The sequence below is a fragment of the Nannospalax galili genome, unplaced genomic scaffold (assembly GCF_000622305.1).
Source record: "Nannospalax galili isolate Female #2095 unplaced genomic scaffold, S.galili_v1.0 scaffold371, whole genome shotgun sequence".
NCBI classification, from domain to species: domain Eukaryota; kingdom Metazoa; phylum Chordata; class Mammalia; order Rodentia; family Spalacidae; genus Nannospalax; species Nannospalax galili.
This window is the reverse complement of record NW_008331606.1, coordinates 2,758,466-2,830,554: the sequence shown is the minus strand read 5'-3', so window position 1 is coordinate 2,830,554 and position 72,089 is coordinate 2,758,466. Positions and strand designations below refer to the sequence as shown.

The 72,089-nt window shown below is 39.7% G+C and overlaps 2 protein-coding genes across 2 annotated transcripts; both read left to right on the top strand.

The window, feature by feature from the left end:
- Window positions 1-46,121: 46,121 nt before the first annotated feature.
- Window positions 46,122-50,322, top strand: LOC108490486 (immunoglobulin superfamily member 1-like). The gene is made up of 5 exons (XM_017796507.1): window positions 46,122-46,194; window positions 48,713-48,847; window positions 48,995-49,021; window positions 49,384-49,665; window positions 49,973-50,322. The coding sequence occupies exons 1-5, from the start codon at window positions 46,122-46,124 to the stop codon at window positions 50,320-50,322; spliced, it is 867 nt and encodes a 288-aa protein (XP_017651996.1).
- Window positions 50,323-54,137: 3,815 nt separating this feature from the next.
- Window positions 54,138-61,707, top strand: LOC103728765 (immunoglobulin superfamily member 1). Its single transcript, XM_017796526.1, has 12 exons — window positions 54,138-54,167; window positions 55,993-56,063; window positions 56,159-56,191; window positions 56,583-56,873; window positions 57,091-57,369; window positions 57,931-58,218; window positions 58,981-59,268; window positions 59,454-59,741; window positions 59,942-60,229; window positions 60,359-60,637; window positions 61,021-61,144; window positions 61,300-61,707. Exons 2-12 carry the CDS (start codon window positions 56,030-56,032, stop codon window positions 61,433-61,435), a joined length of 2,328 nt encoding a protein of 775 aa, XP_017652015.1. The 5' UTR covers window positions 54,138-54,167; window positions 55,993-56,029; the 3' UTR covers window positions 61,436-61,707.
- The last annotated feature ends 10,382 nt before the right edge of the window (window positions 61,708-72,089 follow it).

Below are 72,089 nucleotides of genomic sequence, written 5' to 3'. Positions count from 1 at the left end.
TTCAAGCCTTGCTTCTCTGAAGCAAAGTTTCCTTGCACCTCACACCGGGGAGTACATCTCTCGTTCTGGCTGCTGCCACTGCATGAAGGATGCTCTTTATTATCACCTTTCTGCACACATTAAGTCATGTTCTATCTCCCTTTCTAAAATATCTTGCCTATACCTCTTGGACCCCCAGGGCCTTGTGTTGAGGGTTCAGTGAGTACATTTTCAGTGATTAAGTAAACATTCATTCTTTCAAGTACTAAGTACTAGCCATGCCTGACCCTGGTTAGCTTTTGAGCTCAGACAAGATCAGGCACATTCAGGGTGGCATGCTGTAGACAAAATAGATGTTTCTAATGATCATTTTCATCTGGTCTGGCTTTGGTCTCCTGTAAATGCCAACTTCAGTGTGCTCCAGGTCGGCACCAGCCTCCCTCTAACAAATATGGAATATAGATGAAGGTCTGAGCCATCTGTGCTATTCTGTTTGATTTAAGGTCATATGTGGTTTCACTATCCAGATTTTACCACTAGCATTTCATACATTTATTTCCTGCAGTTTTGCTTCCTACAGAAGTAAACACACGGAGAGACAGGCTCAGTAATGAGGAAGCCAAGACTACAGCTAAAAGCAACAATAGTCACAGTAATTACAAATGCATCTAACAGTAAATGAAATTTTACTGTGTTCCAGGCAACATGGTAATGTTTCATATACACATGATCCCACAAACTCTTCACAACAGTTCTGAAGAATTAACACTATTTTTATCACCATCTTATAGATGAGGAAATCGAGGTGTCGAGAGTATAAATACCAAATTTTCATTGACAGCAATTTGTGAGGTATAGGCCCATCTCTCTGAGTCTACAGCTCATCTACAGGTATTCCCATAGGTATGCTGGCTTCTTCGGAATTTTTTAGACCATTTATTTTTAATGGCAAAATCAAAGCAATGCATGCTTGAAATTCAAAGGCATCTCAGTCAATATCTTCACTAAATGGAGGGAGAGATATTTGAAGGGATTACACTGGAGCAAGATTTTCTTTTTAGTGAGAGTCTATCCCCTTGGGGATGTCTGTGAACATGACTTGGTCATTTTATGGGATCAGAGGTAGGGGAAGGAAGTGTGCATAGAAAACTCAGCCTTTCCCCCCTTACTTCCTGGCCCATTGTTCATGGAGTTCCAGACACAGAAATTCAGAGTCGTAAACTGTCACCACCACTATCAGTGACCTTCCCTCTGATCTCCCCTAAAATCCTTCTGAAAGGGATGGAAGTACTTCCCAGAGCCTGACAGAGGACAGCATGAGAAAACATTTCTGAAGAGGGGGCCTTTTGAGTGGCAGTCAGAAGTAGCTGTCAGACAAACCCCAGATTTTGTCCTCTAACAAGCAAGTATTATATGAAGGTGGTGATTAACGCCAACTCATCCGCTGTGCTGCTGACGTGGATGCAGATGAGGAATACACTGGGGCTGACAAACTCAGGAAAGAAACTAAGAATTTGGTTTAACCATTTGGAAGTAGTTCTAATTACAGGCATTTATGTGAAATGTTTACAATTTATGTCTAATTGCCACCCAGCACAATAACAATTATGCATATCATTAAATATGTGTCAGATTAATTTTGTTGTAAATTTTTATTATAACAGCAAACCCTATGTGTGTATTCTCTGTATTTATAATTTGTTGCTCAGACTGCTCACAACTTAAGAATAAATGAGACAGAACACTGGCTGGGGGGCCAAGAGTGGGGAAAGTGCAGAGGCAGAGGCAGCTGGCTTGGGTTGAATATTTACTATGGGTAGTGCACAAAGTGGATAATCAACAAATGCATAAATCCCAGCAGCTTAGCTTCACCAGAGCCCTGCAGGCAGCTCCACGATATTTTATTCATTTCTTGTTGATTCTTTGGATGTATTCATGCCCACAGCATGTCCCAAACCTTTTCTGCTCTCCTTGTTCTCTTGGCTTACCTCGTCTCTTTCCACTCCTGTTCACTTGGTTAAGTATGACTTTATTCCATACTGGGCAGTACATCAGGCTAATACCATCCCACTCTGGCTTCCACTTTTCTTTCAAGTTGCGTCCTGCTTTCCCTGAAGGTCTCAGGACTCTAACTAGTAGCGGTGCCTGTTTATTTGTGTTTTGTCCCTTCTTCTCCCACCTCTTCAGATACTGACTCATTCTCCCTGTATTTCACCATGTCTTCAACTTTTTCCTAATATTTCTGCCATGCATACAGTAAGCAATATACACAAGACAGAATGGGATTACACACACATGCTTGCACACATCCAAACACACACACACACACATATGTACCCTAAGTACACACGTGTATACACACATGCTTGCACACATCCAAACACACACACACACACACACACACACACACACACACACACACACACACACACACACACACACACACACACACACACACACACACACACACACACACACACACACACACACACACACACACACACACACACACACACACACACACACACACACACACACACACACACACACACACACACACACACACACACACACACACACACACACACACATATGTACCCTAAGTACACACGTGTATACACACATGCTTGCACACATCCAAACACACACACACACACATACACACACACTGTTTTTGTTATTCTTTCAGCTATGTGCATTTTTCTTCTTCCTCTCAGTTAACCTTGTACTTATTTTACTTCTTCTATATTCAAAATTCATTTCATGCATAGGAATTTTGTGAGTTTTAAAAATTATTTCTTAACCCAACTTGAAGTACTCAACAAATGCTTAAAGATCCTCAATCATGGATCCTCTCAGGCTGGATACCCTGTAGAAAAAGAATTAGGATATCTGTCATGTTTTTCTCCAGTATTATCGTGCAGATAGATCTCAGGAAAATAGAAAGCAGGGTAGTAGAAGGCACAGAACTTTTCTGTTAAACAAATTTAGCTTCTGTTTCAGGGACTGCCACTTAGTAACCAAGAGAACTACAATAACTGGCTTCTTCTTTGTGAGGTCCAATGACCTCATATGAAAAATGAGCATGTTATAGAGCCTATCTTAGAAGGTTGTTGCAAAGACAAATTGATGCACTGATGAGAACGGTCTGGCATGTACTAACAATGGCTCTTCTCAGGAAGAAACTTTCAGGGGCTGTGGCTCACTCATACTGAAGATTTGTTCCACCTACTACAGTAATAATGCACCACAATTTCAACCACCTCAAGCCTTATTATCTAGATTCATCCTTCATTCTTAGCTCTCTATTAGTAGTTTTAGTCCTATGAGACCTAATACATGCTCTTAATAACAAATATTTTGTGACTCACCCTTCACTATAGTGAAATGGAGTTCATAGTTAATATAACCTATCTACATTCATAATTTAAATAAAATCACCACAGTGACCTAACAGAAATATAAATGAAGAATGAAAGGAAAGTAATTTACAATAAAATGATGCATATTTCAATATATAAATGCAAGGACACGGCCACATCAGACAACATAATGAAATACATGATTGCACCAACTTATAATAAATAGGTTTATATTTAAAAGGATTGGGAGTCATTGTAAGAAAGAAAAACGCAGAAGGCAAAGATACAGGAAAACAGTAAAATAAAAACTATTGTTATGGTAAAGCAAGTCTCAGATGAATATAAACACTTTTTTTCTCACCTGTATTATTAAAGCTCACTGCAAGATTTTTAAAGCTATTTGGTATATAGGACAGCTATTCGTTATGCAGAAGGATTCTGTACACTTTAGGGAAATTGGGATCCTCATCCTCTAAATGTCAGTAGCACCTACCAAGCATTGTGATAACCAAAATATGTCCATATCTTTCCAAACATCTCCTACTAGGCAAAACTCCTGTTTTTGAAAATCAGTACTCCAGTTCATACTCACAGAAGAAAAGGCTAACTGGACCGTATCATGAACTTGATGTTTTAGGATGTGGACTCTGAATTATTTGGAGCTCCTTGTATGCAGTGTTTCTGGTGGTAATACACTTGGGACTATGTGACATAATGTTGAGTTCTGACATAGATAGTAACCAACTACAGTTGTTGCTTCTTCATGTGCTCCTCTAATTTTTCTTCCACCTCTTGAATATCTGTTAACAATTCAGAATTATGTCATTGACTCTGCTCATGTTATGTCATGAACAGACTACCTATCTATTTAGCAGAATAATCTTAATCAGTTTTCCACTATGGCATGCCACCTGCATAGCTACAGGTTTCTGGCCTAATGACTGTAGCAGGTATGGCCTCCATCTTGTGAAATGGGCCTTAAATCCAAGCATAAGTTTGTTGGTTGCTTCCATGCCATTCATGCCACTATTGCACCAGTGGGCATATCTTGAAAGATAGTTGCTAGTGTAGCATACAGGGTTTACAGCTGGATAAAGTTGGTGGTTATTTTTCTGTCTTGTTAGCATGCACTACATCCTCTAGCACTGTGAAAGCTACCCAGTAGAGATGAAGCTCTGAGGTCAGTACCAGCTTGATTTCTCCTTGCCTGTTCTACAACTCACATATCTAATATCTTCAGCAATGGGATCTTACCATCAAGGAACTTTGTAAGTACTTTGATGTCAAGTTTCTTTCACACAAAATAATGATTTTAGATTTATCCATATTGTTCTACATTTCATAGTAGTTGATCCACATTATTGTAAGCAATACTCTATAAGTGTACCAAGTTTATTCATTCTTATACTGATAAACATCTATGTTGCTTCCAGTTTTTACTGTTATGCTTAAATTTTCTATGAATATTCTTGAACATATTTTATGTGGACATATGCTTTTTTATTTATTTTGATGAAATATGTAGGTGTTTAATTGCTTGATCATAGAATAATTTAGTTTTAGAAGAAATTGCTGGGATGTTTTCCAAAGTTGTAGTAGCATTTTATACTCCCACTTAAACGTAGGAAAATTTTGATTGCTCAATTTCGTTGCCCACATTTGATGTTGACAATTTTCTTAATTTTCGTGCTCAGGTGGGTGTGTGTTGATATCTCCTTGTAGTTTTAAATTGCTTTTCTATGATGCTTAATTATACTGAGTACTTTTTTCATGTATATTAGCCATTCCAATATTTACCCTTGTAATGAATGTTCAAACCTTTTGCCCCCCCTTAAATATTTGGAAATAATTTTAGATTTAAGAAGATGCTTTACAAATGCTGAAAAAGTTAATATATGATTTAGCCCAGTTTTCCATATGTTAGCAAAATATTATCGTTATAATTGGCACATTGCCATTGACTGTAAACTATTAAAACTCTGCAAGCCTTTTCATTGATGTCCTTTTTCTGTACCAATAACATATCTAGGGAGCCACTGCTTATTTGCCATTTTGCCTTAGTGTCCTACAATCTTTGATACTTCTTTCTTTTGATTCATCATGACACTCCTGAGCAGTATCATAAAATATTTCTCAATACAACTTTGTCAGGGTTAAGCTGGTGCCATGTATTAAAGAGAACAATGTCTGAAGCAAAGTGGACTTCTAAGTAGAGACACAACACAGGATTTATCAGTGGTGATATTAACTTTGGCTACTTAATCAAGATTATGTCTTTTAGGTTTTTAAGTATGAAGTTTCTCTTTCCAGATATATAAATACTATATGAATACTGTATACTTGGTTAAAGCTCATGCTCTATCCATTAGAAGCAAATCACCAGGTCTATCTCATATTTAAGGGAAAGAGAACCACACTTCATGTACTAGATGGAGGAATAACAAAGGGTGTGGTAACATATCATAAAATAACCACAAATTCATAATATTTGAGGTAAATAGAAATATCTCATTTTTCATTAAATTTTAATCCACTAATTTTAGCATTCGCTGGTGGATCTTGCTTACAGAAATTATTGATTTGCTATTCTTTCATTTCTTCTATTTTTATTATTTGGAATTCTTCATGAAAAGAGTCTTCACTATCCTTTTATTTACTAAACTATTTATGTCATCACTGTGAACTTATTCTTTGGCTAAAGGTGCAACACTATCATTATTTAGTATGTTGCTCCACTTCATCCAGCCATTAAGGACACTTTCAAGCTGAGTCTTGTATTATTTTGACCTGGCTCTCTTGTTTTAGCTATTTTTTGGTGTTTTTTTTTTTTTTGAGACAGGGTTGGCCTGGAACTCACTATGTAGACCAGGCTATCCTAGATTTCACAGAGATCCACCTGCCTCTGCCTCCCAAGTGCTGGGATTAAAGGTGTGTGCCATCACACCTGCCTTTGTAGCTATTTTTAAAAGCAGTTTTGTCACTATAATATAGTCCAGTTTTGTCTTGTGTAGTCTCTGACTCTTCTTTAGCATCATCCATTTGTTCAAAGTCTCAAAACTGTTTTAACTGGAGAGCACTATTTAGAAACCAAAGTGTGGATCTAGGTGTGCTTGTTGCTACCACGGTATTGCAGCTTCTATGCCCTCTTTGTGGACAGAAGTAGGATTCTATGTACGAACAGGCACATCCGTACTTTATGTCAAAGTGATCCTCATATTTATTAAAACCAATGAATGTGTGAGCATTGATGCCCCTGATTCCAAACCAGCACTATAGGTTTTATTGTATTATTCTTCTTGCAACAGGCAGAACAATGACTCCCAAAGAAGCTCACTCCTCGTCCCAGAAAGCCTTGAATGTGTTCCCTTATATGGCAAACGAGAGCTAGAGTTTCTAATCAGATTATTATAAAATACAGAGATTTTCTTGGATTATCTGAGTGGATCCATTTTCTCACAATGTCCATAAAGGTGTAGGTGTGGAAAAAGATAGTAAGAGGTAGATGTGACGCTTCAAGGATGACAAAGAGAGCTAAAGAATTAGTGGTTTTAATGGAGGAAGAATATTATGAGCCAAAGTACATGAATAGCCTTTAGAAACAGTAAAAGAAAAGGAGAAAAGTTATCCTGTGTAACAGTTAGAAATGAAAACAGCATGCTGATACCTACATTTCAGCCTGATGAGATTCATACTGAAATTTTATCTGCAGATGTATATGATAATTAATCGGCGCTATTGTAAGACACTGTTTACAGTAATTTACTGTGGCAGCAATAGAAAACTAATACAGTCTCATGTCTTATTTGTTAATTATTTCTTTGGTAAAGAAAACTTGCTTTTACTATTCATAATACACTTAAAAATTTCAACTTCAGTATACAGGTAATGAAGTTTCAGAGCTGCTAAACTGTACCCTTGTAAGAAACATATTTATCTATAGTATAGTGCTTCTGTGTGAATCTTTTTGTCTTTATCTTTAAAACATTATCAGGACAAATGAATTTACCAAATAAGTCAGCTGTTTTCTTCTCCACCTTATACAGTAAAGCTATTCCATATTTTTTAAAGAGTTAGGTATATTTGCCATACTCTTTATTCCATTCTAGATGCCTCAGACATCCAAGATTATTTTTTTTTAATCTTTGCACAGTGAGACAGTCTCTGTAATGTATAGTGCTATGGGTTTTGGTAAGTGTGTATTCATGGATCCACAATCACGGTGCCATATGGAACATTTCTATCACCTTGAAAATGCCTTTTTGTAGTTCCTTTGTAATAATCTTCTATCCCTCCTCAAACTCCAAGAAATCACAGCTTTTTTCCCTATCTCCATGCCTTTGTTTTTTTCAGAGTTTCATAGAAATGAATTAATACTATATATTGTCTTTGCAGCTTTGCTGCTTTCACTTAGCAAAATGCATTTAAGACTCATCTGTGTTTTGAAAAAACAATTATCAGTCCCTTTTAATTGCTAATATTCCAGAGTACTAAAATTTTCTTACCTGTTTACCTGCTGAAATATGTCGAGGTTGCTTCTAGTTTGGAGAAATAGTAAATAAGACTATTTTAATTGTTAACATATGGTTTTTCTGCATGTAATGTTTTGAGTTACTCAAGTACGTGCCCAGGAAGGAGATGGTTGAGTCATACGGAAATTCTATATTTGCCTTTATAAGAAACTGATAAAGTGCTCTGTGAATTGGCTGTCTGACTTCTGTATATTTAAATTTTTTATGCCTTTATTATTAAGTTGTAGGAGTTTCTTTGATGTTCTGAGTAGCAGTCTTTTTCAGATGTGGATTTTACAAATATTTTCTTCTAGTATAAGATTTTTCTATTTCTAGTGATATCTTTTGTGAGTAGGAGATTCAAAGTTTGATGGAATGTGCCTTATCAATTTTATATCGGTACTGTTTCCAGTACCTTGTAGAAGAAACCTTCATCTACAAACAGTGAAGGCTATTCACCCATGTTTTCCTTTAAGCTGCATGAGTTAACCTTTATATTTATGACTATGAGCCATCTTGAATCAATTTTGTATATCTTATGATAAGAGGTTTGAGAATTATTATTTTCACACATGGAATTTTCATGTATACTGTCACAAAAAGGTTAATATTTGTATTTTTCCTCATGGATATGCAATTATTCTAAAATCATCTGTAAAAGGAAATCAAAGCAAGACAAAATCAAAATATTCTACTTTCAGAAAAATAATAGCTGTATAAAATCAGTTATAAATCTGGAGTTTTCTATTTCTGATTATGTATCTGTCATTTCTTGGTTGAATATTATAATCTTGACCTTAATATTAATTTCTTATATCAAATGATGTGCTTCTTTCTGCTGCATTCTTTTTTAATATCACCTTGATTTTTTTCAGATCATTTTCTGTGTTACATTTATTTTAGAATCAATTTGTCAATTTCCACAGCACAGTCTGCTGATATTTTATTGTGATTGTAAAATAAATTTGGAACCATAAATAAATTTGGAAAAAGTATTTCTTAAAAGAGAAATGTGTGTGTAAGTTCATGTGTGTGTACATGTGCATAAGAAGAACAGAAGTCAACACTGGATACTGGATGTCTTCCTCAATTGCTCTCCCTTGCTTTTTGAGACTTTTTGGAGGGTTTTTAACAGAACCTCTAGCTCTGAGATTCGACTAGATTGACTGGCCAGACAGCTCAAAGGATCTCTTGTTCCTGCTTTCCAAGTGTTAGGATTGCCGCTGAGAACCACCACACCCAGATTTTATGTGTTTTCTGAAAATATAAACTCAGATCTTCATGCTTGCATGACAAACCCTTCACTGACCATCTCCCCAGCCCCCACTTTCATGCCTTTTTGAAGCCTAGATTCTGCATTTGAGAGAAAGCATAAGACACAAAGGTAAATCGATAGAGAACCAATAATTCCTGGACTTTCTCATCTATGGAGGCTATTACAGAACCACATCTGGAAATTAAGTGTCTGTGGAGTACCAATACCCACATGGGACATCTGTAATAAAACCCCCTACATCCAAGGCTCAGAATATATCAAGAAAGGGAGGGCAGCAAGATTGTAAGCCAGAGGACTTGGAGGACTGCTGAAAAATAGTGTCTTTTGGACATAACAGGGATATTGCATGCATGTACTCTCAACAACATGGTTTCCAGCAAAAGACATGCTAAGTCCACACCAGTCAACATCCCAGAACTGAGGGGAGAATGCCTCATAAGGCACCACCCTGAAGAGCTACAGGCAGTTAACGGCTACTGAGGGAGGGAGAGTCAGTTTTCTTCATGCAAACACACCCTGATTGCCCATGCACCAAGTGGTCAGTCCAACATCCATGTGCATAGTGTAACATTAATTGGGCTTCGTAGGTTACACACACACACACACACACACACACACACACACACACACAAACCAAACTGAAGAAGACAGCATATATTTGAGAGGGAGATGTGAGGGGCAAACAAGAAGAGTTGGAGGAAAGCAAGGTGGACATGATTAAAACACATTGCACTCATGCAGGAAGTTCTAAAAATAACAAAAATTACAGCTAATATATAATCTAATATAACACATATAAATGTATTATGAATAAATTTAGGCACTATTTTTATTATTTTTTAAACTTTTATGATTGTGTATTCAAAGACAATGTTAAAGTCAAAAGAATGAAAAGTTAACCCACAAATGGGAGGAAATATTTGCAATCCAAATACCTAATAAAGCATTAATATCTACGATTATAAAGCATGACAACTCAACAACAAATCACAAACAACTTGGTTAATAAGCATTTCTCAAAGAACATATACAGGGAGCCAACTGTCACATGAAAAATTGTTCAACCTCACTAAATCAACAGAGAAACACAGATATAAACTACACTGAGGGGTGGAAGTGGATCCGTAGCAGAGTGCTTGTCTAGCGTTTCAGAGGACCTAGATTCCATCTCTAACACTGAGAGTGGAGAAAAAACATACAGTGAAGGGATGAGGAGATAGTTCTGGCCATAAAATGCTTGCCAAGTGTCTTGGTCAATCCTAATTATGAACTTGATGAAATCTAGAATCATCTGGCAGACCAGCCTCTGGGCATACTTGTGCCTGGCACCTTCATTAGGTGCATTGAGATTAAACAAGCAACCAACCAAACAAACAAAGAAATCCACTGAGTGTCACAATTTCTCAGGCTGGGATCTTGGACTGTATGAACAGGAGAAAGTGACCAGAGACACAAGCATTCATCATCCTGTGCTTTATGCGTGTGAATACAGTGTGACCAACCAGCTTCTTGTTTTTGTCACCAGGCTTTCTCTGCCTGTTGCCATGTCTCTCCTACCATGATGGACTATACCCCTCTGGAATTGTAGGACAAAATAAACCCTTTCTCCCCCACAAAAGTTAATCAGTGGAGAAAAGATAGCCTTTGTACCAAGTGATGTTGATGTAGATAGGCATCTATAGCCATGAAAATGAGCCTTTACTAAAGTATCACATTGAACCAAACATTGAACCAAAGCTAACTGAAAAGAGATAATGAATATATTTATATTATATTGTATTATATTATTGAGATATAAAAAGGTTTTTAAAAATGGGAAAACTTTTCATGACCTAGGGCTAAGCAAATTGTTCTTAGTTTGACACAAACAAGTAACATAAATGAAATATTGATAAATTGGACATCATCAAAATTGAATAAATTACTCTCTAAAAATCATTGTTAAGAGGATGGAAAACAAGCTATAGACAAAGAGAAGCAATTTTAAAGTTATATATCTATTCAACAAAGAATTGTTACCTAGAATTTTTTCAATTACTAAAATGAATCAATTTAATTATAAAATGTGCAAAGGATACAAGCTGATATTTCTCCAAAGAGGATAGAGCTATATCAAATAAGCACTTGAAAATATTTCAAATGTCATTAGCTAGTGGAGAAATGCAAATTACAATCACAATAAGATACCACTACACACCTACCAGAATAGGAAATAGTGAAAACTCCACCTGCTTTTGAGAACTCAGAGAAATCTGAAGCCTCATAAAATGCTTCAGAGTATGCAAAAGGGTATAATGATTCTAGAAAACAAACTATTTCTTATAAAACTAAACACGCAAGTACCGTACAACTATCAATTGTATTTGGAGCAGTTATCCCAGAGAAAGAAGTTAACTTCACACAGAAACCTAAACCTAAATATAAATATGAGCACAGCATATGCCTGCTTTATTATAGCAGACAAACAATGTGAACAACCCAGATGTTGTTTATGGGGTAATTTCATTCCATGGAACACTACCCAGTAATAAGAAGTTATAGATGTGCATAATGATGTAGACAAATACCCAGAAATTTGTGTGTAGAGAAATCAGCCAATCTCAAAACTACCATACCTACATGTTTTATTTATGCACCACCATTGAAATATTAGAATTATAATAATAATGAGAAGGGGGGCCAGTGAGGTGGCTCAGTAGGTAAAGGCACTTGCTGCCAGGCCTGACGACCTGAGTTCAATCCCCAGCACCCACAAGTTAGAAGGAAAGAACTGACTCCCACAATTAATCCTTTGACCTCTACATGCATATCTACAGCACTTATGCACCTTCCCCCCCATAAATAAATGTAAGCTTGGAAATATTTTAAAAATATTGATGGAAGGAGAATGAGAGTAAGTATAACTATCCAAAGAGAGACAGGAAAGAACCCATGGAAATGGAACTTTTGTGTGTCAGTGTCAGTGTCTTGATTTTGGTACTGTTCATAATTTTAAAAGTATTAATTGGGAAAGTTTCCAAATGGTATATTACATCTTTCTATTATATTTCCTTATACTTTTCAAACTTGTCTCACCTCAAAATTTTAAAATACATTGTTTTATGTATTTATTTGGTGTTCTATGATAATTGTTTTCCTATTAGTTCTTGTGAGATATTTTATGCATTCCTTAGGATAATCTACGCCAATAATTATATCATCTGCAAATGGAGACAATTCCGCAATTTGTTTTCAAGTTTTTTTTTGCCTTAAATATATTGTCATGCATTACCATAAAAGCTAGGATCTTCGAGAAAATGCTGAATAGTAGTTTTGAATGAGAGAAAGTATCTTTGCTTTATTCCCATTATTAGTGGCAATGTATCTGATATTTTACCAATAAATAAGATGTCAGCAGATATTGAGGAAGTTCCTTTCTGTTCCTGTTTATAATTAGTTTTGGCAGTAGAGACGTATTGGCCTCATAGAACTAGTTAAATATATCCCATCTTCTATTATATGAAAGTGAATAAAGACAGTTATTTAATTTTAATAGCATTCACAAGGAAACCATTTGGGCATGGAATTTTTTAAAGGAAGGTTTTTGCAAATTCAATTTTTTAAAGATGAAAGACATATAAGTAGAAGGAAGACGAATTGGGAAGAGGAAACAAGTCCAAGGAAGTGACAAAGGCACGAAAGTGGTAATAGAGAATAAACATGATCAAAATGCACTATATACATGCATGAAACCATCTAAACAAAGTCCATTATGTGTAATTAATACATGATAGTAAAATCTTTATAAATAGTTTGAGGACATTTAAATTTTCTCCTGGAACTTTTATCTTCAGTCCATCTTGGTAAGTTTTGTTTTCAAAGGGCCTGCCAAATATGTTGGCAGGGATATTAATAATTTTTTCTTGTTATCTTTCTTTCAATAGTTTTATTAAGATTTACTTTATATACCATAAAGTTCACCCAGTGTAAATATAAAAATGCAATTGCCTGTTAGATTAGAATTAGTTTTGCATCATCATGCTCCAGTTTTTTTTAAATTCTATTAAACTTTTGTGATTTTCATTCAATATTGTTTGCTGGTATTTAGATCCCCTCTCAAATCCATACCTCCTCCCACTGTTCCCTGTTCAGTTTATGCACTCTGTTTTTTTTAATATTTTATTTGTTATTTTTACTTTATGTGTGTAAGTGTATTTCCTGCATGTGTGTAGCTGCATCCATGTCATGCAATACTCATGGAGGTCACAGAAGGTGTTGGATTCCCCTGGAACTGGAGCTACTGATGGTTGTCAGCCACCATGTCGGTGCTGGGAATTGAACCCGAGTTCTCTGAAAAAACTGTCAGAGCTCTTAACCACTGAGCCATCTCTCCATTCTTGTATATATGTATATACATACTGCATGTGTGTATGTATGTATACATACATACATACACACACATACATATATACATATGTACATATATACATACATACAAAGAGAGAGACAGAGAGAAAGAGAAAGAGAGTCTGATTTGTGTCCCCAAATGTCCTTCAGTGTAGACCTACCCACTGGGCCTACCAAGAGTTCCATTCTTGTTAAGATACTGTCTCTTCCCCTCTGAGCATCCATCAATTGTTAGACGTTCCTTAGGTTCAACTGGAATTTCTTACTCACTTCCCCATGTCTAGGCTTGGATTCATCTGGTTTAAGTTTGCATAGGACTTGTGCATGCTGTCACTATTGCTGTGAGTTCACATGAGTAACTGACCAACTGTTTGGAAGACTATTTCCTTGTGGTCATCCACATCCGCTGACCCTTACAATCTTTCTGCCTCCTTTTCTGCAATGATCCCTGAGCCATGGGAGGAAGATGTTTGAAATAGGTGTCCCATTTAGAACTAGGCACTATGAGGCCTCTTGTTCTCTACACATTGACCAATTGTGGGTTTCAAGTGCATGTGCATAGCTGAAGGCTATATAGCAAAAAACGCTGTGCCACGCAGGAGAAACCTCCTTTTGAGTTGTTGATCGGGGTAGTCCAAGAAACTCCCAAAATAACACAGGCTATTTTCATAGTCCTTGATTTTCTCCCAGAAGTTGAAGTTACGATCCTATTGCTGAAGACAGGACACACTTTGGACCCAGGTGTGGCCCAAATTCTCTCTCGGTCTCCTGCGCAATCAGACAAACCATATAATATATTTTATGTGAGTTTATTAACTTACAAAGGAATGAGTACCCAGTACCTAGTCCAGCGCCTCAGCTACTCAGAGCCTGCCTTATCAGACCATGGCACACCCACAGCCCCACTAGCATCTGCTCACGCCTCGGGGCCAGTGATCTCGCCCCAGGTCCACAGGGAGTCAGTCCATTCTGTCTTTGAGTTGCTGTGCTGGATGTGAGTTTCCTACACCATCATGTCCTACTACGGGCTCCTGGCTTCCATCCCAATATGGCTCCTACTTCCTGCTCAGTGTCAGGCCCCGCCCATTGGAGGAACCAGTCAATCGGGAGACACCAGGACTTGGAACAATTGAGTTGGAACTGAGCTAGAAGCCTCCTCCCTGAAGACTAGCTCTTAAGGTATCAGAGGTTAGTACACAAGCTTCCAAAGGAGAAAACCAATCAATAGTCCTACCCAAAGGTAAAGCCTAATAAACAATGAGTGACCCAGCAAACTATTACTATTGGTGCTATAGTGGCGCTTTTATCTTATAGGTGGTAATCAACAGCTTTCTAAGGGAAATTAAAGCTCTCTTAATGTGAGGGAACTCGTGTGGTATTATAAACATAGACAATCCCGTTTTAGAACATTTTCAATTCCATAAAAAGCGTCCAAGCTTCATCTTGTGCAGGTAGGACTTCTGCAAATGAGTAAACACAGCTTCTATGAGTTCATGAGTATGTATATATATGTGTGTGTGTGTGTGTGTGTGTGTATTTTTAAATTCTTTGAGAGTCTCATACAGTGTATTTTGATCATAAAACCCCCTTATCCCAACTCCTCCCAGAAATACCTCCACACTGCTATACATGCACCATTGTGTTCTTTGTTTCCCCATTGAGTCCAATTTTTGTTGCCTAAATACTCTTGAGGGTGGAAACAGTCCTGGAGCATGGTAAACCTACCAGGGGCCACAGCAGCAAAAAAAAATGGACTCTTCCTCTCACAGCAGCTACCCTATGACTTTAACTCCTTAGCTACAGGTGGGACTTGAAGCCAACCTTCCCCGTCAGTAATGGGATTTTGTTTGGCTTAAGTTTGCTGTGAGATCATATGTACAATTGCCCTGATATCTGGAAAGGACTGCTTCATTGTATTCATCTACCACCTCTGGCTCTTAAAATATTTCTACCACTTCTTCTCCAATGATCTGTGAGTCTTGAGAGGAGAGGATGTGATATAGGTGTCCCACTTAGGGCTGAGCATTACACAGTCTCTTATTCTCTGTATGTTGACCAGTTGTAAATCTCTATGATAATTTTCTTCCACTGTAAGAAGCTTCTCTGAAGAAGCTTGATAGTTGCACTAATTTATGGGTATAGCAATAAGTCATTAGCAGTCATTGTGCTAGGTGTTTCATGTGAATGAAATCATACATATGCATCCTTTTACCATGTTATTAAGGATACCCACGTTATAGCATATATCAGTAGGTCATTATTTAAATTGGAAAAGATATTCTGGTGAAAAGATCAAAGTACATTCATTTAGTTCATTCGCCTGTTGACTGGTATTTTGTTGCCAGTTTTGGGTGAATAATATTGTCATAAATGTTGTATATATCTTTGGACAAATGTTATTATTCCTCTTCAGCCTCTTCCTGTGAATGGGAGTGCTCAGTCACATAAGCATAGCTTAGCAGAAACTTCAAGATAGTTTCCAAAAATAAATGGATTATTTTGTATCTTCATCTGCAGTGCATTAAGGTCTTGATTTCTCCACATCCATAGCAATGATTGGTGTAGTCTATCTTTTGATACATCTCAAAGTGTGTATTGGTATTATATCACAATTTTAATTTGTATTTCCATAATGATTAACTATATTGATCATCTTTTATGTGTATATTAGCCATTTGTTTATCTTCTTTAGTGAAAAATCTATTTCAATCTTTTCCCAGTTTTTGTGTTATCTGTATTCTTATTATTGAGTTATCATAGCTCTTCATATAGCCTCAATAAAAATGTTTTAGTAGATATATGATTTGAATATACTGTCCCCCAGGTCAGATTTGTCTTTGCATTTTATTAATGATGTTCAAATGTTATTCATTTTTTTGAGATACAACTTACAATTTCTTTCAATTATGGACCATGTCTTCGATGTTATAGCTAAAGAAATATTTTCCTTTACTTAATAACATAAATATTTTCTTTTACATTTTACCACAAACAATTTTGCAGTTTTAGCTGTTAAATTAGTGTGCACTTTGAGTTAATATTTGTGTATGAAGCTGGTTGCTGTGAATCAAGTCTGTAGTCCCAGGGCTTGAGTGGCTAAGGCAGAAGAATTGCCATGAGTTAAACTCCATCCTTGGTCATATAGTGAGCTCCATGCTAGCCTGGGCTACAGAAGACCCTATCTCAAAAATTATGTGTGATATAAAGTTAAGTATAAAGTGTATTTTCTTGAATATTTTGGTCTGCATTTCAGCACATAATTTCACCAGAATTGAAATTTGAAAAGATTATCATTTTCCTTACTAAATTATCTTGGAATCTTTGTTGAAACAGTAAATTTAAGTTTTTTATGGATATTTAATTTATTTCCACTGAACTACATGCCAATAACACTCCTTTTTCAGATTAAATCCCCACATTTAGTATGATAAACACACCATTGCAATTCTAAACACAACTTTAATACAAACATCAATAGATTTCAGCTTCTCTAGATGTGAAATGTCTCTGAAGTTCCCTGTGCTCCATGGTGGGGCTTTCCGAATCATTATCTCATTTATTTCTCCCCTCTCTCCATAAAGCCTAGAAGTAAACAGCCTCCATAGTCACGGAGAAGGAAAAGGTTGGGAAGTCCTGCTTAATACATTCACTATTTTGCTTAATTCGTCTACCATAATAACATACTCTCTTTATTACTGTGGCTTAATAGTACATTTTGATATGGCATTATTTAATTCTTCAAACGTCATTGTTTTGCAAAATCCTTTGTGTATTCTAGGTCCTTTCATTTTCATGTAGAATTTTATTATCAATTAGACAATTTATATTTAAAAACCTCTTGGAATTTTAATAGAAGTTGTTTTCCTGAATGACTTATTTCCAGCTATGTTTATATATGTCTGGGGATGTTTATGTGTGAATGTAGCTACCAATGGAGGCCCAAAAAAGGTGTGGGATCCCTTTGCGCTGGAATTTGAGGAAAATGTGGGCTGATGTGGGTGCTGGGAATGGAACTTGGGTCCTCTACAAGAGCACTATGTGCTCTTAACCGCAAAGCCACCTCTCCAACCCCTTTTAATAGAAATTGTACTACATTTAAATATCAGTTGGGGTAAAATTTCAATCTTCACAATATCAAAACTGCCAGTTTATAAAAATAAAATGTCTCTTCACTTACTTCAACTAGTGCTGTCATTTTTGCTGTAAAGGACCATTTATGAAATACTTTAAAAGGTCACATAACTGTCAAAACTTTTTACTTCCTATCTTTTTGTGGTAAAAAGAAATACTGTCATAGATAATATGTAAACAAGTCGTCATGGAATTTAGTCCTAATTACTTATTTCTTTGCACGCCATCTTTTGCCAATATCTGATTTTGGTAACCTTTACACGTAAAGTTCTCTCATTTTTAATTTGGTAGTCTGACACTCCTGTTCCCTTATCTCCCACACTCACAGAGTAGATGCACTCTCACATGAATCCATACATCTTCACCTCTAGCAATTTTTTTTATAATTAAGTGCTCCTGTTGCTTATGGCTTTTAGCAGCTTCTATCCATGTAAATAGATAGATGGGTAGATGTCTTGGACTACTCTACCATCTCAATTTTCTGAGTGCAAGAACAATCATTGATTTTCTAATTGTTGAATATAATTTTCCTGATGTAAGGATCAGAATATGAACTTAGCAAACTTTCAGTTTTTTTATTTCAGGACTGAATCTGAAGTTCCCTGTTTTTTAAATTGGCATACATTCATTGTACATGGTACTGAGTTTCACAGGGAAAATTAATACAAGTATGTAATGTAGCTTGACAATATTCCTGCCCTTGTCCTCGCTTCTCCTTTCTTACTCCTATGTTCTCTTGCTGTGTTCCTCTGAAAACTTTTTCTTCCTGCTTTCTTGTCATACATACGTACATGATGTTAGGTATCCATATAAAACCTAAGATCCTTAAATGAGTGAAAACATGTGACATTTATATTTTTAAGTTTGACTTAATTTGCTTAACATAGTAATCCCCAGTTGCATCAATTATTTTTGAGACAGGATCTCACTATGTAGCCATGGCTACCTGGACTGAAACTCACAGAGATCCACTTTCCTCTGCCTCACAGCACTAGGATTAAAGGAGTTTACCACCATGCCTGAGCAGTTGCAATAATTTTAACTTCATTCTTTATGATCAAAACATATTTCATTGAGTATACATACCACATATGCTTTATCCATTCTTCTGTTGACAGCCTTTTAGTTTGGATCTGTAATGTGGCTGTTGTGAACAGTTCTGCAGCAAATATTGGCTTGTAGTTTCTCTGTGATACATTGCTTGTAGCCTTATGGGTAGCTACATGAAGTGGTGTAGCTTGATCATGCCGAAGATCTATTTTTAGGGTTTTTTTTCCTTCATTTGAAGAACTTCTATACTAATTTGCATAGTGACCACAGCAGCTTATTCCCACTTGCAGTATATAAGGTTTTTTTTTTTCTCCACAACTTTGACAGCATTTTTTATTTGTTTTATATTTACTAAGATTTCTCCACTTTGGGGGAATTTTCATTTCTTTCAGAGTTTCTGAGTTGCCATATACTCAAAATGAGGAGCTGTAATTATTAAGTGATTCTTAGAGGAAAGAGCAAAAAGGAAAAAAGAGCAAAATTATCAGAAAAATATCAAAAAAGTTATGTATGCAAGATTTGAATTCAAAAAAAAAAATGAAACAACAGGAAGAAATTGTTGAAGTCTTAATGGTCAAGAGAATTTCAAAATTAGTGGCGTAGATCAGACTACAGATCCAGGAAACTCAGAGAAGACCAAGCAAGTTAAATGCCAACTGAACACCCACACGACCCTTAGCATATTGAGGCTGCTAAAAGCAAACACAAAGAAGGATTCTTAAATGATGACAGGGAGGGGAAGGAAAAAAACCTTTACCTATTGAGAAAAGGGTGTGATTTAAAGTGAACTTGTTACACATTATGAAAACAAGAGCGCAAAGTGAATTTTTAATCCTTTAAAAATATTTTATTGAGTTTTTGTGCATTTCATACAACAGTTCTTAGTCAAATTTAGACACCTCTCCACCATCCATGCCCCCATAGCTCACCCCCAGACACTGTACCTCATGTGTTCTCTCATATAACTCAAGGCCTGTCTGGTGAAGCATTTGTAACCAGATGTCCTTTGGTACAAGTTCATTCACTGGAGTCTTGTCGGCCTATCTAGAGATCTTAATGATCTACTCTCCCTCACCCAGCAATAATCAGTTTCCAACAGTTCTAGACTAGGACCAGGGCCTGCAGCACATTCCCCTTGCTCCATGATGGGCCTTTGACTGAGTCTGCACTGGGCTTGTGCATACCACCACTTTTGCCCCAAGTTCACATGAGCAAAGTTCCACTGGCCTGAAAGCTTTCATTTCCCTATGTTCATGGACCAACCTTGGCTCTTACAATCTTTCCACCCCTTATTCCACAATGGTCTCTGAGCTGTAGATAGGTGAGGTTTAATATAGGAGTCCTATCCAGGGACACACACTGCAGTCTCCCATTCTCTAAAACTTGGCAGTTGTGGCCTTCTGTGTGCAACTGCACTCGGCTGTATTAAGGAAGCTTCGTTGGTGAGAGCTGAGGGATGCACTAATATTCTCTTCACCCCCTGCTCCACTATGTTCCATGAGTCTTAGGTATAGAAGTTCCACTGTAGATGTGTTACCTAGGTCTGGGCAGCTCTCAGACATATATTCTATGTGTGTGACCAGTTGTGGAACTCTGTAGTAGCCTCCATTTGTTGCAAAAAGAAGCTTCTTTGATGAGTAGTGTACGGTATACTTCTCTGTAAATATAAGGATCCATATTTAATATACAGTAAGAAATTACATTTGTCTAAGAATATGACAGAGGTAGGGTTTTATCTAGGATCTATGACATCTCCAGCCATGTGTATTTGGCTATGTTGACAGTGCCACACATAAGTTCCCTCCCACTGAGAGGGCTTTAAGTCCAATTAGATAGCTGTTGATTACTCCCCAGATAACAGTGCCACTACTGCACCAATAGAGGTAGATGTGCCAGTCATTGTGGTTATTAGGCTTTAGAATTGGGTTGGGCTGTTGATTTATTTTCTCCCTTAGTCACTTGCAGAGTATCCTCTAGAACTATGAGAGTCAGTCTTCAGGACAAAAAGGCTTCCAGGACAGTTCCAGCTCCATTGCTCCAAGTCCTGTGCATGAACTATGTCCTGTCTTTAGTGTTAGGGTCTTTCCTTCAAGTTCTAGGAGATAACCAAGGGCTCTGGCATTAATCTGTGTTATTTTGAGAGTCTCTTGGACTACTCTGACCAACAATTCGAAGGAAGATCTCCCCTGTCTGTCACTGTGCTCCCTGCCATACAGCCCCCAGGTATACACATGCACTATTGTTCTGACACTGTGTGTCTATTTCTCAAGAGATTCTTGAGCCAACACATTTCCCTCTGACTTCCCATACTGTACAAGCTCCACTCATCTCCTCTCTCTCCCTATTAAGTCCAACCTCCCTCCTCTTTCCCAGTCCAAGCACTCCCGTTTTCCCCACACTTCCCCCCAAAACACTGGCCTCCCACCATCCTCCCACTCCCAAGTTCCCTACATCCCCACCCCCATGGTCCCCTGCATGTCTTTCCCACCTCTCCTCCAAGCCAAACACCCCCACTTCCCCCACCTCCCACTGTAACATCTCCCATATTATTCCCCCCTTCAGGCTCTTTCATTCACTTTACCTCCATGTTTCCTTTCCATTTTCCTAGATCCCACTGCCACATCAGGATATATACTCACATATAAGGGTTTAGTACTAATGAGCCTCAAATGACAGAGAACATATGTTGTTTTTTTCCATGACATGAATTGACTGAAAGAATTCATGACCACCAATCCAGCCCTACAGAGAATACTCAAATCGATACAACGGATCAAAGATAAGAATGTGTATACCCAAGAGGTTACAGAAAGAAATCAAAGGAAGATATAATAATGGAAACACAAAACAGGACCAAGAACACAAACCAATTAAAATGATAGTAACCAATACACATCTTTCAATAGTAACTCCAAATATCAATGGCCTCACCTCCCCAGACAAAAGGCACAGGCTAGTGGAATGGATTAAGAAAGAAAAACCATATTTTTGTTGTCTGCAAGAAACTCATCTCATCTTCAAGGATAAGGCACTACCTTAGGGTGAAAGGATGGAAGAAAATATTCCAAGCAAATGGCACTAAGAAGCAAGCAGGTGCCACAGTTCTAATATTGAGCAAAATAGACTTCAAATTAAAGCTAATCAGAAGACATAAAGAGGGTCACTTCATTTTAATCAAAAGGAATGATTAATCAAGAAGATATTACAACCATGACACATATATGCACCAAACTCTGGTACATCCAATTTCATAAAAACAGTGCTACAGGACTATAAAACACAGGTTAAATCCAACTCAGTAATAGTAGGTGACTTCAATGTCCCACTATCTTCAATAGACAAGTCAACTGGACAAAGAATAAATAGAAAGACATCTGAATTAAATGACATATTACATCAAATAGACCTAATAGACATCTACAGACTATTCCACCCAAGCACCAAAGAATATACTTTCTACTCAGTAGTTCATGAGAGGTTCCCTAAAATTCACCATATACTGGGACACAAAACAAGCATCAACAAATATAAAAAATTCCAATAATTCCATGCATTCCATCAAACCACAATATAATAAAGATTATAGTCAACAGCAAAAGAAGCTCTAGTAACAACACAAACTCATGGAGATTAAATAACACACTCCTGAATGATGAATGAGTCAAAGAAGAAATTAAGAAAGAAAAGTATTCCTGGAACTAAATGAAAATGGTAATTCAAAACAAAATCTCTGGGACATTTTAAAAGCAGTTCCAGGAGGAAAGTTTATAGCTCTAAGTGCCTACAGTATAAAACATAAAAAGCACATATAAATGACTTGACAGTACAACACAAAACTCTGGATAGGCAAGAAAAAAACCAAATCCAAACCTGGTAGATGTGAAGAAATAGCAAAAATCAGAACATAAATTAATGAAACAGAGATGAAGAAAACAATACAAAAAATCAATGAATCTAAGAGCTGGTTCTTTGAAAAGTTAAACAGTATAGACAGACCCAGTTAACCAAAAGAAAGAACAAATCCAAATGAACAAAATCAGAGATGAAAGGGGAAACATCATAACAGACACCAAAAACAATCCAGAATATTGTAAGGGAATACTTTAAAAACATATGCTCTATTAAATTTGAAAATCTAAAAGAAATAGATGAATTTCTAAAATCATGGAAACCACCAATTTTTTAAAAATCTTGACCAAAATGATACCAATATAGAATTTGATATCTAGTGAAAAAATACTCTTTTAATAGAAAGAATGTTAGTCACATCTTTCCAGAGTAAAGATTTCCAACAGGCCCCCATATAAACAATGACAAAAATACCAAAAGTCAAAGTGTTACACTGAAAGTTTTCAGTGTTCTGGATCAGTGCTTGCCTAGCATGTCTGAGGCCATTAGTTTGGTCCTCAACACCATAAAACAATTAATTTTTTATTATCTTATACAATATTCAATTTTTATTCTAACAGGCAGCATTCTTTTAAATTCTGATAATTGGTCAAGCACTGTTAGGCTAAGATTCTGTATTAGCATATTCTGTGCAGCATATCATAACAGCAACAACACAGACTGGATGGTTTCAATCATGGAAATTTATTCTCCCACAGCTCTAGAGGCAGGAAGTTCAAGATTAAGATACTAGAATATTTGATGAAGGCTCTTTTCCTAGCTTATAGACAGCTGTCTTCTTGTGTCCTTACATGGTAATCCAAGAATGAGTTCTCTTGTATCTCTTCTTATAAGGTCACTAATCCTATTGGATCAGGGTCCACCCATATGACCTCATTCAACCCTAAGTGCTGCCAAGAAGTCCCTGTCTCCAAATACCGTTGCAGGAAGGGTAGCAACTTCACCATATGAATTTTAGTGGGACACAAGCTCTTAATTTACATCAAACTCCAAGATAAATATGACAAAAGGATCATTGTTATATGTACAAATCTTATGCATGAGACAGAAAAGGGAAAATTGGCTTTTATGGAGAGATGTACTCTATTAATTTTAACTTTAAACTTTGATCAAATAAAGTGGGAACAGAGATCTTTTTGTGTATTTTTAATTAGTTTTTTGTGTATTTCATATACAACATCTTAATCATCTTTATAACCCCTTCCTCACTGGAACCCTCCCATCACTCCTCCAGTGGATTTCATGTATTCTGCCATTTATATTAAGGCTTATCTTGACTCAATAAGGAAGAGAGATCTTGAACTTCACTTTGAAGTTTTCATTTGATCCCTAAGAACATAGCTTATAAATATGCTATAGAGCTTGAAGCTAGTGCTCATTCAGTATGCATCTGTCATTATTTACAGATTTAAAAACTGTTTGCTCTAGATTATATTTATGGAAATATAATATCCAACATGAAGGAGGTGATAATCTTCCTGTTTTTATTCCTTTCAAGATGACACCTGAATACTTTGTGAATATCAGAATACATGAAGATTATAAATATTCCAGGACCATAGTTAATGAGTTATTAGAATGTGTAAGGAATGCAAAACTGTACCACATACAGAATAGTTGAAGAATAATTAAGAATAGACCTAGGCAATGAGAAAACTGAAAGTCCTGTAGTCTCTGCTCTTAGTCACGGAAGAATTATATATAAATGAAGTATTTCACTTTTAGAAGTGTACTCAGGTAAATTACACAGAACTCTGTCGGAGCTATCTGAAGACAAAACGAGTTAACTCAAGTTGTAGTGAAATTCCTGTCACTAAAAGTCTGTGATCATGAGGTAGACAGCCTAGCAGAGATGTTGTAGAAAGAATTATAGTATCAGCTAGAAGTTAGACTAGAAAACGTTTCAAGGATCTTCCAACCTGAAGATGATTCAAAGGCTTGATTCTTTTTTGGAAGAATATTTAATTTATTATTTTTATTTTATGTGTATGAATGTATTGCCTGCATGTATGTAGCTGTACCTGTGCATGCAATGTCAGAGAGGTCAGAATCGGGCACCAGATCTCCTGGAACTGGAGTTATAGACGGTTGTTAGTCACCATGTGGGTGCTGGGAACTAAACCTGGGAACTCTGCAAGAGTAGCCAGTGCTCTTAAGCGTTGAGCCATCTCCAGTTCCAGATTTGATTCTTCAGCTTGCCTAAAGTATTATCTCATCTACAAGATAATGTATCAACAGATGTCATGTAAATATTAAGCAATTCTAATGGATTTATGTGAAATTCAGTTTTCTAATTGGGTGAACTGAGGCATGATTTAATCCTTTCCTGGGTTATCTATTTTGGAGTTATTCTTTACCACTGACTATCTTCAAAAGTGAGTATGACCTATGGCAACAGTTACTGGTCAGTGTTTTTCAGAACTCATCCTATATTTTACCCTAGATAAAGTTTGTGAAGTGGTAGAAGTCTCAGAAAGGAATCTTGCCCTCAGTGATTTCCATTCTCGTTAGGGTATCTGTAAGAACACTAAAGCTCAAAGAAATAGATCAGGCTCTGGGATTTCACATAAGGGAAGTTCATTGGACGAGTGAGACCAAGTGTCCAAAATCTGAGCTTCTTGAACCTGTATTCATTACCTTCCCTTCTTTCTCATGTGTCCCTATTTCAATGACCAGTAAGTTTCTCAAGTAGAAATTAGAAAATCATCCTTGATAGCACCCTATTCCTTCTACTGAGGCTATCAAATCTATTGACAGATAATGACAATTTTGTGTTTAATCTCTTTAACACTTATTCTCTATCAAACTCACCACTACTGTAGTTAAGGATGCTTGATGAGCTGCTAAATGGTCTCCCTGACTTTCATTATCTTATGCATTCTCCACTCTATAAATGAAACAATCTTTATTTTCTTTAAAATGGGTGTGACATTCTTCTACTTGAATCTTTTCATTATGCTTTATTGTCCCTCAAATAAATTTCACCTTCCTGGATATGGTGCCAAAAGCTTTCATAATCTGGCTTAGACTTTTGTGGCCAACACCATTGCATGCCTCTTTTATCCTTTATGTGTCTGACATTTTAAAATCATTTTAAATATTAAAGATCCTTCCTATATTCTTGTTCACCTGCAGAGCTTTGTCCTTCTTGGCTCATTCTATACAAAATAGGTTTTTCCTTTGCCTGAAGAATCCTTTCCACTTTCCACCTCTATCTCAATCCTTTGGAGCAACAATTGTTGATCATTCACCTTCCAAGATGAGGCTTGATTCCTTACCTCTGTGAAACTGGTAATAGCTTGTCCCTTCTCCTGTCATATGGTCCTTCCCAAAGACTTTACCATGACCCTTTTCTCCATATTAATGATCCTCTTAATTGTCTGTTTGATGTGTGAAGACAGAGATTTTGACAAACTTGTTTATGTATGTTCAGTTACACAATAAGCAGTTCTTGAATGAATGAGAGTTAAAGCATGCCAGAAAATTGAAGGAAATCAGTATCAGCAAAGGCAAAGAAACACAAATAAAATGGTTATATGTATGCTAGGGGGTGGGCAGGAAGGACAGACATGTTGATTGAAATGGGAAGAGCTGATCAACTGTAATGGAAAGGTTTTTTACAAAGTATGTTGGTAGATAAGGTTGAGATGCAGAGCACAGCTCATTATAAAGGACTTCGAATGCCAGCAGGATTAATTTTAACTTGATGAACAAAGCAATGAGGTATTAGATGAACAAGCATCTTTGGATCTCTACTTTGGGCCCCCAGATACCCTATTTTCACATAGTGCTCCTCCTGAAGTATGAGTGAATGGAGCAAGGGCAGCATCACCATTAATAGGTTGACCTTGGGAAAATTTTTCTGTTTGGTTGTTTCTGTCAACATTATTGAAGTAGAATTTATAATTGGCCAATTTTAAACATACTGATCTGTATGTCTCTGAGGCATATAACCACCTCCTCAGTCAAGATAAAGAACATTTTGTTTACCTCCAAATTTCTCTCATTATTATATATACTCTATTCCTAACCTTGATCCCCAGCAGTCACCAATCTGTTCTCCACTCTAGTTTGCTTAAGAGAATGGTGTCTGGGTTCTTTCACTTAGCATAATAATGTTTCTTTTTAACATGACATGATTCACTTTTTATTTTCTTCATATGTCACATTCCCTTGGGACTGCAATGAAGAGGTAAGCAAAATACAGTTTACAAAATTAATCTAGTGATACACTTAACAATGTTGTAAATGTTTTATGGGTATTATGCCTCACAATAAATTTTGACATTAATTTTTAGCGTACAAAATAATGAGTTTTCACTATGACATTTTCAGATGTACGTTATTGTGCATTGCTCATGTTCACCCTTCATTATCAGCTCTCTTTTCCCCTGCCACCCTCTTCTACTTTCATACAATATATATGCAGATGCAATTCGATACAGAGTCCATATGTCAAAAGAATGTGATATTTGTTTCTTCCCCCCACATTTACTTTCTTATTCTCCCTCTATATAGTCTCCTTCCTCTCCCCCAAATAGTGCCCCCTCTACTTTCCCACTTCACATAATATTTTTGAGACCTTTTGATATTAAATGTGTCAATAGTTTGCTCTCTTCTCTCTTTTACTTTTTTGTGCTGAGTAGTGCTCTGTAGTTTGAATGCAACACAAGCTGTCCATTCACAAGTTGACAGGCATTTGGAGGATTTCCACTTTGGATCTATTATGAATAAAGTTACTGTGAACATTTAAGTAGTGGTGTGTTTGCCTGGCCCCTCAACCCAGACCAAAGGTACCTGGCAAGAGATCAATGGGTCCTGGGAGAAATTATTGGACCAAGAACGCATCAGAACTGCCTCTCTTCCCACTTCAAGTCTAGTTCATCAGCACTGGTACAAGGGTGTTATTAGCGGTCACAAGGTAAAATAAAAATGTGATTTCTCACTGCTCTGAAGATTTTTGTAAGTACGGCTGGATTGTAGTCATTCAAATATTGGCATATTTTATCTCTCCCTCCTGTTTTCTCTATTTTCTATTTGAATTTATTTTAATCTATTTCCGTGTCTCCTTTCAACCATTTTCTATCCTTTCTTCACTCCCTATCTTTCTGTCTTTTTATTTCTTTGCCTCATTCTTTTTTTTTTCACTTTCCTTTCATCTGTTCTGCTCTAGCACTGAAGTTAATATTTACAAAATGTTTAAATCAAAGACATGGCCAATTTGTATGAATTGTTACCACTAAGCATTTTACACACTGGCAACTTATTTTATTTACTTGTTTTAACTGTGAGGATACTAAGTGTTCCGCTCCATTTCTATTACATGAGATCACATCGGTCAATTATACCTAATTTCCTATAGTGATTCTGAGAATTTCAGCCGGATAGAGCTTTTATGTTTTGCTTTAAAGTACGCAATTGTTGATTCCTAGCCTGCATACCACTGCCAGCCTTTCCTGCCCCCATTAAATCTCTTATGTTTTGACAAATTGGAGTTATTAGTGTTTCAGACCTCTGAAATAGGTTTAATCATTCAGACGCTAGTGCTCTATATTCAGACTTTTGTATTAACAAACTCCCCTTTTCTTTTCCTTGTTACATAGGAACCTGATATTTAAGCATCCTAGATTAGTGTTACAGGTGCAGTTTCAGCCCACCCATGAGGATCCGTGCTCAAATTCCCATGTCTAAAGCCAGTGAACATTAGGGGGACTAAGGAAGTTTGTTTAGTTCATTTTACAGCTTTATTAGAATTGCTTCTTTTGTACCTAGACGATTTTTCACGGGGCCTCGGCTTAAGGGTCTGTGCTGGTTAATTCATATTCTGTTTCCCCTCCCAGGGACATGAAGCCCTTCCTGAAAAAGAAATGTGGAGTGTGGTGGCGGGAAGGGGTTGCTTTCTGTGCTTCAATCTTCCTGGCCATGAGTGAAAAGGCACAAGAACAGTAGTGAAATGAAATGGGCTTTGGGGGAAATGTGGTGTTCAGGGTATGCAAGGAAATAGAGCAGTATCAAGGAACCAAACTAGGATGTCACAATCTCCATAAATTGCTTTAGAGAGGAAGAAGAGCACAAAGAGCCAGATACATCCACAAAGGGGAGAGAAGATGGGGAGGGAAAGACACAGTGGCAAGGGAGGATTCCCCGACTGTATTTGTTTCCCCTTCCTCCTTGAGAATTCTCATTTCCAGGTTCAGTCATTCCTGAACGGTTTCCAGATGCATCAGCAACCTGCTGTCTCCCTTCCAGATGCATTGTAACTTGTGGCTGCCGCTTTCGTGGAACACTTCACGTATAGTTTTGCCAGACACAAAGTGGAGCTGTACCATTACCCCCTTGTTTCCAGCTCTATCTTTCTATTAATGTGGATGAAGATGGATTTTGTTTTCTGTGCAGCCACAACACACAACTGAATAATACTGAGCTCACAGTCCGTGAAAACCTCTAAATCTTTTTTACTCATACTGCCTCTTAGCTACATCTCATCCTCTACTTGGACATCTGGTTACTTTGAACCTAAACACAAGGTTTTCACATTTGTGTGCCATACTTGTGAGCATTTAGAAATTATTTTTGATGTATTATTAAGCTTATTTCTGAGGCTATTGAAAACTGTCATTAATTTTGTAGTCAAGTAAATGGCCTAGTTTGTTTTGTTTTCCTACTGGAAATTAACTTTTTTTCAGAATGAAGGTACAGGCAATTAACCATTCAAGTGCATTTACATTTTCAAGACCTATCTTAAAAAGTAAATGTCCTGAAATCCAACCTGTTGACACAAAACGGATTTAAATTATTTGTTATCCTTTCTGTTTTTGTTTAAGATGGGAAAATAGTGGCATATGCTTAAACTGTTCCCAGCTTCCTAAAAATGGTGCAATGCTGCAAACCGACCAATGTCCCTCAATACTGGGCAGTGGACACAGCAAAAATCAAACACCCTTCATTTTTATATCTCCTTATCTAGCTTAATGTTGAGACAGTTCCAAACAAACAAGGTGCTTGTTATAGAAAAGACACTGCTGTACTTGAGGAAATTTTCACATCTTAGTGTTTATGTGTACTTTCTGTGATTTTTTAACCTTGGAAAAGATGCAAATTATTTAGAACCAAAATTAAAATTGTATTAAAAGAACTCAATCTAACTTTATTACCTATGATAAACACAAATCTAAGAAAAATAGCTCTGCTGATGTTTTCCATTTGAATGATTGTAGCCGATGACATTAAATTACAAGGTGATGTATTTATGAAATTACACAATGGTCTCTTTATTTTAAGAAAAAGTGCACATTGTTGTTAGCTTTTATTTTTCTCACAAAAGACTGAGGGAATAAAATTCAAAGCAATCTTGCTCAATGTAGGATACATAATTAGTGCAATTCCGGTCCTTTTCCATTTCTGCCCAGAGCAGAAATTACCAAGAATACTATTCAATTATACCTTATAGAAGTATCATAAGATGTTAAGTCCATCATCACTTATGAAGGCTGTATTATATATGGGATATCAACATTTCAGGCACAAAACGCTACCTCTGAACAGATTGTTTTTCTGCACTCAGCTGCTATAATACTAAGCTAGGTAAGAAAATAAGCTTCGGCCCCATGTACCCAGAATCTATTTAGCAGCGTTGTGAAATGGTAAGTGTGGAAGAAAAGGACCTATGAGTACTTTGATGAAAAAATCCAATGGTACTCTACATAGATAAAGAATTATAATAAAAATAATAACATTCATCAGATCTGACCTAATGGAAATAGAACAGTAGAACTAAAAGCAGTTTTTAAAAAGCTTCATAACTATCTTCTACTTCTTTTGGTTCCCATGGCAATTTTTATTTTCATAAAAGGTTCACCATTTAAATCAATTGACCCCCATTAGTCCAACCACTCTCATCACCTCATTCTCCAAAAACCTTGTAACAATATTTTTAACCAAACAATTCAAGTAACCAGCTAGTTAGTTCAGTAAAAATAGTCAAACCATATTACAACTTCACCATTTCAAGATGACCAAGAAGTTGGACAGAAATTAGTCCTTGATGCGGTGTTGTATATACCACGATCACTTGAGCAAACTAGAGTGGGTTTCCTTTGCTGCAGTTGGCAGCCATAGGAAAGGTGGAAATATCAACAGAAACAAGTGCTGCAGGAAAAGTACAAATTGTATCAATGCAATAACTCTTTTTCTTTATTACTTCTAAAATTGTAATATGTATATAAGAACTGTATATACAAGCTATAATATATAACGCATATAATCATTACATTCTGATTTTGTTTTATTGAGTTGATTTATCAGTTAAAATTTTTTCTAATTTTAAATAAATTTAGATAGGAAATGGTTGTGAGGTTGTAAAATATCCAAGATCGCTTTCTCTCAAATGTTCAAATGTTTTCTCATATATATGCATATATGAGAGTATGTTCTTTCTATTGTTTCTGAATTTCATACATAAATATAATGTGTTTTGACCAAATCTACCATCCATTCCCTTCCTTCCAACTCGTTTTAATCACCTTCTGCCATTTTTCCTCCTAAGTCCATGTACTCTTTTTAAAATTTTTTATTGAATTTTTGTGTATTTCATACATAAAGTCATCTTTATATCCCCTTCCCCTTTCCCCTTTGTCATGACCCCATAGCCCCCCCCCGAGTTTATACATTCTGAATAGGCCTTTGTATTAAGGCCTATTACATAAAGTTAGTATTCCAAGATGTCCTAAGCCAATTATTGAGCTCACTTAGTGCATGAGTGGGTGCAGGATTGTATTAGTTACTCTTCTGTTGCTGTGATAGAAACACCATGACCAAGGGAACTTATAAAAGGAAAAGTTTATTTAGCTTACAGGTCCAAAGGGGCAAGAGTCCATCATGGAGGGGAGGCTTGGTGGCAGAGGTGGCTGGAATAGGAGCAGAAGCCAAGCTTTCAATCTTCAAGCAGGCACAGGAAACAGATCGCGAGTCGAGATCTGGCAAAGCTTAAGAATGCTCTAAGCCTGCCTCCAGTGACATGCTTCCTCCAACATGGCCATACCTTCTAAGACCTCCCAAAACAGTGCCGCTACCTGGGGACAAAATGTCCAAATACTTGGAGCCTATGGGGGACATTCTTATTCAAATCACCACAAGGGTCGTCCACTGGAGCATGGGCAGCCTGTCAGGGGCCGCATCCTAAGATGACTGACTCTCTTTCCCTTAGCAGCCACCAATTTTCTCTTCAACTAACAGTGAGAAATAAATATTCCTTATATTTTACTAGACATTTGAGCCATTTACAACTCAATTGAAAATACAACGTCCATATCACCCCTAAATATTTAAATGCAATGTCTATTCCCAACAACAAAGAATTTGTTCATTTTTAAATCTGCCCTAAAATATGACCCACCTCTTTGTTTTTAAAAATAATTTTTCTTTATTCTTGAGAATTTCCATCCATTTAAAATATGACACATCTCTTTAAAAGTATTTTGCTTAATTGGAAACTTTTTTATCACAGCACAAGAATGGGGAAAAAAGAACATCACCAGTAATTATCCATTACATAAAAAATAAAAAACATGACCATTTTGTAGGTTTTCTTTGAAGATTTTTCTAAGACACCTTTATTCAGTGTTACCTTACTTTAAAGACATTGTAACAGTCCTCAACTGGGTCATAAATTTTTTTACATTTTTTTCAATGTCTATTTTTTTGAATTTTTGTGCAGTTCATACAAAAAATCTTAGTCATATTCATACCCCCTCCCCCATCCACAACTCCCATAGCTTCCCATCAGGATTTCGTGCATTCTATCATATAATTAAGATCTATAAAATCAAATTTGTGTACCTAGATGTCCCTCAATGTGAGCCCACCCACTGGAATCTAGTCTCTTTCTTAAAGAACAACTCTCTCACCCAGCTATCTAATTGGACATAAAATACTTTTTTATTGAGCTTTTAAAATTTCACACAACATTTCCCACTCAAATCCAGGCTCCCCTACCCTATCCATGCCTCCCCCTACCCCAGCCCTCACGAAATCCTGTGCACTCTGGCATACATGTGTCCTATGCATTCAGGTGTTTATACCCAAATGTCCTTCAGTGTGAATGCTTCCACGGGAGTCCAGTCAGTCCATCCACTGGTCATATGTAAGTCATACTCTCCCTTGGCCAGCAGCAATCAGTCTCAAATAGCTCTTAATCTAGTTCTGGACCACCACCTATTTCTCACCTCCCCTTTGGAGGGCCCTTTGGGCCCTTGTTGAATTGAGCTGACATGGGTCATATGTTCGATGCCATCGCAACCACAGATTCACATGAGCAAGTGTCCAGTGGCTTGGAAGCCTCCACCTCCCTGTGTTCATGAACCCATCTTGGCTCTTACAATCTTTTCGCCTCATCTTCCACTATGGTCCTTGAGCCATGGGTGGGTGATAGTTCATTATTTACAGGAGAAAAAAATATTTACGCTTCTTCATTTAGAGTTAAAACACAGCAACAGTTTTGTCCTCCATCTCATCTGTCTCTTGCTCTTCCTCCCCCTAACACTTTGTGGACTCAGTGCTCTCTTGCTTCATCCTATCTCACTTCCTTCCTAATTTCATCTTTACTCACTTATTTGAAAAAACAGATATTGAGCAGCTATAACACAAGTTTCTGAATCAGAAGTCCTAAGTCCAAATTGGGGCTGTCTCTGTGACTAACCGGTGTGGTCTTGGAAAATTTGTTTAACCTCTCTGAACCTCTGTTTTCTCATTTTCAAGAGAAGACAAAAATGGATTCTAACAGTGAGCAAAAGGTCTTCAAACAATTGCACTGCTGGCTTTATTGTAATTGCTATACACAATTGTTATGAAGATAATGGAAAATGTATATAAAATGTTTAACATGGGCCTGGTCATTGGTGAGCTTTTACTAAATACTTGCTGTTATTAGAGCTATTTCTGTATTAGGCACAGAAGATATATGGATGACTGTCACTCTCTCCACTCTTGGAGAACTAAGCATGTAGTATTTACAACTGCCAGATTAGGTGAACCCTACTTCAGACTTCAGTTCATAAGTGACCCTAACTATAGGGCTTTCAGTGATCCTCCTCAGCTGGAAAGAATTTGATTACCCTTTACTAAGCTCCCATGACCACCTCATTCTGTTTTTCTTATCAAACTTTAGTACATTGCATTTTGTATTTTTATTTATTTAAACCTCTTTACTCATTTCCAGAAGAGCAGTACATTTATAAATCTTTTAGGTGCCAATGTATTCACAGAAGGTGTTTAAACTTATTTGTCGTTCCTTCTATTCTTTCATGATCTTATTCCACTAACTACTTGATAGTTCCTTATTTATGGTGGCTCCATAAAGGCTGGTGAAATAAATGAGCAAAAAAGTTCATCATTTTAAATACAAGAAAACGTATGTTTATTAAGTATGTTATATATTTCAAAAATAAAACAATTTTTCAGTTTCCTTAAAAGTCATAAGAATAAATGGTCAGTTCATTTTGAGTCTCTGCTACGTTCTACTTGGTAACTTTTTGGCGCCATCTTGCAGCTATTTCAAGTGGGATTCTTTCATGGCATACATATTTTTAAAATATTGTCATGCTGTGCCCAGGATAGTTACAGAACTTCCACTGCGAGTGCTCCCTGTTGAAATCCAGGGTTATTAATAATGGCAAGTCATTTGGATACTTTAATTAGTGTCCAGCACTATTTCCATTAGTTAATATGTATTTTTAACATCATAGTGCCTAACGGCAATTGTACTGTAGATTTCCTCGGCATTGCAATTTCCCCACTGCTTCCCTAAGTTTTTCGAGCTTATTAAAAACATTACAAAGAAAATTTCTGTAGATAAAGGTCATATAGTTAATCAAAAGGATGTTTAATGCCTTGGCCAAAACTTTTCCTCAACTGCTTTTCAAATATGTAGTTGGGAGGCTGAAGAGATGGCTCAATGGTTAAGAGCACTGGCTGTTCTTACAGAGGACCTGGGTTCAATTCCCAGCACCCATACGGTGGCTAATAATCGTCTGTAACTCCACTTCCAGGGGAATCCAACACCTTCTTCTGACCTCCATGGGTGTTGCATGACACAAATGCACTTACACAAATGCAAGCAATACATTCATACTCATAAAATAAAAATAATAAATAAAATATTTTTAATAAATATGTAGTTGGAATTCCCTAACTTTTCTGTTACATTCTTCCCTTTTCTTCTGTACTTGCTCACTGGATTTCTAATTAAGGGATTCAAGGAAAGGAATAATGATGTTGCCATCCAAAAAGCTCTTCAGCATCATGCACACCCAATGCAATCCCTGATGCCACTAAATCATGTAAATCATAGTTTGCAACAAAAGTTAATTATGTTTCTTTAGTAACAGAACTGAATATCTCCTTATATTAAAGCATCAGAAAATATATATGTGCTGACACTGAAAATATTAATTGACTAATAGGTGAGGTTTTTCTATTTTGTTTACTGATATAGCCACAAAACAGGAAACAAAAGCAGCTGTGCAATACATATTATTTTGCAAATGTACAAGTGAATAAATTCTATTTGCCTAAGATCTGACAGTATACCAAAACACACTGAGCACTAAAGATTATTTTAATTGTTCTAATTTTTATTAGGCAAGTCCCATCAGGTGCCTGTATGAATATTCCATAACTAATCTGAGTATTTCTGAGAATTCATATGAGAATATGATAAAATCACCTTTTGAATTTGCATCTACAGTAACTACTTTTGTTTCTCTTCTCCCTATATACTGTTTCCCATCTAAACTGTCTTTCTACAAACCCCATTAAAAGTTATCTGCTATGATACATTGAAGTCTAAAACCCTGGCTTTAATATCATCAGAACTCTGGGAAAGACCAGCATCTTCATACATGGGTGTTTAGTTATGTCAAAATCTAATTGTAACCTGCTCCATCCCCAGCTTTTGTTTTCATTTGAAACAGAAACCTGAACTATGAGTGGCCTGAATTAGAGGGACAGGTGGACTGTCAGCTTAGAAAGTGGCCTCTGAGTCCTGTCCCTAAGGATCTGTGCCCAGGATAGCATAACTAACATCAGGATGAGTATTAAGAACTAGAGAGGTTGTTTTCTCCTTGGTTAGAAGCCCTGATCTTGGACCTAGATCATGGACTGGCTATTAAAATTGGCACAAGAATGGAATTTCACTTAGAAAATGCTATATGGCACATATGTTCCATAATAACTTGGCTTTAGCCCATATCTGTAGCCTCATTTCCAGGCATTCTCTAGGCACACCACACAGCACCATACTTTTGAAAGACATGAGTTATATGGTAGCATGTCACAGAGACATCAAGTGGATAAGAAATATGTTTTGGAGCATGGGAATTCATAGATGCCTTTCTCATGTTCAATGGTAGGGATCCTTGAGTCTGGGGTATTTGAATGAAGTGCTGTCTTAAGTGTTGCCAATCAGAATAAAATGCTTTTTCCTTTATGCTCCCATTGTGTCTTGTTTTAGTCTTTCAAGGCCTATTATGCCCTGCATTATATTATGCTTCACAGTGAATATGGACTTATCTTTCACAGGATCATAAGATTTTGGATTTTCCTTTTGCTGTTCTGGATGACTGTGTGAGGGCCTCACAGATGCTGATCACACACTAACACAAGGAGCTATATCCCTAAACCTGGCTCGTGATTTTGAACACTGCATTTATTTTCCCATATTTCTACAATACTTGGGCATAAAGAGGCTGAATTCATTTTTAGTTGCTCAAAAAGAAAGATCATGTTGTGGGACCTGTGTGGGAATCTATTCAGATTTCCCCCTCCACATCAATGACTTACCTCCACTCCCACTAATAGAAATCCCAGTTACCACTGTAAAGAGATACATGAAAACATGATTAGATTGTGGCAAATAGAGTTCTATATTCAGACTTAGCTCACAGCTATTGAATACTTATTTGACTGATGAGGAGATGGAGACTCAAATAACTTTCAGTGGCTTGCCAAATGTCACACGATTACACAGCTAGTAAACAGCTCTGCCAAGACTGAAATTCAAGTCCTCTGACACAAAGTCAAAATCTCTTTCCACAAATGCTAGAACATTTAGGTGGCTCTGCTCACTCTCTGCTTTATAATTCTAATGCTCCTAGTCGTTTCATTGAAATATTCTTTACATTTTAGTTAAACAAAAGCTAAATACTATGAACATATAAGGCTTATTTTATGTGCATGTTTGTTTCCATGTCTATTTATTTGTGTGACCAGATTTATTTTGTATTTTTCTATATTTGTACATTCAGGTATTTAGTATAATTATGTTTTGTGTGTGCACTAATATTTTTTTACTTATACACTTATGTATTTTTAAATTTTACATATGGGGTTGTGAAGTTCTTTTCCCTGATACTATTTGAAGGAACATATCAGTTGATTAGATATTAATTCTCTACAGAATTTCTTAGGATTTTAGCTTAAAATGAGTCTTGCAATTCAACTAAAAGCCCTCAGCTCTTGAGCTTCTAGCATGAAAGACAGATAATACAGCTGTGGGTAGAATCCAATTTCTAAGCTCCAAGCCAACAGAATCTCCAAATAAAACAATAGTAAAAGAAGAAAATACCAACTACCTAAACTTAAGAAAGAGTGGTGTAAAGAAGTTTAGGAGCAAGCAAGCATTGTGATGCCAAAAAGGAACAAAGAACCTCTCTGGGCTTCCATAGAGAAGCAGCAAAAGGAATTCAGAGGAAGAGCCAACATGCAGGAACTGACACTTGTCACTGTGACAGGGATGCAAGGCCACTGGACATTTTTGAAAGCAAACAGCTAAACAGTTGAAAAGTCATCAAAAAAGACTACAAGAGAGTGATGAATGAGAAATAAAACTTACCATGACAGAGGAGATCTGCCAAATAAATATCACAGAAGAGACAATTAGTACAAATGAAGATGACATTGAGCACTGGTTTAAAAAAGAAAAACTTTAAGCTAATAGCTCTTCTTAGTTCAAGAAGAGGGTTAAAATCTTGAAAATGCTTCAAAGAACTACATTGTTCTAGTATCTGGAATCCCTGAAGTGTGGACAGTGAGTATAGCCTTGAAATCACCATTAAGAAAACTTTTAAAATGCCCCAAACTAAATGCAGATCTTAACTTCTACCTACCTCTCTAACAAAAACTAAGGCACACAATTGTACAATCCTTAAATTTCAAATAAAAAATAAATCATTTTGAAGTCTGTTCAGAAAAAAAATGGAGGGGTTTTCAATCGGAAAAGTATAGGGCTGACATCTGACTATGTCACAGTAACAGTGACAGAGACACCGAGTAGAAAATTCTCCTCCTGAACTTCCTGGGTCTGAAATCCCAAGTGAACAATTCAGCCAAGCCAACTTTCCAATTTGATGATGAGAGAAGAAGCTTTCACAATCAAGGTGACTTGAAGGCATTTGTCAGTAAAACTCCCAAACCAATGGCTTTTCTGAAAGCAGTTGAAGCCCAAGAAAAAGGGGCACCAGGAGTTAACTGCCAAAATTCACTTGTAAAGTCATATATTTTAATAGAATTTTAGACCTTTTTAATGACTAGTATTTTTGCTAAGGTGATTAGGGAGAAATAAAGTAAAAACGTAACATTGCACAGAATTGTTATTATTCTGTATTTGGACCTATATCAATGCACACACATATGCATACATATGTATACATGGGTGTATATATGTAATATAGTACATGGGAAGAGAAGAACAATTAAAAAATAGGAAGGGATAGAAGAGCAATAATGAAAAGGAGGATGTGAATATAGAAGGATAAAGCAAAATAATTCATAGTGGAAATTCTTTTTCTACCATCTGTTAAGGAAACATGTGGCATATACCTGTAATACCAGCACTTGGGATACTAAGGCAGGAGGATCCTTAGCAGGTTCAATTCCAACCTGCATAGCAAGATCCTGGAGAGGGAGAGAGGGAGGGAAGGAAAGAGAGACAGAGAGAGAAGATGGGAGGGGAGAGAAGAGAAGAGGAGGGGGAAGGGAGAGGAGGAGAGGGGAGGGGAGGAGAAAAGAGGGGAGGAGAGGGGAAGGAAGGGGAAGGAAGGAGAAGAGAGATAACATGTTCGTATTCTGGAGAACAAAGCAAAGAGAATGAGAAGCTATGCAGGGAGCATGAAATGATTGTCTATGGAGTGGTCATTTAGGAACAGATTGTAAACAGTGGGTTATGTTGCAATGATGTGTTCTTAAACTGCTAATCTCTGTTGCTCTTGAAATTTAGATCTTTACTTAACTTTAATGATATAATTGGTTAATCATACAATAAAAGGGATAAAAAGAATGCAATTGTTGACTTCTATACTTTCCTTTGGACAAGTGATTAGAAGCAAATAGAAAAGCTCAGTCATGTATTCCTAAGTGCTGTGCCCCCTCTTAGTCTCTTGCCACCCCCATGAAAATGTCTATAATTTTGACACACTGGATGCAAGGCTGACTCTGAAGCATAAAAAAGCTTTCCTGGCATGAGTACTTCCAAGCATCCTACCTGTGTTAGACACAGCTCCTAGATCCCTTCCTGCCTGCCTGCCTGCATGCATGCATGCCTGAAATGGGGCTGAAGCTGCCTCTTTGCCTTCTGGATGACCAACTTCAACCAGGCTAGGAAAAGCAGCAACTGAAACACTTCCCTGTCCATTCATTCTCAAAGTCTTCCTTCATTTTATACATCTACCTCTGTATCACTGCCATCAGCCCCACCAATATACTCTGATATACATTTTCCCTCAGATAAACAAAAAGGGATTAGGCAACACAGGGAAATTACCTTGTGGGCAATGGGTGGCTGATAAAACAAAACGTTGTGGCCTGTGAGATTGGAACACAACCAAATCTCATTTAGCACCCATTAAACCTTAAGCTAAGTTCACCCATGTAATGACATTGTGTACTCACTTGGTGACAGGCATCCAGAGACTGATCATGCAAGCCTCTGTCTAATGTCTTATAGTTTGCAGTGAGGCTCTGGATTAAATAAATTTCAGTTTGGGGGTCATCACTTGGATTGGATTTATTCTAGGTGGTTTCATACATAATCCTGAAAACACCCTCAGTTATAGCTTCTGGAGATGACTTTGTGCCTTAACATCCTAACATTCTTTTGCAAGTCTTCCCATTGGCAAATCCTGCCATCAAATCTGGTTTGACTGCCGAAGCCTACCCTTTCGGATTAAGTCAGCTTGCTGTTCTAGAACACTATGTACTTAGTTCCACCTGAAGGCTTCATCTACCTCATACTTCCTCTCCAGTACAGCAAAAGATGATGGATCTGACTGAAAAGTGGAGGGGTGTGGCTAAAACTCTGTACTGACCTTTGAATGTAAAGAAAATTCCATAGATCTTACATATTCCTCAGAAGACTAACCATTACAATGAAGTAGGGCAGGAGAGGGGTGCGCAACTCTCCTGAGACTATGTAAAAATTATCAACCTTTGTGTGGTAGTTTGGAAAGTTCTTGTTTAAAAGTGAAATTCACTGTACTAAAACATAAACCTTGAAGAAAGTGATTTTCTACCAAATGCTTAAAAAGAGCTCTCAGAGTGAAGTGGAATAGGATGGGGTCAGGACACTGTTTCGTGGTATTTACATCTTCTTTTTTTTCATTTTCTTTTATACTTTTCAAATAACCAGCTTTTATATTTGTACTCTTACATTTTATTTTATTTACCTTGGCTTTAGCTTGTTCTTTTTTTATTGAACTTTTGTGATTTTCATACAATAAAATTTGATGGTATTTAGATCCCCTCTCCTACCCACAACTCCCCTTAATGCCCCCCATCCAATTTAATGTACTCTATATAAATAACCTTCTAACCACAACCCATTTCAAATTATCACTGATGGGTCACTGAATGGAGTGTTGAAATAAGATAGACACATTTGGTTCTCCTGAGTCAGAGTTGGCAAGCTCATGTGCATCTATGAGAAGAGCATTTTGTCCTGTGTGTTTCTCACATTTCAGATACTACATACAAGACAAACTTCTGTTAAAAAGCAACCAACATCTGTTTCCTATTGTCCCCCTCTCTTAGGCTTTTTCTTTCCCTTACCTTCATGTTTCCTTTCTATTTTCCTGGCTCCAGATGTTAGATCAGGATATATGCTCACATATAAGGTGCTAAGATCCTCAAACAAGGGAATGTCGCTTGCTTTTCTGAGTCTGTGTTACTTCACTTAGAATAACAGTTTGTATTCCCACCCATTTATCCACAAATTTCATGCTTCTGTCTTTCTTTACCTCTGAGTAGAACGCCATTGTCTAAATGTACCAGAAACTTCCTGATACAATAGAGTGAGATGCACACAGAAGGCCAAAATTGGTTAAGTTTTTAGAGAATAAGAGGTTGCATAGTACGTGTCCCTGAATAGATCTCCTATACTAAACCTCGCCCACCCATGGCTCAGGGACCATTGCAGAAGTGGGGGCAGAAAGATTGTAAGAGCCAGAGTTGGTGCATGAACACAAGGAAACCGAGGCTTTCAGGCCTCTTGGAACTTACTCATGGACTTGCAGCAATGATGAACACATGCACACAACCCATGCCAACGCAATCAGACAAAAACCCAGCATAGAACAGGGAAAATGGGCAACAGGCCCCAACCCTAGCCAAGGAACTATTGGCAAATGGTTACTGTGTGGTGAGGGAGAATAGCTCTTCTTTAAGGGAGTGATGCTAGATAGGCTGACTAAACTCCAGTGAATGAACTTGAACTGAGGGACATCTGGATGTAAATGTTTGACTGGATAGGACTTAACATATATGACAGAATACCTGAAATCTGGTGTGGGGGTTTATGAGGGACAGGAAGACGGAGGGGGTTTAAATTGGATTAAGATGTATTATATGAAATGCAAAAAACTCAATAAAAGTTTGCCAGTTGAAAAAAAAGCAAACAGTATCAAAAAAATTCTTCAAAATCTTACCCCAGATTTGATACAGAAACACTCTGTAAGTCATCCTGTGGCTGTTTGTGCTTCCCCTCTATCTCTATAAGTTCCCTGACTCCCTACTACTTCTGTGTGAAATCACTTCTCTTTTCTTTTCTCTATACTGACAGCCTCTAGAACTCAATAACTGTCTCTCAAATCTGTTTCATCTTGCCTCTATATGTTATGCTTCCTGCTTCACCATATTTAGTATGTGCTCAGTAGAGTCTGGTGTTTCACAGATGCTTAATAATCCCTAAGAAAGACCTCCCTTCTAGCCCTAGTGCTCAAGGCTCGAGGTCTGGAAGAGGGAAGGGCTATGGATCAGAAATACTTTCCAGCTGTACCACTTCTCAGAGAACAGAGAAGGCGGAAACATCTACACCAACCTACAAGATCTAGGTAAGGCACAGCGAGTGAAAGGGGCCTGACCATTAGAAACAAGATTGGTAATTCTCAAAATGATCCCTGAAACAAGACCTATTTGATATTTGGTAATTTCAGAGTAAAAACCGCAGAGTAAAAGCCAAATCTTCTTAACAATTAAGGCTCTTAAGATTTCCCAGCTTTCACTTGTCTGGCTTTATCCCCAGTTATGTGCCAGGCATCATCCCTTACCTTCTCCTTACACCATATTAACGTCAATTTCTCAAGCATTTTCCTACATAGACACCAGGATTTATAGCCCTTGTAATATGCCTTAATGAAGGTCTGGAGTAGGTGGGGGATCCCAGAGGAGAGAGGCCCATAGCCTGTGCTCGAATTCTCAACTAGGAATTGTCAGGTGAAATAAAAAGGGAGAGGAGCCGGGCATGGTGTCAGACGCCTTTAATCCCAGCACTCAGGAGGCAGAGACAGGTGGATCTCTGTGAGTTCAAGGCCAGCCTGGTCTACATAGTGAGTTCCAGGCCAGCTGGGGCTACAGGGAGACCCTGTCTCGAAAAAGACAAGAAAAAAAAAAGGAGGGAGAGGATGGGCAGGTGCAGGGCTCTGAGGCTGAGGAAGCTGGAGTGCAGCTTTCAGCATATTTGACATTAAAGTGAAGTTTAGCTGAACCTGGGAGTAGTAAGTGGGGTGAAGAGGGAGGCTAGGGACAGACAGTCCCTCCGGCCGGAACTATAGAGGAGGTAGCAGAGCAAATTAGAGGAGTGGCCTCAGGTGATTTGCAGGACAAAGGAATCTCTTAGGAACTCAGAAGGAGCCTAAGAAAATGCAGAGCTCTGTCCCAAAGCTCAGGAGAGAAAGACTGGGTCAGAGCTGGAGTTTCCAGGATGAAGGCTAGAGCTAGAGGCCCCTAGAGAGAATAAGTGGATTGTAGTTTACGAAAAGTGTGTGTGTGTGTGTGTGTGTGTGTGTGTGTGTGTGTGTGAAGACAGTGAGTGTGCAAATACATGTGAGAGACAGTGCATGCATGTATGGTGTAAGAGACAGTCTGTGAAAGCATGTATGTGACAGAGAGACTGTGTGTAAGACAGTGTATATGCATGTATGGAGAGATCGTGTGTGTGTGTGTGTGTGTGAGAGAGAGAGAGAGAGAGAGAGAGAGAGAGAGAGAGAGAGAGACTGTGTTTGTGTTTGTGTCTGTGTCTATGTCTGTGTGTGAAGATTCATAGCACGGAGTCACAGACCTGCTGGATTCCAGTTGGATTCTTGATAGAGAAGGCACAGCAGAGTCAATGTTAAGATACCTCCATTTCACTAGAGTCCAGCCCCCAGAGCCTCTTGGCCTCTGTTGCTGGCTTTATAATACTGGGCCACTTGAGGTTTGTTCAGGGAGGTCGGCCAGAGAATGTTTCTCTTTCTGCAGGCCGCACAGTTCAAAACCTACTGAGGTAGCCTAGAAATGGAGTTTTCGGCATCTCAATTCTCAGCCATAGTCTGAATGAGGGGCTTCTATGGAGCCTGAATAATAACTTCCTTCAAGACTCCATAGTGTCCCAGAGCAAAAGGCGACAGTGAGTGGTATTCTCATCCATGCTACCCAAGAACCTTCTCGGGCTTCCATGGCCAGATGGGGTGATTCTGGGCTCTAAATTCAGGCTATTAGTCCAAGAGCACAAGTTTTGGGACAACGTGTTACCTTCTTTACACATCATTAACAATGAGTTTGGTGATTTTGTGTTACAAAGAGCTTTCCCATCCGCATATTTTTAAATGTTCCAGTTTAGTTTTGTCATTCTAATTGTCTAATGCAAAGATGGCATAAGGTGATGGATGAGAATGCGAGGTTCTCTATACAGTCCACCACGAGTTGAATCCTAGCTCTGCACCTTGCTGGGTGTGTTGACCTTAGGCAGATTGTTTACTAATTCTGTGTTTCAGTTTCCTGGTCTGTAAAATGGGGTTGATAATGATAGATTTCCCTGTGTAGCTGTGAGCATGAAATGGGTACAGACTGCTATATTCAGTGACTGGTATTATCATAGTGTTTAAAAAACTGGTATGGTGTTTCCACTCTGACAGTAATACTCAATACCCTGCTCCAAAATAACATCACACTTGACCAATTCTGACTCCTCAATGTGTTCAAAACCCTTGCTCTCCTTTCCTTTTCTGTTACCACTGCCCTAGTCTAGGCACAAAGTAATAGCAGCCTGCTTGCAGTTCTGGGTTTACAGCCATGCCTGGCTTCTTGGTTGCAATCTTTTCTTTGATTCTCACTCCATCTCTACCACCTCCTACATATTCTCTATCATAAGTTATGCTTGCACTACAGACTCTTTAGGAGGGGAAACGTCATCCTCTCTGAATAGGCAGACTCCAGAACAATGCCTCCCACAAAGAGGTACTTAGCAAACATGTATTGAATTGATGGCTGCCTGCTATGTCCCAGTCCCAAGGTAGTGGTTTACAGGGAGTTTTATTCAATCCTACACAAAACCTTGCATGGTGGTAAGCTGAATTATTATACCCACTTTGCATATAAGAGAATAATTCTCAGGGAGGTTAAGTAATTTGCCTAGAAACATGTATTTATATTTATATGGCTAATAATTGCACAACAATCTGCAGTTTAAAATGCAGAGTAGAATCTAAAAATGCTAGGAAGCCACAAGTGGTGTCACCTGATGTATGAGGCTGTGATATTCAACTGCTACATCAAAAGCTTGGTTTCTTTATTTTTCAGTTTCTTTGTGAAATAAATTGATTTTCATTAGATAATTTGTGATCTCTTATGAAGGAAAATGCACATAAAAATTGACTGTTTCTTATCAATTGGTTGCTATGCTTTAATTTCATGACATATTATATATCAAGATTTGTGGTTAGGATCTCACCCATGTATTATAATTAAAAAAAAATTCATGGGGCCACCAGGATCACTCAGCAGGTAGGAGTACTTTCTGCAAAAACCCAGCAACTTGCATTCGGTCTCCACATCCCACATTGAAACCCAGAAGGGTGGTGAGCATATACATCTCTTAGTACTCACACAGGGAAATGGGAGGTGGAGACAGGAGAAACTGGAGGGCCAGCTAGTCTGGAATACCCTGCACAGAAGCAGAAACAAGAAGAGAGACCCTGCCTCAACAGTGGAAGGCAAGAACAGTATGGAAAGTTGTCCTACATAAAAGGAATGGGGATGTAGGTTAGTTGTAAAGCATTTGTCTAGCATCTTTGAGGCCCTAGGTTTCATCCTCAGCATCCTAAAACCAAACCAAACCAAACCATAAATACCTATATCTCACACACACACACACACACACACACACACTAAAATGAAACTTTAAAAATCTTTCCTAGTCCACAAAATTTATAAAGTGTTGCTCTGTGTTGTCAAAATCACATTGCTCTAAGGCCTTTGAGGGATTTGCAGATTAACAATGGTAGAAGTGGGAGGAGCCACAGTTAGCATTTGTGGAGGACTTAGTGTGTGCCAGACTTGTGGTACTTTGAGATTCACTTGAATTCGCCCACTAAAGCCCTGTAAAGTAAGCTCTGCTGTAGTGCATGCCTCTAAAGCCTGGACTTTTATCCCAAGCTAGAATTTGAAGATGGTGTCCAAGTTTCTTAACCCTCTCCAAGCTTCAGTTTCCTCATCAGTAAAATCCAGATAACGTAGGTTATCACCTTGCATGGATGCTGTGAGGTTAGAAATAATAAATGTGTACTTAGTAGGCATTTCAACCATTGTGGCGACGTTTGTGAATACCTGGGGCATTCAATGAGCACAGGAAGACCCGAGATCTCTTTAAAGATAGTGGGGAGCTGGAGAGGTGAATCTACAGCTTCAGCTGTCTGGAGAGCTGGCCCTCTCCCCTCCAGGATACAGTGACCCAATGAAGCTCTGAGGAAAGGCTGGGGGCAGGGGCCTGAGTCTGGCTTGGGCAACCTCTGCAGGGAGTAGGAAGAGAGGCGGGGAGCTGGGAGGGGCGTAGTAATCACGCTTGTCAGAGGACTGCAGGTGCTAGGCAGGGTTGGTGTAGGTGGGTTCAGGAACCCGGGGAGGGAGGGGAGGAGGTTAGGGCGGGCCGGCAGGCAGGCGTTGGGGAGAGAGGGAGGCGGGGCTCGGAGCCGGAGAGGCTGTCCTTAGACAGCTCTTCTCATGCCGGGCAGTTTGCTGCATCTGAAGGAGCTCACTGGAGAATCTCCAACCTCCGAGCGGGCCTTCAACTACCGTAAGTACCTGCAAATGAGCGCATAGTCCAGTGGCTGAAGATTAATTACTGGCCACAAGATCCTAAACAATAGCCCCGAAAGAGTCCCCCTGCTGTAATTAATTGCCGTATATCAATCTGCTCCCCAGTGTTTTCCCCCACCCCCTTCATCCCTGCCTTTCTCCTTCTGTCCCCAGATCCCAGTCCTGCCTCGCTGATAATCTCTGGGCAGTGTGAATAGCTTTCCTTTCCCTTCTCCAGTCTTCCCTCCAAATTCTCAGCGAAGCATGTACCAGGCACCCTGTGGAGCCCAACCCCTATGATTCCCAGAGCCCTTAAAGCTATGAAGGGGGCTAGCCATTTGGTATTTCGGGTATACCACCCTCAAAAGCACTGCGGCGCTGCCTAACAGTGGAGAAAGTGTTTAGGGTGGAGCACAAGGGGACTGCTTAAAAAAAAAAAAAAAAAAAGCAGACTCCACAGCCTAAGTTGGGGGATGGAAGGGGGGGGGGGGGGTGAAAGGGCAAAATGGGCGTGGCCAATTTTGAACCTGAGGGCAGTTCCCAAGTTCCCTGGGCATAAGATTTATCCTTCTGGCTGAAATGATATGGTACAGTTTCCTTAGTGACTGAGGAGTGGTCAGCCATGCTGAGAATTTTTCAGCTTTCCTGACTCCACTCCAGGCACCAGGAGGCAAGTCACTGATGTGGGGGTCCATGTGGTAAGGCTGAATCCTCAGGTGGCATTTTCTGGGTGCAATTCCAGGTTGAACTCTCTCTGGCAAAGAACCTAGCTTCCCCCAGTAGATTCTGGCCCAATGCCCCAGGCCAACAAAGCAACAGAGTGGCATCCAAGCTTTGGCCTGGCCCTGAGAAGACTGGGGACAAGGGGTTCTAGGAATTCAGATGGGAAGAGCCTCCTTAGGGTCCTATGCCATTTGGATCCCTCCTTTTAAGAATGGAAAAACACACACCTGTTTACATGAAATGTTCACAGCAAGCCTGGGGCTGTACACATATTTTCTCTAATCCAAAACAACAATGCTAGGTAGATATTATTCCCCCATTTAACATACAAGAAACATTCAGAGATGATAAATTATGGATCCTTTGACATAAGGTAAGAAATGAAAAACAGAGATCTGTTCTTCTTGGATCTATCACTGACAACCTGTTGTTTTAAAAATGAATCTTTCCCTCTTCCTGCTCTTGCCCAATGCTAGCATTGCACATTAGAGGCTGATGTTCTAAGATACATTTGGAGAAACAAAGTCAGTCCATTTCTCTCTTGTATGAACTGCCTGTCCCCTACTCTCCTGAGCTAAGATCAAATAACTGGCGCCAGCCAGGACTTCACTCTATGAGTAGAGATTTCATAGAGGAGAAGTAGCTTCACACTGTGAGGATACATCTTCCCGTGGAAAAAAGTCACTCTCAGGGAAAGGGGAGAGAATCGACCTCATGTATATGTAGGACCTGTAGTTTGTAGTGATTTCTGGGAAAATGAAAAGACCTCTCTGAACTCAAATATCTTTGCTACATTTCTTGAAATTCAAGTAATTCCATCTTCATTAGAGGTAGTGAACAAAGATACTTAGAAGATATGGGAAGTTTCTAAGGCGGGGCATGGTGGTGCACAACTTTTATCCTAGCACTTGGGAGGCAGAGGCAGGTGGATCTCTGTGAGTTCAAGGCCAGCCTGGTCTACATAGTGAGTTCCAGGACAGCTGGGGCTACAGGGAGATGGGAGAACCTGTCTCACAAAAAATAGATATGAGAAATTTCTAAAGGTGAATCATTTACACTTTTGTTAAGTGCAAAGAACTCGATTATCCAACACTTAGTCAAGATGGGGTATTGAGATTTGGGGTTAAGAGATAGAGCTGGAGTGGAAGAATTCCATAGGAAAGGTCTTTGTGGGATGAAATGGGAGGGGTGATAGAGGATGAAAATGGGAACAGGGACTGCCTCTGGACATGTGACTAGTACATTTAGAGTGTAGGCCTTGGAATTAAACATGGACTTCAATTTTTGATTGAATAATTTGACTTTCAGCAAATTTTATATCCTCCCTCAGCTCCATTTGCATCAGCAACAAAATGGAAAGGGCAGGAAACTTAATTTACTATGTTGTTGGAGGACTCAGGATTGTGTGTGTGTGTGTGTGTGTGTGTGTGTGATTAAAAGATCTAAAATGCTGATTCTTGGTGTATTCCACTTCTCCCTCTCAATAAGGTTTATTTAGGCTTCTTTTAGGTCACCTTATGTACCTTTGAGATATGAGGGACAGATTAACATGTCAACAAAAATGACATCTTAGATACCAGAAAATGTTTTTTGTCTTTCTGTTTTTGTTTTTTTGAGTGGAGAGATGGGGAAGTGAAGAGAAGGGACAAGGAGAGGAAAACAGCAAGTAGTATCGTAACTCACTAGGTGCCGGTAAGGGAGTGGAATGTCGGGTTATCAAGTGCAGTGTAGTGGTCTCGCCTAAACTTGAATGAGCATAATAGTTACTTGAGTAAGAACATTTCTTCTTTTAGACCCACTACCTCCTAAGGAGCAAACCCATCAAGACTCAGAGCTCACATTCTGCAACAGAAGCCCTACAAACCTGGACAGAGCAAGGGAGGGGGCCACCATGTTTCAGAACTTCACTCTCTTGCTCTTTTGTGTTTGTGAGTACAAAGAAGGGGTGAGAGGCAATTGACCCTGTCAGAAATGCCTTTGTGAGCAGGTGCCTTGGGGAGGTAGAAGAGAATACTGAAGTTGGAGGGCAGGATGGGAAAGAAGAGGTTCTCCTTCACCATTTTCTCTCTTTTCAGGGCTAAGTCTGGGTATGACCTCAGTGGGTAAGTGCCTTCCTGCCTCGTGTATGACCCTTAGCATAAAGGCCTTCAGATACCCAAGAAAGACTGAGCTGCTTAGGAATTAGAGCCCCTTCCATTGTGACTTGGTTTCCCAGGAAATGTGAAGAACATTCGCTCAGATGAGAAAGCAGCTATACTTGTACTTTATTCCACAGCTCATTTCTAGATTCCTTGACCAAATACCCTGGAGTCCCTATCCCATATGAGCCAGCACTTCCACTCCCAGAAGAAGGCATAAGTTGGGATCTGGGTGGGCTAAGGCCAATTCTAATACATGTTGTGGAGCACATTGTGGGAGGAAGAGGGATGACCACTCATATCTTTCTGATCCTTGGGAATGGCAGCAGTGGAATCTCAACCAGAGCTGTGGATAGAGTCCAACTACCCCCAGGCCCCTTGGGAGAACATCACACTTTGGTGCAGAAGCCCCTCTCGGATATCAAGCAAGTTCCTGTTGATGAAGGATGACACACAAATGACCTGGATCCGCCCTTCTTACAAGACCTTCCAAGCGTCATTCTTCTTAGGTGCCCTTACTGAGTCCACTACAGGTCTTTACAGGTGCTGCTACTGGAAAGAGAAAGGCTGGTCAAAGCCCAGTAAAGTTCTAGAGTTAGAAGCACCAGGTGAGATGACAGAGCTAGATACCCAAGAATATTCTCCAGCTCTTATGATTCAAATTTGCCTTCCTAGGGAAGGGTTTCCTAAATTCTTTCATTCATTTATCTCAAATGCATGCATGTGTGCATTCCACAATTAGTAATCAAGTACCCCCTCTGTATAGATAATGCACAATGAGGATGCAGCTCTGGAACACAAGTGGGGAAGGGAAGGGTGGCAAATAAGGGAAACCTCATTTGAAGGAGAGATGTCCTCCTCTCTGGGCAGCGCTGTCCTTGCTCTGCCTCATTCCAGTTCATTTTTCCTTTCCAGGCCAGCTGCCTAAGCCCATCTTCTGGATCCAGGCAGAGACCCCCCCTCTTCCTGGATGTAATGTTAACATCCTCTGTCATGGCTGGCTGCAGGATTTGGTATTCATGCTGTTTAAAGAGGGATACACAGAGCCTGTGGATTACCAAGTCCCAAGTGGGACAGTGGCCATATTCTCCATTGAAAACATGACACCTGAGAATGAAGGGGTTTACATCTGCCGCACTCACATCCAGATGCTCCCTACCCTGTGGTCCGAGCCCAGCAACCCCCTGAAGCTGGTGGTAGCAGGTGGGTGTGGCCATGGCTGCTGGCATCTGACAATTGTTATCCCAGGGATCATGGCTGGTTGAGCAATGATTTCTGATGTAACTTGCCTCAGCCAGTTCTAAGGTCCTGCAAAGTCCATGAGGTAGAGTCATTTGATATATTACTGAAGTAGAAATTAGAATCACACATGCTGCAAGGCATATGTATGGAAGCCAATCCTTTGCCTTGGGTCTGAGCCCAACCAACTGTTCAGTGGCTTCAGATTATTGTAGCTTTATTGTTATTTACTTGTTTAGTATCATTCATTCATTCATTCATTCAACCAATATTTATTGAGCACCTGATATGTGCCAGGCATTGCCAGTGCAGTCTTAAAACTGATACTTAACATTTTAATGTATTTGAAATTATTGTATTTAAGTGTGGTAAATAGAATTAATTATTATTGCCATTGATGAAAAAAAAACAACAAATGACTAAAAGTGTAAGTTTATCTTGTAGAAATGGCATGACAGATTACTTTGTCCCACATCAATAGAGCCAGGAAAGGCAGCACCAAGCTCTTAACACAGAAGCCAGCTCCCCAAAATGTCCAAATGTTAGGCATGTACTCCAGCCCTAATTCCTCTACCCCATGGGCTTGGATGATTCCAGGTGTAATTGTCCACATTTATGTAGTTCCTATCTTGATCCAAATAGACTAGGGAGAAACTGAGTTGCTACAGAAAGTAGCCCTGGTTTCTAGTTTCATCTATGATGCTGCTTCTCTGTGTGATGTTGAGCAAGTCACTTCACCTCTCTGTGCTTTTTTATTTATTTATTTTTTTGCACGCTAACATGGGATAACAGCATCTATCCAACCTATTGTATTATGCCATTCTGTGCCTCAATTTCATGATCTGCAAAATTGGTATAAGAATAATGCCTACCTCACAGGGTTGTTGTGAGGATTTGCCTAAATATGATGCATGTACAGTGCCTGGCATATAAGTTCTCAATAAATGGTAGATAATGCTTTTATTAGTATAGCTTTTTCTTGAGGATCAAAGTACAACGAGACTGCTTGTTTGACCTGTGTGTGTGTGTGTGTGTGTGTGTGTGTGTATGCTTGTTGTACATGTACCCTTCCAGCATAGATTGCACTAACACACACTTCTATTGTTATTTTTCACCAGGATTTCCCAATACTCTGAGTTTTCTGCTGGCAGAGTCTGTACGTTCTTTACCCTCATGCCCCTAGATCCACACGATTGATGACACGCCCAAAATTCCCCAAAGAATATATGACAGAGTTGATCCTTGATAGAGGATGGGTGGATGTAGTATACCTGGACTGAGGTAGGGGTAAGATGAAGTAGCATAGGGCTGAAGTTTGACCTCGTTTTTATAGTACAATCATCTTAGTGGAAACACACATGGAAATGAGGGTGTGCCTCATTACCAAATTTCATTGGCTTACTGGCCACAATCTTATTGGCTTCCTCAGATCTTGGGTTGGAAGTATGGTGTTAAAGTGAGCTTAATGTGTTCAGATGCTCTTGTTAATATTATAGTAAAAATTGTGCTCTACAAAGAAGGTGGAATCAAAGTTGTTCTTAGATGCTCAGGCTATTGGAAGAACTACACCCATCAGTTCAAGGATCTGAGCACATAGGACATTCCAAATGCAGAGATTGCCTTCAGACATGCGTCTACATCTCATGGTGGAGCTGATAGTCTTGTGAGACGAAAGAGGCATACATGAACTTACTCTTGATTACATACTAGAATAGGCAACTATCCAAGGGAAAAGAAGGAAGAAAGCTTAAATATCAATGACCACTTTTGCCCAAAGAAACTAGGAGAATAAAAACAGAATAGGGAAGAACCGACCTAACTCTAACTTCAGGGTCTCTTCCCTTTCTAGGTCTCTACCCCAAACCAACTCTGACAGCCTATCCTGGGCCCATCATGGCACCTGGAGAAAGTCTGAGCCTCAGGTGCCAAGGGCCAATCTATGGAATGACATTTGCTTTAATGAGGCTGGAAGATTTGGAGAAATCTTTTTACCACAAGAAGCCAGTAAAAAATGAGGCATATTTCTACTTCCGGTCTCTGAAGCTCCAAGATACTGGAAACTATCTCTGTTTTTACTATGACGGATCTTACCGGGGTTCACTGTTTAGTGATATCCTGAAAATCTCGGTAACTGGTAAGACAGGGATGTGCAATGGAACACGTTAAGGGTTTTTTAAATTTTTCACTGACTCCCCAACCTCCTAACCATGCAGCTGGGGCTAATGTTGGAGTTAAGGAGCAGAATTTGTGCATCTGAGATCTGAGTTTAAGAAGGGACTTGCAAAGTGCAGAGTAGAGGATGACAAGGAGGAAAATAACCCTAAGTAGAGGGTGGGGAGCAGGAGTTAAACCACTGGCTATTTGTATTTTGTGTCTCATCCCAGACACTTTTCCCAAGACCTCGCTACTTGCTCAGCCAAGCACTGTGGTCCAAATGGGTCAAAACATCAGCCTGAGATGCCGAGGACTAATGGATGGAATAGGATTTGCCTTCTATAAGAAACGAGAAGAAAATCCCCTTCAGGTTTTGGATGACACTAGCATCACTGACAACAAATCATTCTTCCTTGAGAATGTGACCTACAGTGATGCTGGCATATATAGCTGCCACTATTTTCTCACCTGGAAGTTGTCTATTAAGATGCCAATACACAACGCTGTGGAGCTTATGACTGTAGGCAAGTGATCACAACTGATTTTTAAAAATCATCTCCTTGTTTGTCTTTCTAAGAGGGAGTTGGGGCCCTTGTACTTTCCTAGAGTTAGAAGCTAAGGAGTAAAAACTAGGGGGCAGGAGATTGGGAGGGGGTTGCAGAGCTTTCTCTATATCCTTCAGGAATTTTCTCTCCCAGGATTCTCCTAAAGCCAGCATGACCCAACCCCACTGTGACTCCTGGAAAAATTATTTTCCTTCAGGCCAGGATAACCTTACAGGTATGAAGTGTTCCTAATTCAAAGTAGGGACAAATAATCTTTAGAGACCCAAGAAGAGAAGAAAGGAGTTCTAAATGCACAAAGTTTGAAGTAATTGATCAAGTGTAAGTAGAAAGGAAGAGAAAACCAAATGAGGAGCTCAAAAACGTTTGTCAGGGAGCAGGTGTTGGGTTCAAAGCCACTTCTAACTCTTGTCTCTGAATTGGTTTCAGATCAGGCCCCCAAACACTCTCTGTCAGCTTGGCCTAGTGTGGTGTTCAAAATAAGAAAGTCCATCACCCTTCAGTATCGAGTATCTCATCCAGCACTTGAATTTTCTCTGCAACGGGAAGGAAGACCTGCATTCCAAAAAGTCTCAGTGGATGGAGATTTCATCATTGCTAATGCTGAAGGGAAACACACAGGGACCTACAGATGCAGCTATCGTATAGAGGTACACTCTAACATCTGGCCACATCGCAGTGAGCCTCTGAAGTTGATGGGACCGGCAGGTGAGAGAATAACTTCTCATAAGAATACTGCTCCATCTATGCCCTGGGATCCCAAAGTCCTGCCCAGAAAGATAAGGGGATGAGAGGGTCAGGGCTTGGAAATCAGGGCCCATTTATCTGAGCATCTTTCCCCTGGGGTGTTCTGCAATCACTCAGAAGTAGTGAAGAGAGTGCTCGGAAGGCTTCCATTCTCCATGAAAAGGGCAATCTACTCCAACCTTCCTGAAAGAAGCTTTCTCAGTAACCAGCTCCCCTTCTGACCATGAATTTATTCACCTGACCCTCCCCCATCAAAGCTTTTGCTTCTGGTCTTCTCTAGCCACAGGGTTTCTCACCTGGAGTTCCATTCTGAGTGAAGCTATCAGGATGTCTGTAGTTGTACAGCTCGTTTCCTTGCTTTTGGTAGTGCTGTGGATAAGGTGGAAATGTTGGAGACTGAGACTCAGGTAATGGTCTTCTCTCAGCCTTCTATTTCCCAAGCTAGCTCACCATGTGCTCCCATAGTCTCTGGAATATGTCACTCCTGATTGAAACAAGCCACAGGTGTACCCTCTATATATCCATCTAGGCTTATAAGTCAAGACGTTCTCACTCTGTTTCTTTTTCACATCACAAAGGGGTCATAAGGTGGAGCAATGCATAATTTCCAGAGGCTGGAGAAATAATCAGAAGCATGTTCCCTAACCCCACCGTTCCTAGGGTGCCCAAATCTCCTCCCAAACCACCCTGTCTCCCAAGACATGATCAATATCGTCCCCACTGATATGGTGTGAACCTGTTCTTTTGTAAGAAACCATGGTGTTTTGTCTTTCAGGTTGTTATCTAATTCCCATTTCAACTTTTCAACTTTACCCCTCTCTTTCAAGGACTAGAAGGTCTAGATTCCTTGAGAAAACAATATCTCTGCCCCTATGGGCTCCTATTATCTATGCAGAGCATCCTTAGAACATAGTCTTAACCTGGGTAGGCATCTGATAAGATAATGGATAGAGCCAGGGAATCAGACCATATCCTCTGACCACGAAATAGCCAAACAGATCACTCTGCCATTTCTGTTTTATTCTTCAGTGTCCTTTCTACATTCAACCTCTCTCCCTCATCCTGATGGCTATTCCAGTTGGCATTAATAAGTGAAGTGACAGATCCTAGCCCAGTGGCGGTCGTACCACCTAAATGTTTTCCTTTCTTACCTCCACCACCTGCTTCTGGCAGTACCCGCCTGCCACCTTTTTGTGTCTGGGAGAATTCAATGAACAATGGGTGATCACTAGTATGTGTGCCCATGTTTTCTGCTGTGATCTGGGGTATAGAGTTCTGGGTTAACAAGAGGGGAGCCACCCATGGCTTCTGCAAAAAACACCACCTTTGGAGTTTTCTAAACATTTCAGTGAGGTCAATTTCTAGTACTTCTAAGATTTTGTGCAGAATTTTATATACTTTGGGCCTTACCGCTCAGAAAAGATGTAACTTCATGTGTCTTACTCTGCACCAGGACCATTGCATTTAAGAATGAGATCAGAAACCAGATTTCAGAAGAAGCAGCTTGAAAAGTGTATTTTCCTGACTAGGAAAAGGCTGAGGGAGGTCATGTTTTCTAATGAAAAATTGTCAAGTGAATTTTGGCTTAATACCATCTAATTCTACAGGATGCAGAACCCCAAGGTGGTGCACACTTGTAGTTATAATCTATGTAGCCGGGAGGGAAATCCACTCTCCTAGAAGCTTAGTTCAGCACTGACAGTCTTCTGGTAATTCATTAAGGCTGCCTAGGCAACCCTTCCATAACAAAGGCAGGTGAGGCAGGTCAGTCTGAACACCAATACTACCATAGGAACAACTGCTTCCAAACTTAAACTTGATGACTGAGAAACACCCAAGGTTGCTCCGTCCACCCCCACACCCGCCACCCGGAACTACTGAGTTCCAGGGGTTCTGAGAACTGGAGATACAAAAGCATTTTCCCTTTTCCCGTCTGACATCTCATTTGCAGCAACAGCCTAATCAGGGGCCATGGGGAGCTGACATATGATATAAGCTGGGGTAGGGGGAGGGATGAGGAGCATGTGGGTCATGAAAGTGCAAGGAGTTTATAGGTGGTAGGCCCTCCAAAAGAAAAGTCATCAATGTCAGAAAAGATTATATCCCATTATCCTGGCCATACCCAATCCCTATTGGGTAGTGAGTAAGCCAATGACATAAATTGCCGCCCCCTTCTCTCTGCCCTCCCCCTAATCCCAGCAACTCCTCTCATCTCTTTTCTGGTCTCGCTAGAGAAGCCTGGTTGCTGGGAACAGCTCAAGGGGTCGCCATGCTCTTCATAGTCACAGCCCTTTTTTGCTGTGGTGAGTACAAGGGGGTGGGACAGGGGCTTGGTTAGAAGGCTGGGAGTCAGTCTTGGGGAAGAGGGGGCAGAGTCTGGCAGCAGTTTCTTTTGCAGGACTCTGCAATGGGGCATTGACAGAAGAGATTGGTGAGTTTTTCCTGCCCCAGACTGGGACATTCCTCTCTGGAGATCCGAAATAACTACAGAGTGTCAGTGTCAGTGTCCAGGGAGTGACTAGTTGGGAGGGAAGGACAGGCCAGGAAGGCGCACTTGCTAAAGCTACTGGCAAAATTCAGCTTTTGACTCTGCTTTTCTGCCTGCTAAAAATTTCCCCAAGCTTCTGCACTTTCTGAGGCTCAGCTGAAACATCAGCTTCCCCTTTCCCCAGAACCTGAGGAAAGAAGTAAGATAGGAAGGAAAGGATTCTGATTGAAAGGGGTGGTGGGCTGTGTGATCTGGGCATGGGTTTCAAGAGAAAGGAAAGGAGGGAGGGGAAGTATGAGGGGTGGGGTGACTTCATTAACTCTGCTGTTTCTAGAAATAATCATGCCAACCCCTAAGCCTGAACTGTGGGCAGAGACGAACTTCCCTCTGGCCCCGTGGAAGAACTTAACCCTCTGGTGTAGAAGCCCTTCTGGCTCAACTAAGGAGTTTGTGTTACTGAAGGACGGGACCGGGTGGATCGCAACTCGCCCAGCCTCAGAGCAGGTCCGGGCTGCATTCCCCCTTGGCGCCCTGACCCCCAGCCACGCCGGCAGTTATCATTGCCATTCATGGGAAGAGATGGCTGTGTCGGAACCTAGCGAAGCACTTGAGCTGGTGGGGACAGGTAAGGAAAGGCAGGGGATCCTCCCAGAATGATCCCCAGTGCCCCTGGGACTCCGGCGCTGCTGGGAGGAGAGGATGGGGGAGGGGGGAAGGAAGAGCGTGAGAAGAGACCCTTAGGAAGTACTCAGGGCCAGCCAGGATAGATGTTTGTTTACAAAGTAACTCTGACGGTCCTGTCTGGGCACCTGTAAACTTTTCCACCCCAATTTTATTTCTAGACATTCTCCCCAAACCTGTCATTTCGGCTTCCTTGCCAATCCGGGGTCAGGAACTACAAATCCGATGTAAAGGATGGCTGGCAGGTTTGGGGTTTGCTCTGTATAAGAAGGGAAAGCAGGAACCTGTCCAGCAACTTGGTGCCAGTGGGAGAGAAGCCTTCTTTACAATTCAAAGAATGGAGGATAAAGATGAGGGCAATTATAGCTGCCGCACACACACTGAAAAGCACCCCTTCAAGTGGTCCGAGCCCAGTGAGTCCCTGGAGCTTGTCATCAAAGGTAGGTACAGCTGAAAAGAGTGTGTAAGGGAGGAGGGGCAGGCAAAGCGCTGTCAGACACTCCTCTCTCCACCACAAACTTTGCTGCTGGTCCTAGGAGCCTGTGTCCAATCTTAGAGCCAAGCAGGCGTGGCGCTGGGCATGCCAGGGCCTCTGGCTGCATGATATTAATAGCCATAATCGTTATTAATAGCTTGGGTTTGTGGAGGGTGATTTAACTTTTCTAATTATTTTCCCATCAATTATCTCATTTAACTATAGAGGAAATCTTGAAGGGAGGTGAAGTAGGCACATATGTCCCCCTCTCATCCAGATAGGCAACCCGAGGCTCAGATAACTAGTAGAATCTTAAGGAAAGTTCAATAACTTCCCTTGCCTGTTTCACTGACATTGAGGATTCTTCTGGAAGACATGAAAGACAAGGCTGAAGAATCCTTGAAAGAAAATTTGAACATACCCACTTCTGAATGAAAACATAGTTTCCTAAAAGCATATTTGCTGTATGAGATTGCTTGCTTTTTCTTAATTTGGTTTTGAATTGTGTTTTGTCTTTGTCTTCTAGAAATGTACCCCAAACCTTTCTTCAAAACATGGACCAGTCCTGTGGTCACTCCTGGGGCCCGAGTGACTTTCAATTGCTCCACTGTCCACCAGCACATGAGCTTTATTCTTTACAAAGATGACAACGAAATTGCATCTAGTGACCGGTCCTGGGGAAATCCAGGGGCCAGTGCAGCTCACTTTTTGATCATTTCAGTGGGTATTGGTGATGGAGGAAACTACAGCTGTCGTTATTATGACTTTTCTATCTGGTCTGAGCCAAGTGACCCTGTGGAGCTCATTGTAACAGGTGCGGGAGGGGGAAGTCTTGGGGGAGGTAGTAGGACTCTGAGTAAGTGAGGGGAAGGGCTGCAAGCGAGAGGGAGGAGAGGAAGAAATATTCTTTCTAAAGGACACTGCGAAAGTTCTTAGGACAGTGCCTGGCATGTGGTGAACAGTACATTTAGGACAGCTGCTCATGTTATTATCACAGGAAGAAAAGACAAAGGGATGGGGGAGGTGAGAAATTCACTTCTGAGAAAGAAAATAGGCAGATGAGGGTGTTCCAATCAGGAACCAAGCTCAAGTTGCCCTATTTCCGAAATAATATTTTTTGGCATGGCCTTGAGCTTTAAGTTTGATGTTCTGTTTTTCCTGAACTGGGCTGTGAGAGATTGGTGGGCTGGATGTCCCTCAGAGGATAGTAGAAATCCTTGAAATGTCAGTTGCATGTTATGCAGCCATTACAAATGATCATTTCAAAGGCAGTTTAACGTCATAGGAAAAATGTTTGCAACATAAACATATCAGACTATCTAACTCTGAGTACAGTGAGGTCTTAATTACATAAATAGACTTAGCTACAAGGATGTAGTCATGTGTTGAAATATAAGTGGAAAAATATATATTGTTACATTTGAGTTGGTAAAATTATGTTTTCATCATTAGATTTTGTTGCATTTTCTTTAATTTTCTATAATGAATATATATTATTTCTTATAATAGCATTATAAAACTGTTTGCAAAATGTGGGGAATAATCTTCCCTTATATTATGATCTCTTTCATTTCAGAATTCTACCCAAAACCCACCCTTGTGGCACAGCCGGGCCCTGTGGTACTTCCTGGGAAGACCGTGACACTGCACTGCCAAGGGATTTTCCAGGGCATGAGGTTTGCCCTCTTACAGGAGGGTGCCCATGCTCCCTTACAGTTCCGGAGCACCTCAGGGAGCTCAGTTGACTTCCTCCTCCACACTGTAGGAGCAGAGGACTCTGGGAACTACAGCTGTATCTACTATGAGACAATCATGTCAAACAGGGGCTCATACCCCAGTATGCCCCTTATGATCTGGGTGACGGGTAAGGACAGACAATATCTGGGAGTGGGATAGAGACCATTGCAGCAGGGAATAAGGAGATTAAGGGATTAAGGCTAGGCTAAACTATGGAAGGGACTAATTTTGTCCAGGGAAAAAGCAGTTAATTCAGGGAGGGAGAGACAAGTTCCTATACTCACTCCTTATTCATCATTGTTCTTTTTCTAGACACATTCCCCAGACCATGGCTATCTGCTGAACCTAGTTCTGTGGTCACCATGGGACAGAACGTTACTCTCTGGTGCCAAGGACCAGTCCATGGAGTTGGGTACATTCTGCACAAAGAAGGAGAAGCCACATCAATGCAGCTCTGGGGATCCACCAGTAATGAAGGTGTATTCCCTATCACCAACATATCTGGTGCTAGCATTGGGCGTTATAGCTGCTGTTATCACCCTGACTGGATCAGCACTATCAAGATACAACCTAGCAACACTCTGGAACTTATAGTCACAGGTAAGGGGATGATACTGTGGAGTGGGCATTGTAGTATAGAAAGGAGGGAATAGACTGGTTCATGAGAGATGGTTTTAAAGAGACTTATAGAGGCAGATGACAGTCTTGCCTCTTAATTGATCAGAGACTTGGGGGGATGGCAGAGACAAATGTGCTTCAAAATGACCTCTTCACTTTGACCAAGGGTTAATCTCTTCCAGGTTTACTTCCCAAACCCAGCTTATTAGTCCAGCCAGGTCGCGTGGTAGCCCCTGGAGAAAACATGACTCTTCAATGTCAAGGGGAACTGCCAGATTCAACATTTGTACTGTTGAAGGAGGGGACTCAACAGCCCTTAGAGCAACAGAGACCAAATGGGTACAGAGCTGACTTCTGGATGCCAGTGGTGAGGGATGAAGATTCTGGAGTCTATAGCTGTGTTTATTATTTGGATTCTGCTCCCCTTGCAGCTTCAAATCATAGTGACTCTCTGGAGATCTGGGTAACTGGTAAGGTTTTGAAGATTTCGATAAGCATTTAAATAGTGTAGCTTTTGGCCTTTTCATAGTTAACAATAATGGAAGAGATGGCTGCATTCAGGGCTACTTCTTTTAACTCTATGTTCTTATTGGTTGCAGATAAACCCCCTAAACCCTCTTTGTCCGCTTGGCCCAGTACTGTGTTCAAACTAGGAAAAGACATCACCCTTCAGTGCCGAGGACCCCTGCCAGGAGTTGAATTTGTCTTAGAACATGATGGAGAAGAAGCACCTCAACAGTTCTCAGAGGATGGAGACTTTGTCATCAACAACATAGAAGGAAAAGGCATAGGAAACTATAGCTGCAGCTACCGCCTACAAGCCTACCCTGATATTTGGTCAGAGCCCAGTGATGCCCTGGAGCTGGTGGGAGCAGCAGGTGAGTAGATAAACCCTCCATGAAGGGTCCTTTTATGACACACCTAGTAGTCCAAAGACAACCCCCACTGAGACAGTCCAAATCAGAAAGAGGAAGGGTTGTGGTGTTAGAGCCCACAAGTATATCATCTTTTTGTAAAGATGAGGAGGAAACAGAAACATTCACTCAAAGACAATGAGTAGGTTATTTAGGGCCTCCCTGCCTGCCATAAAGCATATGCCTCACCAAATGCATCTCTACTGGCCATCATTCCACAGCTCAGTGCATGGCTCCCATGTGACTCTGAGGAGGCCAGAGGGAGAGGACAATATAATATCAAGAGGAACAGCCATGTGCTAAGCTCTGTGGTTTTTGATCCTTTTCTATTCTTTTATATGCCACAGGACCTGTTGCTCAAGAGTGCACTGTGGGTAACATTGTTCGAAGTACCTTGATCGTGGTGGTTGTAGTAGCTTTGGGGATAGTGCTAGCAGTAGAGTGGAAGAAGTGGCCTCGTCTGCGAACCAGGTGAGTATTCATACCAACTGGCTTCTGGAAATGGAATACTGCTGGATAAAACATGCTCTAAATCCTTCTATAGCATCTACGCCCCACCCTACAACGTACTCTTTTCAGATTAATGGATTTGGACTCTCCATTACTTTGTCTTTTTCATTATACAGGGGCTCAGAGACAAACGGAAGAGACCAGACAATAGTCCTTGAAGAATGTAACCAAGAAGGCGAACCAGGAACCACCACCAACTCTCCCTCATCAACCTCTCAGGGAATCTCAGTGGAACTGACAGTCCCAATATAATCTCCCTGTCTTTACAAGAGTTTTCCTCTCCTGTCTTTTACCTGCAGAGACCTGGAAATTCAACTTGGTTAGCCTGGGATTCAGCTATATCTACTGATTCTTGATCTGTAACTGTCTGAGTTTGGTCAAAGGGATTCTGGGAGTTGCAAGCTCTATCAGGTCAAGTAGTTTCCTTACCCCATAACTCCTCACTGTACTGATTTACTGGTGCATGAAATTCTATTAAAGTGTATTCTTCTGAATAAAGAGAGTATTCACTATTTAACTGCAAAAAACAAACCTATGGTACTGGTCTTTTTGAGGTCTGTTTCACACTTACAACTTAGCAGAGATGGTGTTAGAACTGACTTCAGTGGAAGAATATAAGGATATAGGGCTGCTAGTACAGAGAAAGTAGTCCAAGGATTGGATGGAGGAGGAGAGAGAACTTGAAAATTAGCAATTTGCGACTTGCTTTAAGATATGGACAGTGAACACAGTGTCCTTCTTCTATCCTATTGTTGAATGGGTGAATGATAACGTTCTGTTCAAGCTAAGTATGAGGAAGACAAACACTGAAGTTACAGTCTTTTCACCATGTTGCATTTAGGTCCACAGCACACCAGCTGTCAAACAGCAGGACTGGCCCTCTGCAGAACTTTGAAGCTGGAAAAGTATGCTTTGTAATACTTATTAGCAACCACAGGGTATTAATTTAATGGTAAGTATGGACAATTAATAAAAACTGTTATTTCACCGCTTTATAAAGAAAGCTTGGTTTCTCCAAAATTATGTGTTGTAGTGGTGGGATCTCTGAAAGTAAGTAAGCAATTGGCATGTGTGGTTTTTTAGCATGGAACCTCTTAGTGTCCCCTTCCAGGGCCTCAAACTGAAACTGACTCTTATTCTTAGACTCTGACCTTTTTTTCCCCCTGCATCAACATACCCTTTGTTTCATGATTAGGAATTCGGCACACATTAGACATATTGGATTGTAGAGGGAGGCTTACCTAGTTCCTTGAACCTTGTTGAAGACCTCTGAAGAATTGATCTGTGGGTCCTAGAGAAGGTTATGACCCCTTCACACATGACCCTAAAGATCCTTACCTCCTAGTACTGTGTAATTCTAAGCAAATACAGTTCAGTAGAACACTATACAAGGGTCGAGCACACAGTGAGTTATTTATCCTTGGTTACAATAAACTTTGGAAAGCAACGTCTATATCTTTGCATTAGGAAGCTTATTTACCCCTCAAGTTAATGGGAAAAAAACGCCTCCCATTTCCCTTAATCCTTAAAGAATGAAACATTCTGAGTACTGTAGACTAATTTGTATTAAGCTCTGTGGAATTTAAAAGTACAAAGTCCCACTTTGATTTCTATTTGATGAGATTTTATTAGTTGCTTATACTAATTTCTTACAGTGTTTCTAAAAATTGCATTTCAAAAGTGCTTTTACATTTGAATCCAGCCAAACCTAATTGTTGCTTTGTACTGAACACTTCTCTGCCCTCAAACTCTACATTCTTAACCCTCATTCAAGCTGTGCCTTTTGAACACTGGAAGATGGCCCATCCTTGGTCCTTGGTTTTAGGATAAAAGTCCTTTGATCGGGTATGATTTTATTTTCTGATCTTTGGATTCTTTAAAGTGTATATTGTCAAGGCTAGTGACAGAGCTGTACAAGTTAGTAAGTGATCACTTGATTGCCTTAGCTCTTCACCAAGGGAAAGAAAAATAGGAAGAAAAGATCAGAGAGCCACAGGCTGAAATTTAGAGAAGCCTCTGAGCCAGAAAAGCAGGACCTAAACAACACAAACATACCAGAAAGAGACTCTTGTGAAATGTACACATTGAACCTGGGGTCTCCTGTGTCACAAAGGTTCAAACAGATACTCGTGTGCAACCAGGGAGAAGACTGAGAAATCTTGCACTGAGAAACAAATCGTGAGAAATAGTGTGACACTGAACCCTTAGTTGGCTTTCTTTATACACTCATACACACTGTTCTTTCACTAAAAGAACCTTATTAGAAGGGAAAAAGAGTTGTCAATTAACTGTGAAATATTTAAAGACAAAGAGTGGATCTGGGATTTAACTTTGCTACTCCCTGTCAGAGCTACCTCAATGAATTAAATAACTATTTATAATGCAGAAGTCGTCAGAAACTATCTCAATGAATTAAATATCTATTTATAATGCAAACGTAGCTTGTTGCCGACAATTCTCCACATGGTCTATTTTTTCAACCTGGTTGCCATGGGAATCAGTCCATTTACCCCTGGCTGGCCTCTAATCATCACCCAGCATCAGGTAATTTCTGGGAAGTGGAATCTCAATTAGGATGGAATGAACCCGAGAGGAGAATTTATCGCTGGGACTCCAAAGAGAAAATCCTAAAACCTCACCCAAGTTTGAGAAAATAAATGTAAATCCCTCCTGATTCTCGAGTTCATACACCTTTGGCTCCAGCATCCCAGAGGTACACAGAGTATCCAATACAGGATCGCCTTTGTAGCCACACTGACATGTAGACACACTATCTTTTCTTGTACACCTCTAGGGGAAGGGAGTGCACCACTTCGTGGAAAAGCTTGAGAATTTCACATTGTTCTATCAGCCCTCTATCTGCCTGTATGTATTCCTTTCATACTCAGAGGCTCTAATTCTGACTGAAATTGCAACCCTGACCAAATTTACTGCTTACACCTAATAGTCCTCCAAAGCCTGGAAAACAGGGTAACTCCCTGAGTCCATTTGCTCTCAACAAGTACTGGGGTCAGAGTTTTATCAAATTCCACTTAGAAATGTATTTGTGCTGTTAATCCTTGATTATCCAGGCTCCAGATATGACAGAATTCACAGCTATCTCACTCCTGACAGACTCAAGTAGAGCAACACTTTAAACATTCTGTATATCTGTGTGTTTTTTAAATATTTACTGACTGCTTCTATATGTTGCATAGTGTTCTAGGCACTGGGTACAGTTGTGAGTGAAACAGATAATCCCTGCCAATCCAGAGTTCGAAGCATATGACAAATATCATTGGTAATATGTTATGTGGAATATTACATACTGATAAAATGCTATGATGAAAAAATCAAGGACATAGAAGTGGCGCAGAGATGTATTTTGTGAGGACATTACAACTTAAAAAAATTTTTATTTAGCATTTTTTATTTTATGTAATTTGTAAAAGATGGCTGGGAAGACCTCATTGAGAAGGTAACATCTGAGTTATGGTTGAGTCATGACCATGAAGGAAAAATAGTGCAACAGGAAAAATGGATTCTGATCAGAGGTAAAAGTGGGTATTAAAGCACTGAAATAGGAGAACCGGTACATTTTTTGGAGTTGTGAGTGAGCTCGTGTGGCTGGGGCAGTGTAAGTAAGGAGGAGTATAAATGCACATGGATGTTTGAGAGGCGATGGGAATGCAGCCAAGAAAGATCTCGGAGGTCTCTGTAAGGACTTTGACTTATACTCTGAAATAGGAAGCCACTGGAGTTATATTTAAACAGAACCCTCCAGCCTTTTCTGTGGAAGGCACCAGGGTAGAAACAGAGGTATCTTCAAGGAGACTATTGTAATAATCCCAGAAAGTTGAAACTGGCTTAGTATAGGACAGTAGCAGAAGAGGTAGTGAGAAATTGTCATTTTATTGGTTTGATCTGTAGAAACACTCAACAGGGTTTGCTGACAGATTGAGTGTGGGGTGTGTTCTGTAAACATTTCTGCTAGAAGACGGAAACATTCCACATGCTGCTCAGTGTTACCCTCCCTGGATTATTTTCATCTCATCCTTAATAAAGACTTTTCTAACACCTCTCAAACCAGGCCACCACTTTAGGACAGTCAGTGAGTTTTTCATATATGTCCAGAAACATTGTAAACAGGCCATGGTCTTGTATGTCTGCAGCAGTTCAAAGAATACAGGGGATAGGCAGCAGTGAAATGATTACTTTGTGGGATCTCTGTTCCCCATTACCACCATGTAAATTACATTAGTCCCTGAGCAGCCAGATCACACTGTTGGCTCATATGAAATTTGTGCTCAACAAAACCCAAGACACATTTCACACAAGCTCTTGCCAGTTCAATGATTCCTTTTCCTTACTCATGCAAATGATGTGTTTGGAAATTGAGTTTTTAACTAAAGTCTAAGAGTTGACATTTACTCCTGTTATGCCTTGTCTTATGAGACCTAGCTTATAAAAATCATATATTCTGTTAAGTCCCTTTCTAGATATCTGTAGACTCAAACTCTTTCACTCCTAGCAGCAATGCAGTGTGAAGCCCCTTGACATTATCCCTGTTCACAGATGAGGAAACAGAGCCTCTGAATTAAGTATTTCAGCCAATCAGCTCATAACCAAGGGCAGAGGTGAAAATAGAATTCAGTATTATCTTTGCGATGGTTAATCTTCACTATCAACTTGGCTGGACTTGGAATTACCTAGGGGGAAAACCTATGGGTGTATCTGTGATGGTGTTTCCAGAGAGGTTTAATTGAGGAAGGAAAATTCACTCTGAATAGGGGTGATAAAAAGGAAAAAAGGAAAAAGCTTGCTGAACAGTGACATTCCCCTTCCTCTGTCTCATGGTTCACTGGGACTTTTAGAAACTAGGACACGTGCCCCTGCCACCATGAACATCATGCTTAACCCAACATGATGGGCTGAGTACGCCCTTAAACCAAGAGCCAAGGTAAACCTTTCCTTCCTTAAGTTGCTTCTGATAAAGTATTTTGCCACAATAATGAGAAAAGTAACTAATACAACACACTTCCAAAACCAGACTCTACAGCAGTGAACTTCAGCTAGCACAGTACCTGGAACAGAATTGAAGGTACAGGATTCACTAAATTGATCACCTTCCCAACATGCTTTTTTATTTATTTTCTTCAACAGTATACATACTTAATTAGTGGTTCATAGCTTTATTTTAGTGTTTTACATTCATTAAGCAATTCCATCCTTACCAAAGTAGATACTATTGTTATTCACTTTTTTGACAAAGGAGGAAATGGACGGAAATTGAAGTTAAGCAAGGTAGTAGGCCACACAGTTAGGAGGTGTTAGGGACAGGATTTGTACATGGCAGCCTGGCTCCACACTTTGTGTTTGTAATCACTAAGCTATGCCATCTCAGGTTTCTGTGAGATCCTGACCTTGCACTCTCAAGGGAAGGAAGGGCCTCTGCCCAATTCACTGTCCATTGCCAACACTAAACCTGCAGCCTCCTGTGGGAGCTCATTGAAGACTGTCTTTTGTCCCCTTTTCTCTTCCTTCTTTACAGAGGCTGACCTCTAAGCTCATTAAGGAGGAATGCTTCTGCATATTCTCAGTCTTGATCTTCATCCTTCCCTTCCAGGACTCAATGTCTCTCTGCTCTGCTGCAAATGAAATTCTTCTAATTTCCTTCTCTGAGAGAGATAAAATAATGCTATAACTGAGGAGGGCCAACATGACACAATGAGCCCCATTCTCTGGAAACCTCTGGAAAGGGATTCCTATGGTGGGTGACAGCAGGCCCGGAGAAGAAACATATTCCAGGAAGGCTTCCCTGCGCACAGCAATGGGCTTTTAGCTAGAACTGTGGTAAACGAACCGTCAAGGATTCTGACTTGAGGTGTGTTTTCAACTGGTTGTGGTAAGATTTGTGGGGAAACTGAAAACATTCACCTGAATTATTAGCCTATCACACATTACTTTTGTGGTAAAGTCCCTTTTTTATATTTCTTAAATCAGCATATAAAAATATTAGATTTCAATATGGTATTTTTATTTAAAAGCATTTTATTAGCATTGCTTTCTTTAAGAAGTAACATGATTCCATTGAAAGTCTTTGTATACATTGGAGAGTTTGGAAAGGGAGTGAACAGTAAACTCACACTGACAAATTTCACATTATTCTTGAAGCTTGGTAGCACAGTTTTGTCAGTAAACAATATTGAAAAATTGTGGTACACATACAGAATTTTGAATTTATATTTTAAGATATAATTTTATATTTTGAGAATTATATCAGTTTAGTTATTATAGTACTTTCTATTTCTTTCTCTCTTTTCTTTTTTTTTTTTGAAATATTTTCCAGACTTTGATTTTTATCTCTAGAAGTTCAATTAGAACTTAGGTGAAGGCATATTGGGTCTGTAAAGGAGTAAGAGAAAAAATAATGGAAAACCTCTTGGTGCCTGGTAATGGGAGAGGTCTAACTGCAAGACCTGGATACTCAGGACAGTGTGTGGAGTGAGGACCACAGCTGTGCCTCAGGGGATGTGGGAAGTCCTTTCCAGAGAATCAGTCCTCCCAAGACCAGAATCTGCAAACAGCAGAGGCCTTCCCTGTCCTCAACATAAGAGGCAAAGCCTCTACTGTGCACAACCTGGGACCTCAGGGGACGGGTCTGCAGGGAATGTAGTCACTCAGAGGACATTGACTCTGCTGCCCAACATCAGGAAGTCCTCTATGCTCTACTCTGTTCCACCATCAGCCTATACCAGAGGAATGTGGAACTATGTGTCATGGTAGGGGACCGCAGCTCCAGCTCGTAAGAGGGGTCACAGCTCCAGGTTTTATGCGAGGGGACCACAGCTCTGGCTCACAGGATAGGATCAAAACTCAAAGCTCAGGCTCACAGGAGATCACAATTTGAGTTCACAGGAGGAGACCACAACTCTGGTACAAGGGTAGGGGGGAGGCACCGCTCCAAATCCCAGAACCAAACCACAGCTCCAGCTCACAGGAGACCACAACTCCAGCTCTCCAGACGGAATCACCGCTCCACCTCCGAGAATGGCACCACAGCTCCTGCTGTGGGACAGGTAAGGAGAAGGTAAGTGGAGACCACAGCTCCAGCTCATAAGAGGGGACCACAGGTCCTGTTCAAGGGAACGAATCACATCTGTAGCTCACAAGAGGGTATCCAACTCTAGTCTCGAGGGGACTACAACTCCAGCTCACAGAAGGGGACTGTAGGTTCGCAGGAGAGGATCAGATCTCCAGGTTCATGGGAGGTGACCTCAACTCCATCTCACAAGGACAGGATCACAGCTCTAGCACACAGAAGGGGACCACAGTTTTGGGTTTATGGGAGGGGACCTCAACTCCAGTTCACAGGAGGAGACCACAATTCTGGCTCAGGAGAGGGAACCACAGCTCTATTTTACAATATGTGACCACTGTTGCAAGCTTACAGGAGGGGACCACAACTGGGGCTCATGGGAGAGGACCACAGCTGCAGTTCATGGGGTGGGGGTGGGGCTACAGTTCCAGATTCACCAGAGGGGACCACAATTCCAGCTCACAGGAGGGAACCTCGGCTTCAGGTTCATGGTAGAGGACCTCAGTCTCACCTCCGGGTCCACAGGAGGGGACTATGACTCCAATTATGGCATTTTGGAACACTGTTTTTGTTGACCCTCTCACTTATACCATGCAAAAACCAGGAGCATTCTTTCTATTTTCATGTCACTTGTGCCCTCTTTCCATCCTTAACATCGTTTTTGACTCTCTTATGGTAACCTTTCCAGTCTCAGACCTTAGCTCAGGCTAGCCTTGAATTCATCATCATCAGCCATAGCTTCAAGAGTGAGCCATCATGCCTGGCTCCAGTTATTGTTCTAGGTGACTAAGACACTGTTAGTCTTGTGTACTAGTTAAGTTACCCATAAACCTACTTTATGCTTATGGGGGGAAAATATCCCTTGTTACTTCAGAAGGCCATCTTTGGATCATAAGGAAAGGTCCAAGAACTACAGCTATGAAATGATCATCAAACAGAATGGTCAGTAGGAGTAAGAATCATTTGGTGTTTAAGACAAATGTTGTAAAGGCTGGCATCTGATAGTAAACTTGTCAAAATTTGATCCAAAAGATGGGCTTCACCAGCATTCATCTAGACACACTCATGGAGTTACTTTTCTCATTGTTGTGACAAAATACCTGACAGAAGTAACATGAGAAAGGAAGAGGGTTTTTTTGTATTTATTTATTTATTTATTTATTTATTTATTTATTTATTTATTATTGTTTCCAGTTTCTCTACTGTGGCAGTGAAACAACGGCAGGAGTAGAAGTTCTATCCTTAATGGCCGTCATGTGAGGGGGCTGCTTCTCACATGGGGCCCAAATCAGGAAGTAGAGAACACAGGATAGAGTCAGAAGGAAGTATAACCGTCAAAAGCCAGTGCCTTATGACCAACGTTATACCAGACATTCCCTACCTCTTAAAGGCGTCGGGAACTAGCACTAGCTAGAGCCAAGTGTGCAACTACATGGACCTGTGTGGGATACGTCACATCACATTCAAACCACAATATACAGTGACAGAAGCCTAGACTTGAAAGAATGAGAGATGTAAAAGGGCCATTAGAGATGTCATTATACATAGACTTTCTACAGCATACCTAACAAGTATCTGAGCCAAATCTGTTTGAACCCTTCTGGTGGCAAAGGTGAGCAGAGTTACTATCTATAAGGAATGGCTGCCCCTTCAGTTATCTAGTACATATAGAGGTGAGGGAATTCTTTTAATCTGTTGAGAACTCCCTTCTCCAGCTTTCATACTAATCAGTTCACAGAAAATGTATAACATGTTTTGATATTCTAAGTGAACTCTCTCGATTTTCTTCAAGTTAGCAACAGGAGCAAAACAATCCTTAGAAATGCTTTCAATCAACATTGGAAAATAAAAATTTCACCTCCAGTATGATGGGCTTTATACTTCTATTAATATACTCTTGTGCTTGCAATAGCATATTTAGTGATCACACCATACTTACACAAAGTGAGATTGCACAAAATTTCAAGGTAACTGAAAACTCCAAGTCTTTTGTAGTACTGCTGGGGTTTGCCACTCTGAAATTATGTGGTTAATTTCAAAACTGAAATATATATAACTTCATATTTGCCCCAACCATATTAGAGTAAGAAGTATATTTCTTTTGTTAATTTTTAATGTTTTCTTGATATTTCTTTAAGTTTTCTAGCTACATGCCCACACTTAGACTCATCCTTGATCAACATCACATCCTTACCCATGCATCTTCCTGGGACTTCTATGATCACTGACTTGATTCATTCTGCTTATAATTATTTAACAAGTGAAGCGTTCAACTATCCGTCCTACCATCAACTACTTCTCATTTCTCCAACTTGTCCAAAAAGGCATTGTAGAAGAGTTTGTGAAGACCATGAAAGCCCAGGTTAGATGACTTTTGCGGTTTCCTCTTGTAAGCACATCCAAAAGGAAATGAGCTTAGTCTGGCATGACTGGTTCTTAATGAACCCATACAGCTTCCCAGTGTTTAGTAAATCTCTTTCTAAGGGCTCAAAAGTCATTTTCTTAATAATCCAGTCTAGAAGTTCACTGAAAAACATCAGACTCAGTAGGTGAGCATTTGTAGATTCTCCTTCTTTTATGAGGGACACATTGCTTTATTTAGTCTTTCGGTATGTTTCTCCTTATCCATATGCCTTGGAAGATACCAACAGAGGTATTCAAGCTTACCAGGCAGATCAGAAAGAAACAAGGCTAGATAATAAGCTACCTTTCTTCCTCATTTTTTCTTAAGTGGGAGAATTCACCTTTGTTAAACTAATGTAGACACCTTGAAAATAGAGTGTATGTGATATTTTTGTTGTTGTTCTTTGTTTCGTTTGATTTTGAGACAGGATCTCCTTTAGCCCCAGCTAGCCTGAAACTCACTATGTACACCAGGGTGGCCTTGATCTCACAGAGATCCACCTGTCTCTGCTTCCTGACTGCTAGGATTAAAGGTGTGCACCACCAGACTTAGTAATGATATGTAACATTTTGAAAAATAAAATCCCAGAAGTCCAAACAGACCGGATGGTTGACAAGTTCCCAGGATATGACTGTGCTGTTGGTAAACAGACCATACTTTGTGAAAAAGTGTTCTATATTAGTAATTATAGAATCTTGGCCACACATTAGATTCCCTATTTAAGAGCTTTGAAAAATTCCCATGAAAGACTTGCCCTAAGTGAAATCCATTAAAATATCAGGGTTTGGCCCTTTAAAGCACCTTACCTTGTTCCTATGTACAGCCAGGTTTGAAAACACTCATCTAAAGCAAGTCAGGTGTTTTTTTTTTTATTTCTTTAGATACTTGTTTGTCTTCAAAAGGGAAAAAATAACATCCCCTGTGCTTGGTTTAGTGGTTCATATATGAAATTCCAGCACTTGGGAGGTAGAGGCAAAGGAATCAGAAGTTCATGCTTATCCTTAGCTGCATAGTATGTTTGAGGCCAGCCTGGGATTGATGAGACCCTGTTTCACAAAAACAGCTTCAACAAGAAACTCTAATTAAACTCAGTGGGTTACATAAAGATGAAGGAAAGTAGGAAGGGGACTTGATATGAACTAAAATTCAAGCAATACACAAATTAAAACTAAAAACATAATAAATTTCCTTTGTCCTTACAACTGCCCAAGTACAGGTTCCCACCCACGACAGGCCAATGTGTAAAGTCATGCTCTCTGGTAAACTGTTGTTAACCAAGAGTATTGGAAGTGCTGTAAGCTTTCAGACACTTTTCAACATTAATGATTTTTAGGGTGACTTTTGCTTTCCGAGTTCTGCCTACTGTAATAATTGAGAGGCCAGAGGGTAGCATGTGTGGGAGGAAGGTTAGGGAAGAAATAAAC

Excerpts from the sequence above, each read along its gene's own strand:
- LOC108490486 (XM_017796507.1), top strand. The coding sequence starts at position 46,122 with ATGCCGGGCAGTTTGCTGCATCTGAAGGAGCTCACTGGAGAATCTCCA. Across the intron at positions 46,195-48,712 it reads CGAGCGGGCCTTCAACTACC|ACCCACTACCTCCTAAGGAG; the intron begins GTAAGTACCTGC and ends TTCTTCTTTTAG. Across the intron at positions 48,848-48,994 it reads TCTCTTGCTCTTTTGTGTTT|GGCTAAGTCTGGGTATGACC; the intron begins GTGAGTACAAAG and ends CTCTCTTTTCAG.
- LOC103728765 (XM_017796526.1), top strand. The coding sequence starts at position 56,030 with ATGCTCTTCATAGTCACAGCCCTTTTTTGCTGTG. Across the intron at positions 59,269-59,453 it reads CCTTATGATCTGGGTGACGG|ACACATTCCCCAGACCATGG; the intron begins GTAAGGACAGAC and ends TTCTTTTTCTAG. Across the intron at positions 59,742-59,941 it reads TCTGGAACTTATAGTCACAG|GTTTACTTCCCAAACCCAGC; the intron begins GTAAGGGGATGA and ends AATCTCTTCCAG.